The sequence below is a fragment of the Chionomys nivalis genome, chromosome 4, assembly GCF_950005125.1.
Source record: "Chionomys nivalis chromosome 4, mChiNiv1.1, whole genome shotgun sequence".
NCBI lineage: Eukaryota > Metazoa > Chordata > Mammalia > Rodentia > Cricetidae > Chionomys > Chionomys nivalis.
Window position 1 is genome coordinate 66297930 of NC_080089.1, and position 71604 is coordinate 66369533.

Genomic DNA, 71604 nt, shown 5'->3' on the forward strand with positions numbered 1-71604 from the left:
TGCGATCTCTGCACTTTCTGCTTGTGTGCAGAGGTGAACTCTCGGCTCCCTGCTCCTGCTGCCCTGCCTGACTGCCAACATGGACTCTTATTCCTCTGGAACCACAAGCCAAATAAGCCCTTTCTTCCAAAAGTTGTTTTTTGGTCATTGTGCTTTAGAACAGCAACAGAAAAGGAAATGATACACTGGGCACACTTCAAAGGTTATAACTTGTCCCCAGCCCTTTCGTACCTCCTTTGCGTCTTGGCTGCTGTGAGGTGAGCAGCTTTCTCTGTCAGACTCTCCCATCATCCTGATGTTCTGTCTCCACATCAACAAAAAGCAATGAGCCAACTGGCCGTGGACCTGTACCTCTGAAATCAGGGGCCAAAATTAATCTTTCTTCCTCCAAAGATGTTTCTCCTGGGTATTTTGCCAGTGGGAAGAATCTGCATTAAAATAGTGGGCATGGTTGCTCCTTCTTAGAGGATGACCTGGAGCTCCTTCGAAACCTCAAGAGGATCTTAATCATTTTTATACAATCTCCAACACTAGTGCTGTACATTCTTCAAAGGACACACACACACACACACACACACACATATATAGATATATATTTAGAGAGAGAGAGAGAGAGGACTTACCCAGAGAAGAAGAGAATGAGAGAAAAGCCCGATGTCAACTAAGAAGCTACATTCTGTTGGAGGATTTAAATATGATAGATATTACATTGGTTGAGATCAAGAGTCTTCAACTTCAGCCAAACTTGGGTCTATTGGCTCTGCAAGTTGCCATTCATGAGACTTTGGAAATGGCATTTAACTACCTTTGTGCCTCAGTTTCCTCAGCATTAAAATGGAAAGAAATGATATTGTCTACAGCTTTGGGTTGTTGTGAAGATTTAATGAGCCCAGTTGGTTGAGTGCCAGTGCCAAATGCATGAAACCCTGGGTTTGATCCTCAGCATTAGATAAATCAGGTGTTGTGGTGTACATCTGTAATCCAAGCACTTGGGAGATGAAGACAGGAGGATCAGGAATTCAAAGTCATCTCAACCATATAGCAAGTTTAAGCTTAGCTTGGGCTGCATAAGACCTCATCTTGAAAGAAAGAAAGAAAGAAAGAAAGAAAGAAAGAAAGAAAGAAAGAAAGAAAGAAAGAAGAAAGAAAGAAAGAAGAAAGAAAGAAGAAAGAAATTATATATTTGTGTATATATAATATATATAATGAGACAGTCCATGTGAAGTACTTAGCATAGTATCTAGGACAAAACAGTTGCAAAGGAAATATCTCTTCCTCCTCTTCTTCTTTACTCCTTCTTCATCATCATTAATTACAGATCGTAGGAAGAGTCAAAGTTTCTCTCAGAGCCTAGAAGCAGACTCAACAACCTGCCCATCCCTTAGTTCCTTTGATGCTATCTTACAAACCTGGAGCAGGAATCCATTTGGATCAGAACCTCTGAGTTTTCTGCTTCTCACGCCTAATTTCAGACTTTATTATTTGGCTCCTCTATGTATGATTAAATCAATTCTCATTTACACATAATAGCCCTGTGTTAAAATGCTCTTTGCAAATGAACTACTTGTGTATCATGTATAGTAATTTTCTTGGTTGTAAGTCATATTGTTGGCCACACATAGATCATGTCAACTGAGTTCTTGCTATATCTGTCATTTAAACAGTTTCTTCCTCTATGTTTGATCTCCAGATTTGATTATTCTACATGAATACATTTTTTGTAGACATTTAACACCAGTTAACTGAGGTTATGGAGGAAATGTTTTCTATAAGAAACTATAACCACTGGCACAGGCAGAGGTAGAAATCTATATGAGATTAGATTATTAGAAATCTATATGAGGTAGAGATCTATATGAGATTGAGGCCAGCCTCGTCTACATAGTGAGTTCTAAACCATCCAGAGCTGCAAAGTGAGACACTATCTCAAAATAAATAAACAAATAAATGCATGAAATAAACTATAGTCAGTTAATGTTATGTGTTTCATGAAGAAGGCAGAGCAGCAAGGAGACAGCCTGAAGAGGACTTGGAGCACCAGCTTCTGTCCCCAGACAATGGCAAGAATGGTTATGAAGGAGTGGTACCTTGTGGGGTTCCATTTGGTCTGTGTCTCCTTTCCCCAACCCCCTCCACCAGGATGGTTGGGGCAGACACTCTAGACCCACACTGAGACAATGTCTGATTCTCTCTCTGGCACATTTGGAATTGGGACAGAGAATTCTGGTCAGTCACAGTTGGCCTCAGAAGTAGGACAGCATATAAAAGGAAGCAGGTGAGGCCTTATTCAGCACGTATACAGGGAAGCAGAGGAAAGTGGACTATGAAGAGAAGAGACCAAAGAAGTATCAGAAAGAAGAGATGAGAAACTAGGTTGCCCTGAGAGGGAAAGAAGGTGGCAAGAGCACAGCGTCTCCATTCCCAGGGGCCCCTTAGGACTTTGTTCCTCCTCCCGTGGGGCTTAGCCCTGGCACATGACCAGTACTCAGTTCTTTCAGCTCAGATCAGTTTGAGAGCTCTCTTTGACTTGAAACTCAACAAGCAGGGGTAAGCCAGTGGGCAGGCAAGGAGAGGGGCCAAGTCAGGGATCTGCTGCTTGATACCTACCCTGGTGTTTTCATCATGCCGGCCTCTTAGTGACAGTCACACAGGTGATTCCTACTGGTAGAATTAGAGGTAACAAATTCACGGTTATCCTGGTTATCTCTCTCCATCTAGCCATCTCCTGGAACATTCTCTTGTGAAGCAGGGAAGTGGGTGGCCTTGCAAAGCTACATCCAGAGTTTCATCTAGTCTGGAATCTTTCTACAGGGTGATTTGACCTCCAGCTGACACTAGTCATATATGTTTCAGAAACAAAAATCAACCAACAGGATAATTCGCATCCTCTTCAGCTTCTCCAAAAATTGATCAGGGCCAAGGAAAGGGAATCTGGTTTGTAGGTATGGCCCTGTCTCAGATTTCAAGGCAAATCCTGTGTCTAGCTAAAGGCTCTGGGGACCCTGTTACAGGAGTTCAGGGGACATGGGCTACCCTGTATATTGTCCTGCTCTAATAAAAAATGTGGGTTTTGACGTCTGGGCTTCTGCTTTCATGATGAGAGTGAGTCTCAGTTCCAATTCCCTGTCATAGAGCCTGTGTCTTTGATGACTAGGCCTTTATTCCCTGCCTGTACAACCCACCCACAGGGTCCTGCACCCTTCAGAATCAGTACTCAGGGCTGGTGGGATACCTTATCGGTTAAGAGCAAGTGCTGCTCTTGCACAGGACCAGAGTTTGGCTTCCCAGCACCCATGTCAGGTGGCTCGCAATCACAGTAATTCCTGTTCCAGGGGATCTGGTGCCCTCTTCTAGACTTCAGTATTTCAATATCAGCAGAGTGGGAATATTTATACAAGAGAAATTAGCAAAACTTTGGATCAGCACACATATACCTTGCATGCCACAAACTTATTTACTAAATGCTATTGCATGAAATCATGCAAAGACAGCGTGGCTTACCTTATTCATAACAACAGGCCTCTACTAGATGTTTGAACCAGATATCTCCATAATTTGACACATTTATGCCCCATGCTTCCCATGCTTCATGGAGAGGCATTTTTGTGTAAGATAAATTTGAAATTTAAGTACTTTTAATTTAGTTAACTAGTTTCAGATGAATGGAATGTTCAGGAGAAAATATTGGGAGCAAATTAGACTCACGGTCAATCTCTTCTATACCATAAAACTTTCTTTAGGAAAACTCTTGGCAGCCATTGGCTGTGTCTTAAGAAAATCATTTACATAGCTATGTGAAGAGCCATTATCACAGACCAGGAAGAATGCCTGAGTCAGAAGAAAAGCTGGGCCAAGAAGGCTCCTGAAAACAAAGATGATGGACCTCCCTTCTGGCCCGCAAATGTAGGACAAGAAGCTCCTGCGCCACCTACTGGAATTTAAAAGAACAATCTCTTTTCTTTTGATTAAAGGTTCTGGATTTCTGTGTGTTCTCTGTACAGATGGAAAATATTTATGACACTCCTTAAGGTCGAGCTAAAGAAAAGAAGTTGTACTTTTCATCCTTATGAGGTAGCTCATCAACAGTATAAGGATGAGGAGACTTAGATCGTTTCTTCTTTTTTTTTTGGTATTGGCATTGAACTTCTTGCACACTAAAGAAGGACTATGTCACAAAGTATATACTTAGTCCTGGAAAAGAAAAAAATTGTTATACAATAGGATCTTTGGTCATTCAGGCTGGCCTTGAATTCACCCTGTAGCCAAGTTAGGCCTTAGTCTTCCAAATAGCTTAGAATATATACTAAGAGCCTATATCACTGGGAGGTCCAGTTCAAACTTATTTTTAAACTTATTCTTATTTATTATTAGTAATATTAATGTGCACACTCATGCACACACGCACACACACATACACGCAAACATATACACGCATATACCATGGCACGTAGGTGGAGATCAGAGGACAACTGTGTGGAGTTTTTCTCTCCTTCTACCTTTATATACATTCCAGACATTAAACTCAGCTTGTTAAGTTTTTTTTTGTCACAAGTACTATCACCTGCTGAGCTATTTTACCAGTTTTCCAAATGATTTCTTAAAAATTGTCAACAAGCATGCTGGGCAGTGGTGGCCCACGCCTTTCATCCCAGCACTCAGGAGGCATAGACAATCTGATCTCTGTGAATAAGAAGTCAGCTTATTCTACATAGTGAGTTCTAGGATGGCCAGGGCTATGCAGAGAGATCCTGTCTTCCCCCCAAATGCTAACAAGCACAGTAGATTGTAGTGGGCATTTATTCAGTGTCTTAGTTAGGGTTCCTATTGCTGTGAAGAGACGCCATAACCACGGCACCTCTTATAAAGGAAAACATTTGACTGAGGTGGCAACTTACGGTTTCAGAAGTTCAGACCATTATCATCATGGCAGGGAGCATGGCAGAATGCAGGCAGACACGGTGCTGGAGGAGTAGCTGAGAGTCCTACATCTTGCAGGCAATGGGAAGTTGACTGAGACACTGGGTGGTACCCTAAGCATAGAAAACCTCAAAGCCCACCCCCACAGTGATCCGTTTCATCCAGCAAGGCCACACCCACTCCAACAAACTCATACTTCCTAATAGTGTTACTCCTTTTGAGATTATGGAGGCCAGTTACATTCAAACTACCACACTGAGTACTTGGACTATGCACTGTTCCATTTTATGAAACACTTTATGAAATTATTTTCATCTTAGAGGACTGAAATGATAGCGGGTAAAGTTCTTGTCGCTTAAGCACAAGGACCTGTATTTGTGTAGGGCCATATTATACAGGCCCATAGGCAATCCTCCTCTCCTTTAAATAGGAGACTATAGTCTTTGGGAGCATAATTATTCATAAAACATTATAATTTCTCCTGACAAAAAAGTATGACTCCAAGACACAAAGCACAAAGGTATCTCTCTCTCTTAACCTCTTTTCTTCACAAAGGTCAACAGTCAATGATGGGTTTAAAGCATCTCCTCTCCAGGTGCCTAAGACATGAGCTTGCATAAAAGATGCCTGTGATTACAAAGACGAGTAAATTTGGTAAAGGAAAAAGTCTTTGCCTAAGACAGACGTAATCATCTGTTCTGCTACAAAAGCACAAGTTTTATTAAAACTAACAAGAGAGAGTGAATTGTAGGGCCATATTATACAGATCCATATTTCTACTTTGTATGGCAGCGGAATTTCAGGCCAATTTTCACCTGCCACACAGGAGGTGGTCGCCTAGCCTTTTGAGACAAACAGACACCATCTTAAACAAAGGGTCAGGGTATGTTCTGCTCCTTCTTTGTAATTCTGGGAGATTACCTGAAAAGAGATGTTAATTCAGTCTATGTGACAGCGCAGGCATGGACAGGAAGACAAAATGGGCATGGAAAGGTGTGGATGTGACCAAAGTCATTCGCCTGGCTACCTAGGAAATAAAATGCTAATGAATTTCCCCCTCAGTTTATGTTTTGGCATAAAAACTGTTTGGAGAATAAACGCGGGTAAATTTTCAGGATGTAAACTCAGGATTTCATGAGGGATCACTAAAAAGGAAATAAAAAGGACTACTTGCTGTTTGGCAAGTCCAACATCAAAGTACTAATCTCCCATGAGGGCCTGCTTGCTGTGTTATTGTCGTGCTCCTCCCCCCCCCACTGCCTAGTGTATGCGTGTGTGTGTGTGTGTGTGTGTGTGTGTGTGCGCGTGCGTGTGTGTGCGTGTGTGTATGCATGCTCGCGTGCACAATGGTAGACTGTAGTTCTTTCTGGACTTTGCTTTATGGAAGTCCTCAGATGGGTGTTTAAAAGCAGTCACGTGGGTCGTCCCCAGAGCCCTCTAAACTAATTGGCCCATGACACTGCTTTGATGTTTCTAATGTTCAGTTGATGAGTATCCCATGGTAAAGGAGGGCATGACTCACTGGCATGAGAAACAGATGCCCCTTGCACAGGAAGATGGATGATGTCTTGCTTCAATCAGGAGAAATGTTCTTTTTTTTTTTAATATTTATTTATTTATTATGTATACAATATTCTGTCTGTGTGTATGCCTGAAGGCCAGAAGAGGGCACCAGACCTCATTACAGATGGCTGTGAGCCATCATGTGGTTGCTGGGAATTGAACTCAAGACCTTTGGCAGAGCAGGCAATGCTCTTAACCGCTGAGCCATCTCTCCAGCCCCAGGAGAAATGTTCTTGACCCTGGAGTAACAAGAATCAGACATTCTCACTAGAGAAGTACAAAGACTCCAGAAAGTGTCAGTGTGGGGCTGGCCGTGTAACTCATAGAGCATGTACTTAGCATGTTTAGGGTCCGAGTTACACCCTGGCACCACACACAGAGCAAAGAATGCAGCAAGTCTAGGTCAGTGCTTCTTAGAAGGAGGTGTTTACACACCTCACTGGAAAATGATAAAATTCAGATTCTGATGCTGAAGATCTCAGAGACTGCCATAGACTATTCCCAAAAGCTTACTAAGTGTTGGGATGCTGCCGGTCTACAGAGTGCGAAGGCCTACATGGCTAAGATGTAACACCGTGTTCACATCCTCGTCTACATCTCAAGAATGGAATAAGAGCAGCCTCAAGCCTGTCAAACCCTGGGGTTCCAGGGACAGGGATGATATTGTTAGTGGACTAGATTAAGGCTGGGCAAGGGCTGAGGAAATGTAGCTTTCTGTCTGTGGGGGCATTTCCACAGAGGACTGCCATGTGGGAGACTGACTGGGTGTGGGGTGTGGGTTCTGCCCTTAATGGTACCTTCCAACAAGGCCCAGCTTGTATAAAATAGAGAAGCCAGATGAAGACTGTGGCTATAAGCCACTTTCCTTCTGAGTAGCACGTCCATGCTGCCGTCATCATCTGACAGACTCGAAATTCTTCAGCCTTTAAAGTTAGACTTAATATCTGGTACTCTCCAGGGAACTTCCAGACTTTCGGTTTCCAGATTGGGGATGCTGAGGCATTCAGCTTCCTGAACTGGGAAGCCACTGGGTTCTCTGCTTCTCTAGTGTGCAGTTGGTCATTGCTGAACTGCACCAACTTCATCATCTCCCTCCCCTCTCTCCTCCTGTCCCTTCCCTTTCCTTCCCTTTTCCTCTTTTCTTCTCCTCCTCCTTCCCATACCTCTCTCTCTCAGCTCTATCCTCTTAGATAACCCTTATTATTTTTGGGGGGTCAAAACAGGGTTTCTCTGTGTAGCCCTGCTGTCCTGGAACTCTCCCTGTAGACCAGGTTGGTCTTGAACTTAAAAATACCCTTGTCTCTACCTCCTGACTGCTAGAATTAAAGGTGTGTGCCACCACTTCCTGGCAGAGAACTCAAATTCTTTTTCTCACCTCATAATCTGAAATCAAAAACACGTTTTTACTTTAATTATTTATCATGTGTACCAACACTGCTTGCACATTCGTTGAGGTCAGAGGACAACTTGTGGGAGGCAGGTCTCTCAATCCACTGAACGAGTTTCCTAGATCAAACGCAGCTTGGTGACAAGCACCTGTACCCACTAAGCCATCCAGAGGTCGATGGTTTAAATCCTGATATAACCAAAACTTTTGTAGACAGTTTTTTTCTTCCTACCCACCAGTTTCCAAATAACCAACACAGAGACTTAATATGAATTACAAATGCTTGACCAATACCTCAGGCTTGTTACTATCTAACTCTTAATATTTAAATTAACATATATTTCTTATCTACCCTCTGGCTTGTTACCTCATTTTCTACATGCCTAGCTTCTTCTGTGTCTGCTAGCATCTCCTCTGACTCTACCCTTCTTCATCCCAGCATCCTAGTTTGGTTGTCCTGCTTATACTTCCTGCCTGGCTACCAACCTGTAAGCTTTTTATTAAACCAATTTGAGTGACAAATCTTTACAGTGTACAAAATGATTATTCCACAGCAAACTTTATTTATTAGAATATTCTCTGTAAAATTGTGAAAATTAGGGGTGGGGAAAGTCAAGATTGGTTCCCAGGTCTTCATTGCTATATTATTTCTGTAAGATATCACCATAAATACAGTGGTTTAAAATAATATGAATGTATGAGCATAAAATTCTGTATTTTAAAAGTTTAACTCAGATCACACCAGGCTAAAACTGAGAAGTTGGGAAAGCTGTTTTGCTTCCTTGGTTTGTTGTATGGGAAGGCCTCCTGTAAGTGGACTTTTCTTTCCCACCCACCAAATAGCCAACATAGACACTTAATATTAATTATAAATGCTTGGCCAGTAGCTCAGGCTTATTACTAACTAGCTCTTACAACTCAAATTAATCCATTTCTGTTGATCTATGTATTGCCAGGGGGCTTTACCTGTCCTCCAGCATGTCTTGCTCCTTCTGCATCTCCTGGCAACTCTTCTAACTCTGCCCTTCTTCTTCCCAGCATTCTCCTAGTTTGGCTCCCCTGCCCAGCTATAGGCCAGTCAGCTCTTTACTAACCAATGAGAGTAATACATACTTACAGTAAAGAGTGTTCCACTACCGCCACAAATTCATTGTATTAATTACTCTTCTATTGTTGTAATAAAACATCATGACCAAGGCAACTTAGAAGTGTGTCAGTTTGAATGTAACTGGCCCCCATAAGCTCATAAGGAGTGGCTCTATTTGGAAGTGTGGCTTTGTTGGAGTAGGTGTGGCCTTGTTGGAGGAAGTGTGTCACTGTGGGGGTGGGCTTTGAGGTCTCATATATGCTCAACCACACCCAGTGTTTCAGACCACTTCCTGTTGCCTCCTTGTCTCAGCTCCTTCACTAGTACCATGTCTGCCTGAACACCACCATGTCACAACATGATGATAATGGACTAAACCTACTGAAAATGTAAAGCACCCCAGTTAAATGTTTTTCCTTTATAAGAGTTGCTGTGGTCATGGTGACTCTTCACAGCAATAGCAATCCTAACTAAGACAAGAAGGAAAAGTTTATTTGGGTATGGTTCCAGAACAATTAGAGACCATCACCATCATGGTATTGATGTGTGGCACCAGGCAGGCAAGCAACTGGAGCAGGAAACTAAGAGTCACATCTTTAAGAGTAAGCAGGAGACAGAGAGCAAACTAGGAATGGTGCAAATCTTTTAACACCTCAAAACTGGTTTTCAGTGGCATACTTTCTGCAGTGAGGTCACACCTCCTAACCTACTCAAATAATACCACCAACTGGGGATCAAGTGCTCAAATGCCAGACACTATGAAGGACATCTCATTTAAACCACAGCCACCGACCTTAACTACACTTGTCTGGCAATTACAGGTCATGGGAATTATGACACTGAAACTTTTAGGGCCATTATTTTTCCTGTACACCTATAATAATGTACATATTATCTGTATGACAATATTTAATATTGATTTGTATTTTATTTGCCATTATTATTTTTGGTGTTCTAGAGAGGGCCTCATGTAGCTGAGGATGATAAACTTCTGATCCTCACTAAATGCTAGATTATAAGCATGCCCCATCACTCCTAGTTTTTTCCAGTGTTGGAAATCAAACCCAGGGATTCTTATAGACTAGGCAAGCACTCTCCTAAGGTAGCCCCTCATGAGGTTATTCTAATTTTCTTCTGTTTTATGCAAATTGAGTTTTATATGTGTATCTTCTTTTTCAAAGAATATAAAAGGTGATAAGAGATATCGGTAGGGCAGTCTTAGGATGAAGCTTATATTCAGTATGTGTATGTGTGTGTGTGTGTAAGCCAGATATCAACTTCAAGTTTCGTTCTCAGGTGCCATCCATTGTGTTTTGTGGAGACAAGGCCTCTTAGTGGGTTGGAACTCCTAAGGCTAGACTGACTGGTCATTGAGCCCCATGGACCCGCCACCTCTGTGCCGGGATCCAGGCTCTCTTCTTATGAGGCAAGCCCTTGACAGACGGTCATCTCCTCCGCTCTCTGGAGGGTTTCTTTGTTTTGAATCACACAGGTTCACGATACCAAATTTGTCTTCCTCACCATTGTTATGATTTATGACGTTGCGACCCTGGCTGGTTCCCCTGCTAATGTGTGGGACACAGCAGGTGGGAGACAGACAGATACATCATGCAGAGAGAGTTTGGGTATAGTTTATTTAGTGGGTATTGGGAAGGGTCGTGGAGGGAAGAAAGAAAGAGAAAGCGAGATAAAGGGACAGAGAAAGAGAGGAAAGAAGAAGGAGGAAAGAGAGAAGAGGCTGCCTCTTCAGAAGAAAGATGGAAAGAGAAAGAGAAGGAGAAGAGGCACGAGATCAGCTTGCTTAGTTGGAAAGGAGGAGATTGGGAGTGGACGGGCTTGTTTCTTAAAGGGGCAGCTACCCAGATGACAGCCCAGGTCAGGAGAATTATAACAACCATGGACCCTAGGAAATAAGCATAATCTCCAGAGGGCACAGTCTCTTGGTGTACCAAACACAGCAGCAAATGGGTTTCCTTTAAAAACTATTTCAGAGCAGAGCAAAGCTGAGATCAAGCCTACCCTGTGCAGAACTTCAAGGTTCACTCCTTAGAAGGAGCATGCACAAGGCTATGAGCCTGTTGTGTAATCTGTCAGTGGGATCTTAACAGTTAATAATAATTTATCTGTTTCGTGGTGTAGGTGCTCATGCATGCAAGACATGACTCTATTAACTGAGCTACATCCCCAACCTCAGTATATTTTTAAATTTAATTTTGTGTGACTCTGTGTTTGTATGTGCGTGCACACACGCGCACACACACATATATGCATGCACTGCCATCAGAGACCAGAAAAGAACTGCGTATTCCCCTGGAACTGTAATTTGAGGCAGTTGTGAGTCGAATCAAAAACAAACAAACAAACAAAATCCAAAAAACAAAAAAACCCTAGAGAATATTGTTGTTCCCTGTGCCCAACCCCATGCACAACCCCTGCCCAGCATAATGAACAGAGGGAGGCCAGGCTGGGAGCCGCCTCAGGTCTGACTTCCCTCTAATGACTAACGTCCACGACCCAATAGCCTTGTGGCCTCGTGGCCTCTCCAGCCTGGCCCGCGTCCAGGGCGGTGCTTAACGCAGGAGCTCTTTAGACCCCTCAGTAGACCTGGACCCCCATTCGAGGCCGGAGCCGCACCACCGAGACCGGAGCCTAGAGAGGCCGCCCCACCCGCATTCCCCTCCACTCCGCCCCGCCGCCTCTATCCCCGGAAGTTGTAGCTGAGCACTCGCCAGCAAGCACCTTACCTCGGAGGTCTGGAGCGTCGGTGCTGGCCGAGCCGTCACCATGCCTGTAAGTGTTTGACTTTGGGTTCGGGGTTACTTTCTTTCCGGCTTTCTCTCCATCCGGCGCCTCGGCAGGCGGCTCAGCCCGCGGCGTCTCCTGGCCATCCACGCGGCTGGCGGTGCGGGCTGGGGCGCGGCGGGCTTGTCCCGACTTGCCCGGGCGGCGTGGCTGGCCCTGTTTAGCCGGAGCGCGAGCGAGCGGGCCGCGGATGGGGAGTCGCTTCCAGCCGAAGGCGGGCGGGGGCATCTCTTCTGCTCGCTAACGGCCCTCGAAGCTGCTGACAACGGTCGTTCCACCCCGGGCGGCCACGAGGCAGCCCGGTGCTGGCGATCGGGAGTGGAGCCCCTGGGCTGAGGTCATCCCGGCCTTGCTCTGATCGGCTGCGCTGCTTCCTCTCTAGGGCCTGAGCCAGAGTCTTGTTCTTACTTAGCTTTGCTGGCTTTCCAACCGAACGAAGAAGGGGTTCTCTATCATAAGTGCCTCGACCGCCGTAAAGTCCTAAGACAAGGACTCGGCGAACGCAAAGTATGGGTGGAAGTGGTCCCTCTGCGGAGTGTGCCTGTTGCTCTTGCTCTGCGTTCGTCCTGTGGTTAAATCCGCCCCCAGTGTGCTTTGACTCCAGCAGTAACAATATGCTTCTTTACTCAGCTGGCTAGAGACCTTTTACACCCTTCCTTGGAAGACGAAAAGAAAAAACATAAGAAGAAACGGCTGGTTCAGAGCCCAAATTCTTATTTCATGGATGTGAAATGTCCAGGTAAATTTTCAAGTTTTCTTGTCCTAAAGGAAGCTTCTGAAGATCTACAGTTGAATAGAATTGAGATCACGGAATTGTTGCAGGGACATTTTAAATGAACATACTCAAGGTTTGGTAGGAACATATGGGAGCCAGGTGAAGCCAGGTTAGACTCAAGTCTTCCAGCTGTTCGTTGAGGTGATGGATTTTCTTCTTTCACTGTACAGTGAAAGTATGTTGATTCTCCAGTCTCGAATTGTGCTGTCTGAGGTTTCCATCATCCATCCATATGTGGCTGTTTAGTACTTAAAACGTGACTGTGAAACTGGAGACAGTCTCAATGTGTAAAACACCAAACTCCGAAGACAACCTGAAAAAGATGACGTGTCTGTTGCATTCTGAAATGTTAATGTTTCAGAAACACTAAGTTTAATAAAAGTTCACCTTAAAAAAAAACTTAAGTGGCTTCAAAAATACTTTGTTCCGTGTGTGACCTGCTGTCATAGAAGGGACCAAGGTTTACAGGAAATGTGTAAAAGCATCGCTCATTGTATAAGCAGCATGTATTTACATGATGAGACAAAACTTTTCATCTGCTTTGCAAACTTTTAATGTATTGTTCCCTTTTGTTTTGTTTTTAGGCTGCTACAAGATTACTACAGTTTTCAGCCATGCTCAGACAGTGGTTCTTTGTGTAGGTTGTTCAACAGTGCTGTGCCAGCCCACAGGAGGAAAAGCCAGGCTCACAGAAGGTATAGCCTTTGGCATTTTTTAACCCGGTAATAAGATTTAGAATGTTTATTGTGGGCTCTTTAAAGAGTCCTCTGTTCAGATAGGTAAGCTGCTTATGCCTTTGATACTACAGTTGGTTTTCTAACTTTAGAATATCTAGTCTTACATTCTTATTCTCCTTGTGTAATTAACTTGGAATAAATTAAAAAATAAATAAATAAGTCAGAATGAGATTTTAAAACATTTTATTTCTCATACAGTTGGTGCATAAAAGAGGTTTTTTTGTTTTGTTTTTGTCATTGCCAAGTAAGGAACAGATATCTCAGATGTATCAATTAAAATGCCCCCCCTTTTATTTTTATGGACATCTATTTAATACTAAATTTAAAAATCTAATTTATTTTCTAACTTCACTTTAATACAATAAATAAAAATAATTGTGTATATATTTTTTCATAATAATATATTCACGTTTATAATTCCATAATACTTGAAATTTGCTTGTGATATTTTGGGGAACTGTGAATTCCATATTTTCACTGGAAGAGTTACAAATGCACTAGCAGTAAATCCAAGATCTGTTTGGTGTGACCGGGTGAGATCAGAGTCCAAAGTCAACGGAAGGTGTGTAAGAATGGGAGAGGTGGCGCACGCCTTTAATCCTAGCAATTAGGAGGCAGAGGCAGGTGGCCTTCATGAGTTCAGCCTGATCCACGTAGTGAGTTCCAGGGCAACCGGGGCTAAGTAGAGATAATCCTGCCTCAAAAAATCAAAACAAACAAACAGATTGCCTGCTGTTATTAATAAGCACTTTCAGGTTGCTGAAACTTATTTCATGCCATGATCATGGGAGTTTGTATGCATATGCTAACAGATGAAGTCAAAGGTGCATCTGGCAGATTTGTAACCTGTGAGAAGAACTCTAACCAGAGCTAACTTTGTGGGAGACTGAGTAGAGGAAAGGGACTGAGGAGAAAGACAAGAGATCTTCAAAACAGTGCGAACTGTTGGGGTGGGGTTTATGGTCTCAGAGCCTACGACATAATTTGAATAACTCGTACAACATTTATTGTAGCAAAATTATATATTCATTTATATTAATAATAGAAACTACAGTTTTCTGCCTAAAATCTAATGTTCCTTTGTTTAATCTGATTCCTAAAGCTTTTTTTTTTAACTTAAAAAGCACTTTTTACTACTAAAATCACACCAAAGATAGAGTAAGATGTTTAATACACTCTCTTGATTCCTTTGCAGGCTGTTCATTTAGAAGAAAGCAACACTAAACATCTGTACAAGTTCCTGAGTTTGCGTTTTTCACAGAAAGCCTTATCAAGTTTAGTGACTCTACCAAGACAATGTAACTGTGTTTGATTTTATAAAGTATACAACAGTGATCTCCTATTTTGGTGTCAGTTTTTCAATAAAGTTTTAATTATAGACAAGTTCACCCCCCTGCTTTTTTCTTTTATTGTACATGCGAGTATGCTATACATTTAAGTTGTACTGTGTATGTTGATCTTGGTTTAAATATTTTAAACTAGTATTTTGACTAGTTTGTGTCCCATTTTGAGTGTACACACCCTAAATATTTGACTTTCAGACCACTCTAAATTGCATTGAGTGCTATTAAATGTATCTTTTTAGGATATTATAGCTCCATTTTCACACGTGTAGGCAAAGTGTTCTGTCAAGCCATGGTGTTGCTGTTATTCCATGCTTAAATGTTCTTTGACATTTATTTCAAAGGTATTGTCAGAATAGGAAATTTTCTCAATTTATTTCTTTTCCATCTGGCTCATTTACTGCCACACCACCACATTCTGTTTTCTTGTGTACCAAAACCTCACCTTAGAAAGCAAAGAGTTCGGGCTGGGGCTGTAGCTCAGTGGTAGAGCACTTGCGTAGGATACATGAGGCCCTCGTTGAATCCCTAGTACTTCTAGAAAGGGGAAAAATAGCCCTGTAGATTTAGTTTAGAAACCTACCTTTTAAATATTTCCTTAGGAATGTAGTTCTTGTGTGCTGATTGGTCTGTAGCAACAGAACTTGGAGCTGCCACTGCTGCCCAGACCCAGGCTCAGAAGACCCTCAGCCCTGTCCGTGTTCTGTTCTCATGGCTCTCCCCTCATGCTGTGTGCTTCGACAGTCAGTGTGTGGGGGTGCCTTTAGTTTTTGTTCTTTCGAGACAGGGTTTCTCTGTAGTTTTGGATCCTGTCCTGGAACTAGCTCTTGTAGACCAGGCTGGCCTCGAACTCAGAGATCCGCCTGCCTCTGCCTCCCGAGTGTTAGGATTAAGGCGTGCGCCACCACCGACAGGCATGGAGGGTGGTTTTATAGTGCCATCTTTGTTTTTCATTTTGTATTTTGAGCAATACGTTGTTCTTGGTTTGCAGTCAAATTTTCTAGTGAAAATCTAATTATTTTGTAGCTGTATTATTTCAGGCCCTTGCACATTAAGTTAGGCATGTTACGTCTATCACTGGGCTGTATTTCCAGGCCCAATTTATATTTTGATGTGACTTGGTTTACTAAACTGTTGAAGTTGTATCCCACAAAATGTGATTTTGGAGGACTGGCCAGTTTTTAGAATATTTTTTTTAGCATGAGTATTATAAAGTACTTTCCTCCAAATGTCCCCATTTCTTGGCAAATAAAAGCACGGTTGTGTTGACTACTTGCTGTAAAACAAGCCACCCCCAAGTTTAATGGCTTAAGTGATGATCTGTTTTTCTCATGGTTATGTAAGTTGGCTGCTTCCTCTGCTGGTCTCATCTAGTTTCACTTACACAGCTTTAACTGGAAGTGAAGCTGAGTTGGGTCCAGCATAAGTCATGCCTCTCAACTAGTGCTATCTTGTGTCTAGGACTTTGTGGTTCTTCAGTAAGCCAGCAGTGGTCTCAGGCAGTGAAGGCAAGCTGGACGGTCCCTTCTACCACATTTGACAGGTCAGGAGCAGGAAAGTCAGCCTAGCTTAAAGGGTAGAGGAGTGACTCGGCCTGTGAGGGAAAGAGTCACAAAATCACACAGGTTACGGCCCAACAGAACGGTAGGAAACTGGCTAGTAAACAGTTTGCTATGGTGTGTGTCCTCTCATTTCCTTGACACTTTACGTATGTAGTACATAATTTCCTTATGTGATACATACTATTGCTTTCTATTGCATTATACAAATATACTACATGTTTTCTACCTTCCTCAAAACTCAGGACTGTTACTGTAATCTGGTCAAGTTTATAAAATCCAGTTTGTTGTAACTGCTGTGAACTACCAAATTGTGATGTTATATTGCACTATAGCCACCGTTTCTCTTTTCATATGAAAAGGTGGGCTTCTAACTAGCTTTGCCAATTAGAATTTTAGACTCCATTACCTACTTAACTCCCTATCCGGTGAGCATATTCATAATTTTTTTGTTGTTGTGACAGAGTTTCTCTATGTAGTCCTGACTGTCTTGGAACTCACTAAGTAGACCAGGCAGGCCTCAAATTAAAAAAGATTTGCAGTCTCTACCTACCTGAGTGCTAGGATTAAAGGTATGTAATTTCATACCTGGTCAGTTCTTAAATACTTTAATTTTTCCTGGTCTGAGTAAGTAGACTGTGAAAAATTTGGAGAAATTTCAAAAGATCAAAGGGCATGTGAAAATAATGTCTTAACTTCTTAAGTTTTAGGTAAAAGCAAAAACAATTGTGCCATCAGATGTTAAAAAAATTAAGTTGCCATATAAACAAGGTTTATGTAAAACTATATTCAATGGTTTCTCTTTTGATAATGTCATATGGTTCAACCCACAATGTGCTCGTAGAAAAGCATCTATCAAGAAATTGAGTAGGAGCGGTGGTGGCGCACGCCTTTAATCCCAGCACTTGGGAGGCAGAGGCAGGCGGATCTCTGTGAGTTCAAGGCCAGTCTGATCTACAGAGCAAGTCCCAGAAACTGTCTAGAAAAAAAGGTGGCTAGTGCAGTATAACTTCACAATTGGATAGTTCACAGCACTTACAACAAACTGGATTTTATAATAAACTTGACCAGATTACAGTAACAGTCCTGAGTTTTGAGGAAGGTAGAAAAACATGTAGTATATTTGTATAATGCAATAGAAAACATTAGTATGTATCACATAAGGAAATTATTATGTACTACATATGTAAAGTGTCAAACAAGGAAATGAGAGGAAATGAACCAATCCTGATGGTTCCCTGCTAGTCTAAAGGAGTGGGACTTTGGGTGTTAGTTTTTCTCCTGTATGATTTGGTTTTGGTTTAGATTTTTTTTGTTTTTTGAGACAGGGTTTTTCTGTGGCTTTGGAGCCTGTCCTGGAACTAGCTCTTGTAGACCAGGCTGGCCTTGAAATCATAGAGATCGGCCTGCCTTGGCCTCTGGCATGCTTGGGATCAAAGGCGTGCACCACCACCTCCTGGCTCTCCTGTATGATTTTAAGTGAAGAAAATTTGACATGTTCATACTTTAAATTTTGGGAATTGGAAATATGCATATTTGTATAAATCTTTTGTGCCTTTTTTTTTTACTTTCACAAAATTTCAATTTAATACAAGACCAATAAATCATTTGTAGTCAATGATCTCCCTTGACAAGTTTCAGTATAAAGAACAAAAACAAGACAGGATTGTGTTTTTTTTTTTTTTTTTTTTTTTTTTTCTGAATAAGGATCAGTCTCTGGAGACAGAACCCTGTAAGGTATAAAGATTTATCAATACTGTTTCTGACTGCATTGGGTAAGAAAAGTGAGTGTGCTTGTGGAGGCCGGAAGTCAGTCCAATGTCCTTCCTCTATGTTCATTCTCCACCTCTGAGACAAGATCTCCTACTGAGCACAGTGCTTACACGATGCACCCATGAGCTTAGCAGGCCAGCAGTCTTCGGGGACCCTCAGCACAGGGTTCCACCTTTTACATGTCCGGAAGAAGTGGACATGTGTGAAAGAACTGCTGCCTACAATTCACACAACCCAGATACTGATTTACTGTTAGAAAAAAGTGAAGACATAGGCATAGGACTGAGAAACAGAAAAGTTCTCTCATAAAGTACATAAAAGCTAACTTCTTTCTTGTGTCTTCCTGTGTGCACTGGCACACAGGTAATCTTCAGCATGTTCCATCTGGGACTATTCCAACAAGATATCCCAAAGTCAACACTGTGGTAAGCTATCTGCGGAGCCTAACTTCAAAATGGCTCCTAATGATTCTCAGTATTCATCCCTGTGTTCGGTCCACTGTGGAGACCCAAAAATGTGAGCCTATTCCACCGTGTCTGGGAGTTTGAGCTTATTTTTGCTTGCTCAGGTGTGGTTACAAATGAGAGATTCTGGCCTAGGGCGTGGTTAAGTAGTATTCTGAGTGTTGAAGTAGATCTGCTCCACCTGGGCCAAAGGTCGGAGAACTCAGGTCTATTCCTCGTGTCGTGCTGACCAAGTCTGTTGTCCCCCTCCCCTTTTGGAGTGAAGTATATAATGATGAACAAGGTGAATTTAGTATTCACTGAATGTCCCTCCCAATGCTGCTCTGTGTTTCTGTCTCTTCTTTCTTTCACATCTCTATTCCTTTTGCCTAATAATTCTAATCCTCACGCCCCTACCCTGGAGCCTAGGAGTTTTGTCAAAGCTGGCTCCTACGACAGATGGGCGTCGACCTGTGATTCCTAGACCAACAGAGTTTGTCCCATGTGATGGTACAGGACTGTCTCTGCTGTACTGCCTGTTCCATGCCTTCCTTGCCATGATGGATGGCAACTCTGGAAATGAAAACCTTCATTTTCCGCTGTTGTTCTTGACAGGTGATTGGTCACAGCAGTGTAAGCTCACGGGTATGGTGGATTCTGGCTGGTTTGTAACGAACAACTGTTGTTGCTATGCTGTATTCCCCACTCACTCTCTCGCCCCTCTTCCTCTCTCCTTAACTTGCTCTTAAGCCCAACCGTGATATAAGTATCCAAGCAGCCCTATTGGGAGGCCCATGTGTGACAAACTGAGGCTTTTTGCCAAATCAGCCACAGGACTTACTGCAGGCCATCCTGGCAACTTTCCTCCAGTCCCATAGACACTTGGGACAACTACCATACCTTATCGGAAACCTCTTTTCAGGCTGCCCAGACCCACCCAACTGCATTACTTTTCAATTCCAGGGCCTTAGGAAGGGTGGGAGGACAAATGTTTCTTTTAACCTGCTATGCATATATTCATGAATATGTGTGTGTGTGTGTGTGTGTATATAATACATATGTATTTCTCATGAATGTGTTTTCACTGTTACATTAAAAGGTCTTCTGTTACATGAGACCTCTATTACACATTCAAACAGTATATACTTCAGCTAAGTGTAGTGGCTCATGCCTATAAGCCAGGGACTTGGGAGGTAAAGCAGAAAGATTCAAGTTCAAAACCAGTCAATACTACACGTCAAGACTTAAAGAAAGTAAAAATAAAAAACCTAAAAACTAAAAAGTACTGTCTTTTATCAGAATATTTTATTTCAAGATTTAACACCTTTTCTTCAAAAAGTAGAAACAACTGTTATTTCCCTGAGTGTAAAGAACTAGTTGTACAAGAAAAAGACAGTTACAAAATTAAGCAATTAGAGGAACATAATTCTCCACATTTAACTGTTCTCTATTACAAATGTATTCTTAAATTTTTGCGTATTTTGGAACATCAACATTTCAAAGAATGAAAGGCTCACTGTGGACCCCTGCCATTTAGGACTAGTCGGCTCTGTCTTTATCAAATTCCAAGGCAATCTTCAGAGCAGTGCTATTGAGGCCAACGGATTGCATGTTACATATGATAGAGACGATTATTCCTCGTGGGGGCACCTTGTTATTTAAGGCCTCTGGGTCCAGTTCTTCAGGAAGGACCAACAGGACACTACTGGCCCCCACTGCACCTCCAGTATGTGAGGCGTAGTGCCTCTGCTTCCGGCAGGAACCATACGTTTGCTTCTTTTCTACAACACCCCACGCCATTGCATATTTGCCCTCTTTATCCCAGGACATCTCTGTGTTAGGGACTGGGGTCCACATCATCACCATTGTTTCTGGCTTGAGATATCCAGGTAAGAGATTTTCATTTGAATTCTTAAACAGCCCGACTTGGTAACCATACAGCATTGCATTCCCAAACTTCAGAAGGTCACCCACTGTAGACAGAAATCCGCCACCAGCCCATTTATAGGAGTTATCCACGTAAGGTGTGTTGACAAGACGTTTCTTTTTATTGTAAACATAAAATCTAAGATAAAATAAGAATGGTCATTAAAATTTTAGTAGTCTATTATTATTGACTTTACGTAATAAATAGGAATATGTGCAAATGAGGCAGTTTGTACTTCAATATAGCAATTATACATACAACTAGAAACTAACCATACATTTTCAGTATGATTCAAATGACAATGATAACTGAGTAGTTCATGACTAAAGCATAGAAAAAAAATCTTCCTATTGTATGGTTTTCCCATACTGAGCATATCTAACTTTTAGTACTTACAATGTGCGCTGATTAATACCATGCATTACGTAATATTTATATTGGGTAGATACTCCTAGTCCTTGGGCTTAGTGTCGAATCATATGCCACAAATGAATTTTGTAACAAGAAGTATGTACATTAGGATGTTTAGAAATAAGGCTGATGTGCAAAAAGACTAGATTTCTAGGACAAAAATAGCATACCAATGCCATGTGTGATGATGTAACATGGTAATTCCTAGGGATTGTGGGAGAGGCTAGGTTCAGCAAAGTTCGGTTTGAATCCCAATTCTCACCTTTACTGCTATAATCACTTTAATTAATCAAATACTTATATAGTTATTACTATATGTCTGGTCATTTTCATAAGCATTAAGATAAAAAGTTATTTGTCCTAACAGACTCTTCAGAGGTGTTATTATAAATGCGTGCTTGGTTTGGGATTGACAGAGCTGGATTTAAAGCCAGGCATTCTGCCATGCTACACTGTCTCTCCACTCTAGAATCTTACTTTGCGATCTGGGGGTTACTACTCCTTCCATGCAGAGTCCAGATCATGTGTATGGAGTACATTGCATATTTCTCATGGGTGCTAAGGAATAAATGCTAGCTGTAGTTTACTTATGTATTTAACAACATTGAGGGAGCTCTTACAGCCAGGTATGTTCTGAGGCTGGGAAAGTGTTAAGGAAGACAAAGCGGATCTACTCTCTATGAGGAGACTCCAGAGGTCAAGGCAATGAAACCACAAGTAAAGAAAAGATGAAACTTCCCTCATGGAGAGCTTTTCATGATCCCTATGGTGCTGCTCTCAGGCTGAGTCTGCTAACCGCCTCCCTCCAGTGATCTGCTGGAAGGGCATCGCAGCTCCACTGGTCATAAGCAGTCATCAGCCTGAATCCTAGCATCAGAAACTCGAAAACGTCTTCCAGGCACCACCACTAGCTCCCTAACTCTTCAACATGGAACATCTCTGCCCTTCTTCTGTCCATCACTGCATCGCTGGCCCCCTCCTGTGCTCTCGGTCCTTGAATTCTTCCTGATTTCACCTGCTTTTTCTGCTCTAACTATGACATTGATTATTTCATCCACCCTGGCGATGGGCTCACCAGAACACTGTCTCAGTCATTATAACCACATCAAATACACTCATCTTGACAACCCTACTTTCCTTTCTCTACTGACCAAGTAAAGCAGAAATCCATAGAGCAAAGCTGAGTGCACCACTGTATACTCTGGCTACAGGACAATTCTCCTGCCATTGCCTCCTGAGTACTGGGGTCATAGGCATGCATGATCATGCCTAGCAACAGAAGATGTTACTATGTGGTTGTTGGGAGAGGTTGCTCACTCATTCCCAGCTGCCAGAAATAATCACATAGAACCTATATTATTTAAAACACTGATTGTCAATCACTTAAGTGTATTGCTAGCTAGCGCTTACATCTAGAATTAACCCATTTCCATTATTTTATATTTTACCATGAGGCTCGTGGCCTACCAGCAAGGTTCCAGCTGGCAGCTCGCATCTTTCCCCTCTGGTGGCTACATGGCGTCTCGTGACTCTGCCTTCTTTCTCCCAGCATTCAGTTTAGTTTTCCCTGCCCAGCTCTACTCTGCCCTATCACAGGCCAAGGCAGTTTCTTTATTCATTAACCAATAAAAACAACACATACACAGAAGGACTTCCCACACCATAAGGTCTTCCTGTGTCTAACACTAACTTCAGGAACCTTACTTGGCCAGTTTCTGCTGTGTCTTAGCCTTCTTTCCTCCCACTCCTATGTCAGCTTCTTCCTCAAAACCAATCATTCTCATGGTGCCAGCTCAGCAACTAAAATTAATCAATGCATCTAAAGGGAGTCACATAATTGGAAACCATTAAAAGGAAGTGTGTTTTCTCATTAAGGTATTTATCTCCTAAGAGAAAACTCTGAGCTTCTAAACCTGAATCACTAATATCCCATGCTAACAATTAGTTCTGTGTAACTTCCTTTTCACAGCAAAGCATTTGAAAACAGTTATGAAGGTTGGACATTAGGGACCCCCATCTGTGCTTCCTTCAAGTGCAAATTTCAGAGAGTTACAGTCTTTAATTTAGAAATCTAAACTTCATATAGGCAGATTCTAGACTTGAATCTCTCAATTCCTTTGGACAGAAAACAAATTAGCTTTTTGTGAGAATAATTTGGTTCAGTAGAATGGTAAATGGAACTATTTTAAATTCTTAGGGACTTTCTTCTTTTAAAATGGAACACACAGATTCTCAAAAGTTACTGGTAGTTGTAACTGAGTAATTGGAGTGAAGCCAGATGACAAACAGCCTCCACTTACTTGGAATTCTCCACATTTTGCAAAAGAGAAGCGTTATATAACTGCAAACTTAGAAATTCAAAATATTTTCATTTTTTAAACACTTCTGAATGTTTTCAAGGCACTTATGTATTACTTCTTTTTTTACTGGTATGAGAGGCTTAGAAACCAGCTAAATTTAAAAATGCGTATTATAAGCATCTGGGGGTGTAGCTCTGTGACAAAGCTCTTGCCTAGCATGGGCGAGGCCCTGGGTTCCATCCCCAGCACAGCAAAACACAGCATTGTGCAGCACGGAATGCAGCTCCAAACAGCAGCCTCACTTAACTCTTGGCCTTCACATTTCAAGTGATGCATCCTGCCTGGCACGGCCATCTTTGCTACGGTTGCACTGAGCTCTCACGGGGCGGCTTCAGCAGTCAGCAGCATGACTGAGGACAGAAAACTGAGATCAAGACCTACAAGACTTGCCAGACAATGGTGGCACATGCCTTTGATCCTAGCACTTGGGAAACAGAAGCAGGTGATCTCTGAGTTTGAGGCTAGCCTGGTCTATCAAGTGAGTTCTAGGACAAAAAAAGAAGAGGAGGAGGAGGAGGAAGAATTATAAGACTGCCCCTCTTGACAGCCCCTTCCCAAGCCAGAACCAGACAAGGAACCTCTGGCAGAACTGCTGGGGCATCCCCTGCTGTTAAGAAAGCCACAAAAGGGGTGATGTTAGCTCTGCACAAGGGGAGCAGCATGTGTACATGCCACATCCTGGGTCTCAGCCTGGGAAGATCTGACCTGGCTCTACCTTGCCTCTCTTCTGTCCCCTATCACTATATTTGAGTAATGAGGCGTCCTGAATCATGGTGAGACTACTAATAAAAACTCACGGAAAAATTGAAAAACAAGAGTAAACTCAAATCCTACACTGAAACCCAGCCTGCTAGTCTGTCAGCTAAAGGCATGAAGGAGCTTCAAACAAGAACAATGCTTAGTTCTAAAATACACCAGGAAACAAACAGAAGGTGAAGCCATACCTAGAATATCAAATATAACAGTCCCGAGGACTCCGTTGTTTGAGTCCATCAACTTAGGACACCAGAGGGTTCCCCTTTGTTTCATACGGTCTGCACACTACCGCCGAGCCTACCCACCCCCAAAACTAAAGATTTTTATTGAAAGTACTGCGCCAACAGAAAATACTAATGAGACCCAATAAAGCAGGAGATTGACTAAGGATTTCCACACCAAGAAACCAAGTTCCTTTTTTTTTCTTTTTTTGGACAGGGTTTTTCTGTAGCTTTGGCGCTTATCCTGGAAATAGCTCTTGTAGACAAGGCTGGCCTCGGACTCACGGGGATCTGCCTGCCTCTCCTTTCTGAGTGCTGGGATTAAAGACATGTGCCACCACCGCCTGGCTGTTCCTATTCTTTTTTAAAAAGAATATAGTTATTATGTAAACAGTGTTCTGCCTGCATGTCTGCCTGTGTGCCAGAAGAGGGCATTTTTTGCAAGTTACAAAAACAGCAAATAATAGCTGATGTCCACTCTGTACAATTACAAAGTCTCAGTTTCCAGATTAGAAACAGGCTTGGGCTAGGGAGGTGGCTCAGTAGGTAAGAGTGCATGATGTACAAGCGTAAGAACCTGAGTTAGAATCCACCCACACATGCCTGGAATTCCAGAGCTGGGGCCTGAGGCAGGTGGACAGGTCTAGACAAGGATCAGTAGGAGAACCTACCTCACGGGAGAGAGAGAGAGAGAGAGAGAGAGAGAGAGAGAGAGAGAGAGGATAGCTGACTCCCTGGCTTCTAAATACACATTCATGGGCTTACATACACAGACACGGGGGCCTGGGGAGTTAATTTTAAAAGCAAAGCTCAATTAGTGCACACAATGTCCTTCTCCCCCTCACATACAGACTTAGATACTTTTTCAAATATTAGATCACATTCACAATAAGCTCATATAAGTATGCTCTTGGTATCAGAGAGTCTTTCTTTAGCTTCCACCGACTTTTTTGGTTGCAGTAGAGTATGATGCTAGGACCTGCAGATAACACTCGGGCAATGTGATCCCAAACACGGACAGTCTCAAGCGCGCAAGAGCCACAGGGCTTTTTAAAAAAATTAAAATTCATTGCTTGCTGCTAACCTAATTTCTTCTGTGTCTTTTAGGCCACAAACTGATTTGCAATGCATATTTAATCCTTTAAGATAAGGTAGCAACTTAAAATGAAAACTGAGCCAAAACAATGTAAGATTAAATAAAACTAATGAGGAAATAGAAAAATAAAGTTTGAAAACTCCCAAAGTACCACCATTTTCTCTGTTTCTTTTGAAAGTGCCAATAAGGTCCTTTGAAGCATATTATTCAAAATATGCAAGGAAAGATTCACAGTTGAATTGTTCAGTGCACTACCCTTCTCTTACACCAAATAGTAATAAAATAGAAACCACAATTGGAAAACCCTTATTAGTTGCTGGCCTCAAAATTCTCTGCCAAAACCCCCTTTCCAAGTTTCTAGGGGAAAAAAAAATGGTTTTTGTTTTTTCAAGACAGGGTTTCTCTGTGCAATAACCTGGCTGTCCTGGAACTCCCTCTGTAGACCAGGCTGGCCTCAAACTCACAGAGATCTGCCTGCATCTGCTTCCCAAGTGCTGGGATTAAAGGCGTGCACCACTACCGCCCAGCTAGTTTCTAGCAAAAATTATGATTAAAAATTGTAGTTGGTTATACTTCACTAAATATCTTTCAATCTTTAAAAACTGAACCCATAGTAAGGAGAGCTTTTTTCATTCTAACCCAATTAACACACAAACATGAACATCTTAATGTTCACTATTAGCATACAGAATATCAACTATAAAACCCTGATTAAAAATATGCATTGGGCACACAGTATTACATGCTTCTGATCCCAGCTCTCAGAAGTTTGAAGTAGGGGGATTTTGAGTTTATGGCCAGTTTGGGCTAAATAAAGCTCTCTCAAATTTCCAAAAATAAAAAATATACACATATAGGAGACCAAAGAGAAGGTTCAGCAGTTAAAAGCACTGCACTTATTGCACTTGCAGAAGACATGTGATCAGGTACCAGCACCCAAACTAGGAGGCTCACAATTGCTTGAAACTCTAGCTTCATGGGATCTGATGGCCTCTTCTAGCCTCTATGAACACCTGCACACACATTTCACATAAATTCATGCAATCACACACACATACACATAACTAATAATCATATACATATACATACATATAAACACATATATGTACATACACACACATATGTATGCTGGGAGGTGGTGAACGCCTTTAATCCTAGCACTTGGGAGGCAGAGGAAGTTGGGTCTCTATGAGTTTAAGAGCAAGTTCCAAGACAGCCAAGGCTACACAGAGAAAATGTCTTGAAAAACAAACAAAAAATATATACAACATAATAACCATTTACCCATATAATGGCAATGACAGATTATGACTCATTGATCAAAGTTACCTACAAATGTATAGTAATATGAAAAAAACATAGCTAATAAGGGAGGAAAGTAGTTTTCTACTAATAGAATTCCAACAAACAAATACAGAAAGCAGAGAAGGGCTGGAGAGATGGCTCAGTGTTTAAGAGCACTGGCTGCTCTTCCAGAGGACCTGGGTTTAGTTCCCAGCACCCATTTGCATCTCACAACCCTAATTCCAGGGATTCAACGATGCCCTTTTCTGGAATCTTAGGTCAACTTCACACTCATACACATACACACACACACAATAAAATAAAATAAAATAAAATAAATGAATCTTTACAAAATAGAAGAGAAGCCTGGGCGGTGGTGGTGCACGCCTTTAATCCCAGCACTCGGGAGGCAGAGGTAGCAGATCTCTGTGAGTTTGAGGCCAGCCTGGTTTACAAGAGCCAGTTCCAGGACATCTAGGACTGTTACACAGAGAAACACTGTCTCGAGAAAAAAAGAAGGAGAAGGAAAAGAAGAAGAAGAAGGAGGAGGAGGAAGAGGAGGAGGAGGAGGAGGAGGAGGAGGAGGAGGAGGAGGAGGAGGAGGAGGAGGAAAAAAACCTGGTAACACTTTACTAAAGTCACTAAAACCCCATTACCAACAATGGGACAAGTTTACAGCATGCAACTGCAGAGACACAGGACAAGAAGAGAAATGTGGGATGCTGGATCAGTCCTTGGACCAGACACTATGTGCATATGTGAGCGCATGTCACAAAGGACTTTACTGGAACAATGGACAAAACTGTAATAAAGTCTGAAAATTTGGTTAAACCACTGCACAAATGTTGTCATTTTTAGAAGATGCACATTTAAGCATTTGTGAATAATGAATGCCATGTCTGCAGTTTGTTTCCAAATGGCCCAGGAAACACCAACATGCAATCAGATAATATAAATATGGCATAACTACAACATTTGGGGAATCTGGGTGATGGGTTTATGTGAATTTCTTATTCTATTGTTAACTTTTTCTAAGGATGAATTAGTTAAAATATATTTTAAGTAATGAAAAATCAGAGGTAAATTTAAAAATAAGAAAAGATGTTTAAAGACCAAATTGTTTTGGTACATGATAGGTAGAATTTTGACCCAATTACTCAGGTGCTTAGATCATGATTGTTTCTTTATTGTTTCGGTGCCCTCCTTCCTTTTGTGATAGTCTCGTTCTAGCTTGGCACTCACTCTGCAGCCTAGGTTGGTCTTGAACTCACAGCAATCCCTGTGCCTCATCCTCCTGGTGCTGGCATGCGACATCATGCTTAACTTACTAAGCATCTTGAGGTATCGCAAACATACTTATTTCCCTCATTTTACTCATAAAAAGCAGGCACGGAGAAAAGCTCCAAGCATGTGGCAAGCCGACGTTGGAATGGAAACAAGGACGATCAGGGTCTTAAATCGACAGCAGTGTGAAGATGCGACACAGCTGGACACGGCAGGTGGCAGTTTACCTCGCTCTGTTGTAAATCACCGGCTCGTTCTCTTCCTGTACAGTTGTCAACATGTCCAAGTCATGGAAAATTTTCTGCATGTAGTCCAAATATTTATATCCCGAAGCTCTTTCTACGATGGCTGCCAGCAGGGTATAGCCAAATGTTGAATACAAAAACTGACTACCTTGAGACATCATTGCATGGGGAGAAGGGAAGAAAAGGCTTGATTATTATTTAAACACATGTGAAATATGTTCCCACTGAAAACAGTCAGACTCATAAAGTTGTAATATTTTACATCAACATCTAAAGCTAGGTTGGGAATGATGTGCCAACACTGAGTTAACTTTGCAATGCCCATGCCTCATCAGGCCTGTTCCAGGACACAACAGCATAATGTTCAACGCAGGGGCTGGAAGGTGTATGAATCTGCTCTTTTATCTGAAAATCAATACACAATATCTATACACAAATATATCCCACCTAAAAAACAAAACAAAATCCTTCAAACTGGCAATCAAACAGAAAGGTGGAAGAAAAGCAAATTTGATTTTTCCATTAATTGTCTTTTTGGGGATGAATGGAAAGTGCTAGGATTGAACCCCATATACACGGCCAGCACAGTAAAAGCTAAAACCTGGCGTTCCTGGAGAGAAGAGCAATGACATGCACAGAGAGACCCATACACTCTCGGGCTTTCTTTTTACAGATAAAAGGCAGAAGAACTTTATTTCACGGTTTGGTATATTTAAAGGGCAGAGTGGAGTTGCGGGATCTCTGGGGGTGTCAGTCCTTAACTAGCGCTTTAGAGGTTATTAGGGCTTGGAGCTACTTCTCCAAAAAGTGTACCTAAAGGCGTCTTCCTTCTGGCTATCAGATTGCCCTGAAGTTTTGAATGCCAAGGGAAGGATAAACTGAGTCAGAGGTTGCCCTTGAATTTAGGTTTGTCCTTGCAAAAGCTTTGCAGGCCCTCTGCATAGCAACACAAACATCACTGTGCATGGTAGGCTGATGCTCAGGCACTGACTCTCCCTGCTAGCTTGTCCATGAGCAAATAAATGTTGTGTTCTCCTCAATACATCCCGCTGTTTAAAGTATAACTAGGCACATGTGTTAATTTGTGTGTTTGTTTGTTTAGATTGCCTGCCTCTGCCTCTTTAGTACTGGGATTAAGTGTGTGCACCATCATTGCCCAGCTATGAGTTAGTTTAATAAAATGTATGTAAACATAAAAACTTTGGGGCTGGAGAGATGGCTCAGAGGTTAAGAGCACTGAATGCTCTTCCTGAGGTCCTGAGTTCAATTCCCAGCAACCACATGGTGGTTCACAACCATCTGTAATGAGATCTAGTGCCCCCTTCTGGCAAGCAGGCATATATGCAGACAGAACACTATATACATAATAAAAATTAAAAATGTTTAAAAAAAACATAAAAACTTTGTTTTAAATATAGACTTAAATATATACCTATGGTTCATTTTTGGTTTGAATTTCTCAAGATTTTATGATCCATACTAAAAATAGGTAGAAACTTTATTTTTAAATACAAAATTCATAATTATATTTTCACTGGCTTTCTTAGTTATATAAAAATATTGATTCATAGTAAAATCTTTTATTTATATATTTTTAAAAATTATGTGCATGGGGGAATTGAGTGCCTATTGAGGGTAGCTGACCTCAGGCCTAAGGGGGCATGAGAGTCCCAGGACGGAGCTGGAGTTATGGGTGGCTCTGTGGGTGCTGGGAACTGAGCTCAGGTTCTCTGTGAGAGCAGTACAAGCTTGCTCTTGACCACTGAGCCATCTCTCCAGCCCATAAAATTACTTTCCAAATGAAAATAGCACATCAACTGATGGTAAATTTAAGAAAAAAAAGATGAAAAAGGTAAAATCAAGTATGGTACTACACACCTGTAATCTCAGCACCTGGGAGACTGAGGCAGGAGAACCACATTTGAGACCATGCTGAGCTACACAGTGAGTCACTGTCTCAAAGAAAAAGTTATTTTTATAGTTTAGCTTTTAGGGTAAATAAAGGTGAGTTGATGAACCCTAACTTCTTAAGGAACAAAAGTATAAAACAGGCTGCTGAACCCTTTACTTGCTAGCCATGTACAGGGGCAGCAGCAGCACCTTTGCCTCTCCACCCGCAGCCAGGTTTTGTTTGGTGAACTATCCTTCCAACCCTCACCACAGTTTCCATGACTATCTTGGTACTGGGCATCTTCTATGACTGGGCAGCCTTCCAATGACACTAAAGATAAACAGCAACCTTCCCGACTGTTAGGGAAGATGGCTCAGTTGGGGAAGAGCTTGTAAGACAAGCAGGAAAACCTCAGTTCAATCCCCAGAACCCACAGAAAAAAGTCATGATGCACTTGCAATTCTAGCTCTAGGGAGGCAGAGACAGGCTGGGGGTCTACCAGGCAGCCAAGACTGATTGGCGTGCTCCAGCCAATGAGACTCTGTCTCAAAAATAAGGTGGGGCTGGTAAGATGGCTGGACAGGTAAAGGGATCTGCTGCCAAGACTGATGCCCTGAGTTAATCCCTGGGACCCAGGTGGTTGAAGGAGAACGGATTACTGGCAGTTGTCCTCCAACCTCCACACAAGTCACAACAAACAAGCAAATAGTAAAAACAAAGCTGAAGGTGAACTCTTCCCCAGGAATGACATCCAAAGTTGTTCCCTGGCCTTTATAGGTGCATGCACCACACACACACACACACGCACGCATGCATGCACACACACACACGCGCGCGCACACACACACACACGCACGCGCGCGCACACACACAAACACACACACACACGCACGCACGCACACACACCCCTTACTGACAGTAGTCAGGATGGTGCCCTCTTGGGTTTTCTGAAGAAAGAACACTTCAACAACTCTGCTAGGAGAGGGAGTTAGCACTCACCAGGTTTAAAAAACAGAGGATCGTTTTTAAATAATCTTAGGGATTCAATTGAATTTTCAAATTTTTCTTTCAAATATAATTCGCCTTGTTCAAAATCATTCTTTTTCTTGCCGTGCTTTGAGTGCCGGCATCTGGCTTCGTTCTCCTGCTCGCCCTTTGCTTTAGGGGAATCGTTGTTCTCGTGATTTTTGCCTCCCTTTTCCTTTGGTTCTTTCTCTTGGTCAGATGGCATTAAGCCTTTTGTCATTTTCAAGGCTTTGTAAGCTTTCTCTTCTTTCACTTTTTTCATGTCCTTTTCATAATGACGAATTCCACTTAAATGGGAAATCAACAATCTTGTTGTGACAGAAACCTAAAAAAAAAATCATAAAAATTCAATTACAGTTGGGCACGGTGGTGCACACCTTTAATTCCAGCACTCGGGAGGCAGACGCTGGTGCATCTCTGTGAGTTCGAGGCCAGCCTGGTCTACAGAGTACATTCCAGGATAGCCATGGCTGTTACACAGAGAAATCCTGTCTTGTAAAATAAAAATTAAAAAATTCAATTATAGTGTTGACCTGCAAATCACAAGCCAGCAACTTAGGAATGGAAGACTAACAGTCTCCACTCAGAACTGCGGCTTAGACAATGCCATGTACAGACCTTTGCTCTAAATTACAGAAATGTAGTCAACAGATTATCATCTAGATTGAAAATGAAAGTCTATGAAACAAAAACAGAAACTAAAAATCTATTAGCTATTTAAACTATAATTCCAGTGTAAACCATGTGACATACCAGTGGGAGAAGGTACTGGGGGTGTCACTACCTTTTCACCCTCGTATTCTTTTTCTGGGAACTCAGGAACATAGTGTTGCACCGGGAGGTCCAGGTCCAGTTTTCCATCTTCCCAGAGTTTAGCCAGAGCCACCATGGTAAGGCTTTTGCTGATACTTGCGATTCTCATGACTGTTTCTGGTTTGCAGGGTACCCTGTTCTCCACATCTGCATAACCTAAACCTTTAAGGGAAATAAAGCGAAAAGTCTGACACTGAAATCATATCAATTAAAACACACTGTGTCTAGCTTTTCATGAGATATTTAAACTGTCGGACTCAGAGGAATGAGAGTCTTGCCAGTACTGACAATTGGAAGCCTAATGATTTAAGTTTAAAGCTGAACTGGAATTTTACCTGGCACCCAACAATTTCCCATTTGATATTTTCAGATATTATTAATTTTTCTTACCTTAACATTATGATGATTACACTTCTTTTCGTGTTTTTCAGACAGGGTCTTGTTACATAGCTCAGGTTAGCCTTGAACTCAAGATTCTCCTATCTCTATCTGGGATTACAGGTATTGTGATGGCTATTCTTGGTTGTCAACTAACTATATCTGGAATTAACTAAAATCCCCCAAATAGAGGGCACACTTGTTAAAGGTTTCTGCTTAATTTGAAATGGAAAGATCTACTTTCTAATTCAGAGCTTTGGGGCAGGAAGACACACCTTTAATCTGGATCTGATCTGAGCCAAGCCTTCTGTGGGAAGCCTGTATAAGGACATGGAAGAAGGAAGCTTTCTCCCTCTGCCTGCTAGCCTTCACTTTGCTAGCAAGTCCATTCCTTCACTGGCATTAGAGCCTACTTCTTTGGGATTCCAGCATATACTGAAGTCCAGCTGAGACATCCAGCCTCATGGACTGAACAACTGCTGGATTCTTGGGCTTTCCATTCATACCCAGTCATTGTTGGAGTAGATGAACCATAATCTGTAAGTCATTCTAATAAATACCATATATATATATATATATATATATATATATATATATATATACAGATATATATATATATATACACACATACATCCCTTTCTCTCTCCCCCCCCATATATATATTATCTAGATGAAAAAAATCTATGAAACAAAAGCAGAAACCAAAGAACTCTATTAAATATTTAAAGTATAATTCCAGTATAAACTGTGTAACATACCAGTGGGAAAACTATATATAATTTATGCCAGAGGACAACTTGTAAGTATTGGTTCTCTCCTTCTACCATATGGGCCCCTGAGATTGAACTCAGAGTGTCAAGTTTAGACTCTTTGGGTACCAAGCATGTACAAGATGCACAGATATACATGCAGGCAAAACACTCATACATATGAGATGTGTGCACACAGAGGAACTGGAGTTACAGACAGTTAAGTGCCCCATGTGGGAACCTAATCTGGATGCTCTGCAAGAACACTAAGTGTCTTTAACCACTGAGTTCTCTCTCTAGCCCTGCCCCTGTTACATTTTTTGAGTTAAGATCTTGCTGTATATACCCCAGGCTGGCCTCAAACTCAAGGTGATCTTCCTGCCTCAGCTCTTCATTGCTAGGATTATAGGCATGTGTTATCATACCTGTTTATTAACATTTTTTAAGCACAAGATAGTTTCACCAGTTGGTTATATTGATTAGAATACACATATACTCAGGGAAGCAGACTTTTTCAAAACCCCACTGCTGCCAGCAATGTCTTCTAAAACTACTGCTTTCCTTAAACGATGCCTGAAATACCATTCACTATAAACCAAGGTGATGAATTGGTGCAATTTGTCTGCAGCACTGAAGTTATATCATGAAACAGTGCTTTGATAAACATATCATAAAATGGATAGAAATGCCCCTCTCAAAGCTTCTAACTTTGGTGGGGGAGGAGTGAGGACCAGGATCTCCCTTGACTCAGGCTGGCCTGGAGCACACTATTGGACTGTGAACTTCTCCAGTTTCCTCCACCTGAGCAATGGGATCACAGGTCCGTATCACTTTATGTATGTGGTACAGGGGGTCATAATGAGAGCCTGCGCCCAATAGCAAGCACTCTACCAACTGAGCTACATCCCAAACCATGCCAAGGTTTTTTATTGGTAAAAAAAAAATCTAAACAAAATAGTTAACACTTCTGCCTAATAAAAATAATAATAGATTGTAACTCATTAAGGACAAGGGATATTGTGTGTCCCTAGTATTTAGTATAGTGCCTTTTAAAGAAACGAGGAATAAAAAAATTACCGAATTAAAGAATAAAATTATACGGAAGTTGACATTTTATTGACTCATTAGGACTATCTACAAGGGCTGTGTGTGATAGTGGATATTTAATGGATTGCTCTACATTACATTTTCAGATCAATAAATCCACTCTTAAGAGTAAACTGGGAGAAGAAACAAGTCGTTTTGAATACTTCCGTTTACTTGAGTCATATTTTAATTATTTACTTACTTTTGGATTTGAAGCCAGGCACATTAAGGTTACGCAAGCGATTTCCACTGAGCTACAAGCCTAGCCCAGTTAGTTACATTTCAAACTTTGCAGAGATGGATAAACGGCCTGGTTATTCTACTGATACATTGTCTCTACAATATGTGCCACTTTTTGCAGCTCCAACCAGTAAGATATCAGTATTTTATTTCACCAAGTGACAAAATGAGCCACTAAGTAATACTTGCTCACCTTCTGACCAGACTTCTTTTCCATCTACAGAAACTCCAACAACTATGCCGGGTGCGCCAACCTCATCCTAAGATAAAAGAAGAAAGATCTAGGTGGTTCAAAAGTATAAACTCTGTACACAGGGAGGCGCTCTCAGTCTGGGCCTCCTGACCCCGCCCACCAGACCCCGCCCACTCCTCGGCCCCGCCCACCGGAGGTAAAGATTCTGCTCAGTTTGCCGTGGCCCGCGATGGGTACTCAGGGCATTCTCTCCAAAGGGGAAGGGGCGGTCCCCTCCGCGGCCGGTGACCTCAGATGCGACTTGAGCAACCCCGAGAGCGTCAACCCGCGGCCCGGCGGTCGGGAAACGAGAAGTCTTTCTCGGAAGCCGCAGCCCTGGCGTCCGCTGGGCCCGCACCTTGATCCTATGCAGCAGATCGCGGCTGCTCTCGATGGCTCTGGAGAAGCCCTTGGCTGCGGGCGACGCAGGCGTGTGCGGGCTCCCGGGGCTCAGGGCCTGCTCGTGCGGCAGCTCGGTGCCCGCAGCCTCGGGGTCCGCGGGGGACTGAGTGGGACCGGCGCTCCGCAACCCCACCGCCAGCTTCGCCCCGAGCGCCAGCCCTAGCCCGAGCCCCAGACCCCCGGCCCAGCCAAGGCCCAGCACGGGCAGGCCGGGTCTCCCGTGCGCCCCGCGCCGTCCTCCGCTCCAGGCCGGGCCCGTGGCGGCCGCAGCCCGAGCTGTCACACTTGACAGGAGCCGGTACATGTCTCCTCTGTTGAGCCTCTGTTGAGCCAGCTGCTTCCCTGCTCGCACAGGCCCGGCCCGCGGCGGGCGGGACGAGGGGCGGGGCCTTACAGTCCCGCCCAGTTGAGTCCCTGAGTGTGAGCGAGCGACGAGCGCATCGAGCGTCTGATCCTGGCCTCCTTTCTGCCTTCTGGCTGCTTATCTTCACTGGTTCCTCCTCTCTCTCCTCCTCTCCCTTCTCCCGTCTCTTTCTTCTCCCGTCGTCTTTTCTTTCACGTCTTTGTTCCTTCTTTTCTCTCGTTCCTCCCTATTTCTTTCCTTCCCTTATTTCTTCCCTCCCCCTCTTCTTTTTTCTTGTCGTCTTTCGCTCTTGCTTCCTTCATTCCTCCCTATACCCTTTCTTTTCTTTATCGCCTCCACTTTAATTCTGTTTCTTTCCCTCTCTTCTTTCTTCCCACTTTAGTTTTCTCTCTCTGCCTCTAAGCTCTGTTTCTTTTTCCTTCTTTTCTCCTCCTCCCACTTTCTTCTTTCCTTGCTTCTTCTCTCCTCAAACATGTGACATCCTTAGCAAGTTTCCCGTCCAGTGTCCCCAGCAACACCCTCTTGCCGCCGCCTTATGCACACCTTAATAATACTAACTCCTGGGCATCACCGAGATGCCCAGTGGTTAAAACACTTGACACACAAACTTGAGAACTGGAATTCAAATCCCCAGAATCCAGGTAAAAATACCCAGTGGGCATGATGCCTACCTGGAATTGGCAAGGTCTAAGTTTAAGAAACCCAGCCTAAACCAATAAGTTAGATGAGCAATTAAAGATAATTCCCATCATAATCTGGGACTTTGACATGCTCCCACACAGTAATGCAAATTTGCATACACATGCATATACCACATGAAAATGGAAAAAAGTGTAATGGGTTTTCATCACTTTCTAAAGATATATTTACTTATTATGTATACAGTGTTCTGCCTGCATATATGCCTGCAGGCCAGAAGAGAATGCCAGATCTCTTTATAAATGGTTTGAGCCATCATGTGGCTGCTGGGAATTGAACTCAGGTCCTCTGGAAGAGCAGCCAGCACTCTTATCCTCTGAGCCATCTTTTCAGCCCTGTGTCTCTTCTAGGAGAATTTTGTGTCTTGACTTAACATCCTGCTCGGTGACAATCATGCTAGCAACCACACAGTGCTCATTCTGTACCACACACAACTTTGAGCACATGACCCGTCACCCCGTTATGCAGCATCACCACTCTGGAGGTTGGTTGTCTTGTCATTGCCATCAGACGCATGAGAACACCGGAGTAAAAGGAGATTTAAGGGATTTGCCCAAATCTACAGAGTGGGTAGGTGGTGGCCCAGAAATTTACATCCTCAGCCTTCTTCTTTTGTCAGAAAGTTTGAAATAGGCTTTTCTTAGCAGAAGCGTGGGCTTTGGGAAGCTGGGGGTGTATTGCTAAGACCCATGACTTCCCAGCGGTGCCAGTGGAGGCAGACGCAGCGAGTATAACATGGCCTGGGCCCACGGGGATGGAATGGCTGTCCTTCTATGCCCAGGCCTGTTCCCTGCAGTGTTTGCCAGCCTCTGGGGGTGCCTAAAGAGTAAAAGTCCTAATGCATGTCTCCATTGCATCTATGTAGCTAAAAACACTCCCCTTTCCCTCTCATGTGGGGTATAATTAAACAGTTCCACTCGTTATGTGCTAATAATTTGTCTTCTATTGCAAAACTGTATTTGAATTTGCAGCTAAGGATGTGCCTGGTGTGAAGGGTTCAGGCCCCTTCCTTCCCACCGTGCGCCTCCCACCTCTTGTCTGCAATTTTACCGCAGTTCTCTGAAAATAGAAGACAATGCCTGCAATCCTGAGCACAGCGTTGTCCTTCTTCCTGGAATGTTCATTTCCCCCCTCAATGTTGCTTTCTTCCAGATATCACACTGTATTGCAGCCCTCAGACCTGGGTTACAGTTTCTCTTAACTTTTTGGCTTTGACTTTGAGATCTATCTGCCAATGATTTGTGAGTTCCTTCCCAGCTGAGGCTTAGTTTCAGTGACTGGCACATGGTAAACTTCAACAATATTATGGAAAAGTCTGTGTGGGGGTTTTGGGGAATGACTTGGTACAGCTCGAAGACCTAAGTTTAATTCCTACCCCTCACCTTGGCTAGATAGCATGTGCTCCTGTGAGAAATGAGTTTTTGATTTGTTTGTCGAATGTAATCAGTCAAACAAGGACTCATTTCCTGAACCCTCCCTTCCGGCTTTGTATGGATTAGATGCAGTCCACACCTACACCAGGGATAAAAGACAGGAGCCATGTTGGCCTTGGTACGTGTGACTAGCCAGTTTGGGTTCAGGCATACACTTTTTACAAAGTGAATTGCCTAGCCGAGCTACTCTTTGCTTTGTTCATGTGTCTTTCTGTGACACTGAGATTATTAATTTTTAAAGATTTACTTATTGCGTGGATGAGTGGTTTCCCTGCATGTATTTCTCTTTGTCACCTGTGTGCAGTGCCTTCAAAGGCCAGACAAGGGTATCCCCTGGAACTAGAGCTGCAGACAATTGTGAGCCATCATGTGGGTAGTAGGACTTGAACCCTGGTACTATGGAGGAATAACTAGTGATCTTAGCTGCTGACTTATCTCTCTAGCCTCAACACCGGTGTTATATGCTCTGTTTCTCACAATTCTATTCCAGTGCTAGAAAGGTAAAGACAAGAGGATCCCTGGGACTCATTGGACCATCTGTTTTGGGTGAGCTGCTCTTGGCCAATGAGAGATGCTGTCTCAAAGGAGGTGGATGGTGTTCCTGAGGATGCTACGAGAGGTTGTCCTCCAGCCTCCCCATGTACATATGCATGCAAGCATGCATGTACACACACACACATTTATACACATGGATAAAGAAAACTATATGAATGAGTTCTAGAATGCACTTTTAAGGCCTGGGGTGTAGCTCAGATGGTAGTCTGCTGGCCTAGCATTTGTGAAGACACAGCTTGCTACCCAGCACCACAGAAACTGGTTGCTACCCAGCACCACAGAAACTGGGTGTGGTGGCACAAGTCTGCAGTGCTAGCACTTGGGAAGCGGAGGTGGCTAGATCAGAGAGGCTATTCAAGGCTATTCTTAGATATGTAGCGAATCTAAGGCTAGCCTGGAATACATGCGACCCTGTCCAAAAAAAAAATGTACTTTTTATAGAATTGCTGCTGAAGTTTAATTCTCCGAAGATTTTCATTTTCAGATCTTGACTTTTAACTTGAAAGAATCTTTTTATGGGTCTGGATAATGGAATTCAAGCCAGGAGAGGACTAGACCATTCTTACCTTTGGTGAGAAGACCTCGCTGTAAATAGAGTGCTACCATGCACTGGGTGACTTCTACTCATTACTGATTTAACAGCAGGCATCATCTCCTCTGTAAGTCAGAAAACCAAAGCCAGACATCAAATCGAAGAATCAGGATCCAGCCAGTCTGTTATGGTTTAAGTAAAATGCTGCAGGTTCCCCCGAGGGGTGCAATGGCAGAAACACTGCATGTCCCTGAGTGGCAGCAATGGGCAGCGGGCCAACGAGACCACAGCAGGCCATGCTGCAGGTCCCAAGTGGTGGCAGTGGGCAGCAGGTCCCAAGACCAGGCTGCAGGTCTCCGAAGTGGCAGCAGGCAGCGGGTCCCAAGAGCAGCCAATCCCAGGCAGGGACTGCGCAGTTCCTTGGAGTGGCTTCAGCGGGCCACAGAGTCCCAGGCAAGGAGCTGCGTGGTGGGTGAGAGACCTCCATGGGGCAGCCAGTCCCACAAGGAGAGAGAGAGAGAGAGAGAGAGAGAGAGAGACAGACAGACAGACAGACAGACAGACAGACAGATGGATGGGCACACCATGAGACCACACCATAGTTCTCCAAAGGCAGCTGGTTCTGAACAGGAAGTCACAGGATGGGTGAGAGACAGACTGACAAGCACACCATGCAGAGTGAGGTTGGATATTTATTTAGTGAGTTATGGGCAGGAAAGGGGAAACGGGGAGAAGAGGTGGACAGAGGAGGGAGTGGGCCTGGCTTGTCTCTTAAAGGGACAGAGCAGACCATTACACAGTGTCCTTGTCCAGCTCCTCTGAGAACCTGCCAAATTATGAAGCAAATGAGCCTATGTTGTGTGCTAAGATTTATGTTGGAGGGAGGGTGAAATGACACAGAGGATGGAGATCCTTGCACCCAAGCCTAAAAAATCTTGCAACCACAACCTGGACCTGTTGACATGGTCAAAGGAGAGAACTTACTCCTACAAATTGTCCTTTGACCTCTTCCTGCTTCAAGAACAGTTCTGAAAGTCATACAATCTGTGGGTTACTTGTGCACAAAGGTTCACTCGTTGACCAAACTCTAGGCAGGCTCCTCTCAGACTTCTGCTTTCCTGGGCCTCAGCCTTTGCCCTCAGACACTTGAACAAACACACATTTTCTCACAGTTCAAGGTTTAATTGCTGGAATGACCCTATTTTTCTTCAAAATACCTGGCTGAGAAAACTCAGTTTCCAAAAAGGGTCACTGTTTGTTCCAGCTACCACCCGAAGATAGAGTCCCTGTCCCCTGTTACCCAGTCTTGGTGGGGCGGGGGTAAGGAGAGAGTAGGAGTCTCACTTGATAAGGCATAAGTGCCAGTTAGCAAACTGGATGGAATTCATGTGGAGCAAAGACCTTTTGCTTCTAATGATTTTCCATGCTCCTGACTCAGCCCTCCCACTCTCTCTTCTCCCACCCCATCACCTTTGCCCACATCCTACGGAACTCAGCTCTTTCTCTGCCCTTGGCAGCCATAGAATACAGTCTCTCCTGGTGCCTTAACTGGTGTCCAGCTGTGTCTGCCTTTGTCACACACGTCAATCAAGTCAATCCGGTGGCCCTTGAGTTCCTTGTTTTCAAAGCAAAGGCTTCTTGTTTGCATTCATGTTGCAGTTCACAGAGCTGTACATTTAAGGTTTGCACAATTTTCCTGTCTGCATTTTCATCTTTAATGTAAAAGCTGATACCAGAAAATCCTGATGGAGGATAATTTCAAAGTTGAAAGCAGAAAAGGCTGAATACCCTGATGTGCAGTGGCAAACACAGAAACACACATAAGACTGGAAGCACAAAGGAATAGAAATTTGGTGCAATCAGAGGTGCTAATATTCCAGACTTTTCTTTTAAAAAGACTCTGTCCGTGGGCTGGGGAGATCAGTTGGTAGAGTTCTTGCCTAGTGTTCAGGGTTCCAGTCCAAGCCCTGTATAAACCAGGTGTGGTAGCACATGCCTCGAATTCCAGCACTTGGGAGGTGGAGGCTGGAGAAGCAGAAGGTCGCATTTTCTAGGCTTTCCACCTATGAAGTCATGGATCATATCCTTTTAAAGCGCCCTTTCTTTCATCCAGTGTAAGTATTCTGGAGTCAGTGCAGGCAGCACACGGGCTGCAGCTTACTCTTCCTTATCTTTATGTATTTCTGTTCATATACAAAAAGATAAAACTTGAAATTGTTCTAGATATTTTTTCCTATTCTGTTTTGGGGGTGTGACTGCTCCTTCACACAGGGGCCAAAGCTACATTCACATCAGTTCGTTTGAGGACCCAGTGCAGAATTCAAGCAAAGCCCCAACTTAGCATAGCCATTTCCAAACTTGAGGGAAAAGGAACAAAGATCCGCTGCAAATGAATGAGCTACGACACAATCAATGCTCTTTCCTAAATGTTTGCATTCTGCAACTGTAGTTACATTTACATGAATGTCCACTTTAGGACATTTTAGGTGTCTCTGTGTGTATGTTAAATATATCAGCACAATTGAAAAAATGGACTACTTCACAGATTCGAGTGTCACCCTTGCACAGGAGCCAAGCTAACCCTCTTTGCATTGTTCCAGTCTTAGTGTGCTGCCAAAGCGAGCACAGCTTGCTGCTTTTCAACAGGCAGTCGTACTGCAGGTACAGCTGTAACACAGTTCACGTATGCACTTACCAGCGGACTGGATTCTTCTGGTTTCAACCACTGCACACGAAACTGCTACATTTCTTGTCTAAATGTCTATAATTTCTCTTATAGCTGGAAGTGGAATTGCAGAGTTATTTCCTTGTATCTAGTTGTGCTCCAAAGGGCAGCATTTCTCCTGCCCACCAGCACTGTGTAACAGTTTCAATTCCTCCGTGTAGCTGCGGTCATTGGCCTTCTCTTGACAGCCACCCCAGGAGGTAGGAACTGGATTTCACTGAGGTTCTGCTTTGCACTTCCTCTGGGATCTGATGCTGTTATGCTATTTCTACATCTTTTCCTTAACTATGAGTGCTCTTTTTTTTTAAAAAAAAAATGAAGCCATACTTTATGTATAGCAATACAGTTTACACATTAAATAAAACTATATAGTAAAACAAAGGTTACTTTTTCTAAGTGGGTCAATGCAAAAATATATTCAGTGGTTACTCATATCTAATTCTTATTGTACTGATGGGCAATAGAATTATAAAAGAATGCATGGCGGTGGTGTATGCCTTTAATCCCAGCACATGGGAGGCAGAGGCAGGTGGAACTCTGAGTTCAAGACTAGCCTGGTCTACAGAGCATGTTTCAGGACAGTCAGGGTACACAGAGAAACACCCTGTCTCAAAAAAAAAGAAAGAAAAAAAGAAAGAAAGAAAGAAAGAAAAGAGAGAAGAGAAGAGAAGAGAAGAGAAGAGAAGAGAAGAGAAGAGAAGAGAAAAGAAAAGAAAAGAAAAGAAAAGAAAAGAAGAACCAGTGCTGGGCGGTGGTGGCACACGCCTTTAATCCCAGCACTTGGGAGGCAGAGGCAGGCGGATCTCTGTGAGTTCGAGGCCAGCCTGGTCTACAAGAGCTAGTTCCAGGACAGGCTCCAAAACCACAGAGAAACCCTGTCTCGAAAAACCAAAAAGAAGAAAAAAAAAAAAAAAAAAAAAAAGAAAAGAAGAACCATTATGGATTCAACTTTCTGGATATTGAAGTAGCACATACATCTTTTTTTGGAGTAATATCCACTAAAATCTTCTCTTATTTTGTTAAAAACTATTTTATCTTATGTGCATGTCTGTACCTAAGTGTATATAGGTGTATTCATGCAGTGCCATGGAAACCAGAAGGGGGCCTCAAATTCCCTAAAACTGGAATTACAGGTAATTGTGCTCTTCTTGATGTGGGAATGAAACTTGGATCCTTTGAAAAGAACAGCAAGTATTTTTTGTCACTGAGTCATCTCTCCAGCCCCCTTGGCTTTGTTTTGTTTTGTTTGTTTGTAGCTTTATTTGTTTGTCTGTTTGTTTATTGAGATAGGGTTATGTTATACAGCTCAGGCTGGCCTGGAATTTGCTAAGTACCCTGGTTTGTCCTCAAACTCCTGATCCTCTTGCCTTGGCATCACAAGTGCTGAGACTACAGGTGTGCACCATCACAGCTGGGTCCTCTGCCTATTTCTTTTATATTTTAAATATTTTTTTCTTTATTGAGACAGGGTTTCTATGTAGCTTTGGAGTCTGTCCTGGAACTCACTCTGTAGATCAGGTTGGCCTTAAACTCGCAGAGATCTGCCTGCCTCTGCCTCCCAAGTGCTGGGATTAAGGTGTGAGCTACCACTGACCACTTCTTTTATACTTTAAATATTAATTTTATTTTACCTCATATGTATGAGTACTTTATCTGTATGTATTTATGTGTATCATGTGTGTGCCTAATTAGAAGAAAGGGGGCCAGATTCTCTGGAACTAATTTTGGGATCTGATATCATTCTATTTACAGTTGAAGTCAATCTTTGTAAAAAAAACAAAACAAAACAAAAAAAAAAAAACAAAAAAAAAACAGTGAAGACTTCTTTTGAGCCTTGTATAATTTTATTAATGATTTAGTCCTCCTTCCTGGTTTTTCAACCCTGTCCCAAGCATTCAAAGCTGTTATACAGCATAGGGACAAGGTGTGACCATCAAATCTAAGCTGGCTTTGTAAGTCAGTATACTGACCTTCACCAAGAAGCTAGTTCTGGGAAATTTACATACCTCTATGCCCACCTCATTGTTCTATGACCTTACCTTCCTCCCTCTACCATGTTTTCCATTGTAACTGAGGACCAGCTTCTAATATTGCTATAACTAAATCTTTCCAGTCTTGTGGAATAAAGCTGTTCTGAATTGCCCATGAATTTAACATCTGCTTCACAAAAGGTGAATGCATGTCATATGAACCACTGCTTTCTCAAATTTCTTCAAGTCTAACATTTCTACAGGGTCCCAGTAAACTCCTGTATAACCTTGGGGGTGTATATCATCTAGTGGTCATTGTTGAATGGTAACTGAATAAATTAAGGTTGGGCCACTCCTCTTCAGCTTCATAATGCAATAGTAAGGTAGGTTCTGCTCTAAACTCCTCTGTCTCTGTGTAGTTTTCTTAGTTTCATTATTAGGTATTTCTAAGGCTTATATCTTCTCAGTCAATTTTTTATATTTGGCACAGATGTCAAACCACTTTTAAAGGATAACACATGAATTACCAAACCAATAGTGATTATAATGGACATTATGTCAATCCCAGCTAAGTCTATTATCCCTTCATTTAATTTTTCCATCATCAAGCCATCCATTGTGGAACCATACAGAGACCTAACTCCCTGCATCCTAATATTGTTCCTCGTTTTTAACATGGGTAAAAACTCTTTTTAAAAAACCAATTCTCCTTTTAAGAATTCCCAGTCATCTCACCAGCTCTGCTGATGATAACAGTGAAGTGTGAGACTGGATGTAACTGTGCTGCATGGCTGGACAGAGACTATGGGCAGTGCACGGCCTGGCGGGGAGTAGCTGCCACAGCTCACATGTGGCTGGGATCTGAGAGTGTGTGGCAGAGGCGGCAGCAGCGGAAGCAGTGTTGAGGCAGCCAACCTGGCATGGCAATGGCCTGCGGAAGGGGTCTAGGGGAAGCCTGCAACCTATGGGGAGAGGGAGCAAGCAGTCTGCAACTTAGACACATGGGGACATGCAGAAGAAGCCCATGTGGCAGGAAGCAAGGGCACAGAGCTGCCTGAAGGACAGAGCCAGCTGGGGTAGGTGGCTAATTCTGGCAGCATTTGGGGCCCAGCCACCTGTGGCACTTGGAACTGTGGATAAGCAGGAGTTGAAGGCTACGACTGAGAGACTGCAATGAGAAAATCCCAGACTCTCACAGAGGACCTGGGGGAAGGGAGGGAAAGCCAGCCATGGTAGTGACTCCAACAGCTGCAAAGCCAGAGATGAACAGCTGCCTCATGATCCCTTGCCCCACATTGGGCACCAGGTGAAGCATTTGTATAATTATTATTTATCAATAAAAACTCAGGAGTCAGATATGGGGTAAGAACCTGATTGATCAGAGAAACAGTGGAGAAGCGACCAGTGACCTTCTTGCTCTCCCCTTCCTCGACCCGAAAGGGCTAAGAATCTTTCTAGATTCCTTCCTATTACTTCCTGTGTCTTTCTATATTTCCTTGATCTTCCAAAACCTCTCTGGCTAATTTTGGTCAGCTAATAGCTAGCTCCACTCTTTGATTTACAGTAAACTTTACAGTCAGTCTTGGGAGTGTCAGAGTGTGACCAAAATATCCTACAACAGAAGGGTGCAAAGTATAGTTTAAAAGATTGATCTGAGTTATTCTGGTGGTGATAGGCCTGTTCAGCTTGGCTATGGAGTAGGTACATGCTTTTTATGTCATTAATTTTCATGGAAACACACATACACAAAGAATAGGAAAAAAACCAAGGCAACCTGAATTACATTGATAGGTTTTTTTTTTTTTTTTTTTTTTTTGTTTTGTTTTTTGAGACAAGGTTTCTCTGTAGCTTTGGTGCCTGTCCCGGAACTTTGATAGGTTATTTTTATGTTACTATCTTAACCATGGTATTTTACTGTAGTTTTATAAAATGTTTTAAAAAATGCATGAATTTGTTCTTTATAAAAGTTATAAGTAATAAGTTATATTAATTACCAGGGCATGTGGAAATACAATTATTTGTAAATAAAGTTTTAAAAATGCAATTACAAAGACAAACCCTTATCAGCCTCATCGTGTGTATCTTCACATATTTTAAGACTATTACACAAGTTTTAGCTCAGGTCCCATCTCCTCCCATAGACGGCCCTGTTGGTATCAGCCCCACTGTTTGATCTTATGTGTCTTTGTTTGTGCTGGCTGTTCTGATTCAGATGTCAATCCACTGAAGGCACAGCCTTGCCTCCACACCTCTCCCATATAAAGCACAGGACTGCTTTGTTTGGACGGTCTGAATCTCGATGATAAGTGCTTGTTCCTCACTTTGTTCATTTGTAACTTAATTATAACTACATTACAGAGTTTCTATGAAGGTTAAATGTGCTTCAACAGGAAAACAAAAACAAAAATGAAACTAGTGACTAGACTAAGCAGTATAATGATCAGAACTGTTAATTTCCCTCTAATATTTTTCTTTTTATTTTACTGAAAATAAAAACAATGAACTGAACTGGGCAGTGGTAACTCACACCTTTAATCCCAGCACTTGGGAGGCAGAGGCAGGCAGATCTCTGTGAGTTCGAGGCCAGTCTGGTCTACAAGAGCAAGTTCCAGGACAGGCTCCAAAGCTACAGAGAAACCCTGTCTCGAAAAACCAAAATAAATAAATAAATACAGATTCAACGCATGCCCAGCAAAATCCCAGCAAAATTCTTCAAAGACCTCGAAAGAACAGTACTCAACATCATATGGAAAAGCAAAAAACTCAGGATAGCCAAAACAATTCTGTACAAAAAAAAGAACTTCTGGAGATATCACAATCCCTGACTTCAAACTCTACTGAAAACAGCCTGGTATTGGCATAAGAACAGACAGAAAGACCAATGGAACCAAATAGAAGACCTGGATATCAATCCATACATCTTTGAACACCTGATTTTTAACAAAAAAGCAAAAAACAATATCAAATGGAGAAAAGAAAGCATATTTAACAAGTGGTGCTGGCATAACTGGATATCAACATGTAGAAGAATGAAAATAGACACATATCTATCATCATGCACAAAACTCACGTCCAAATGGATCATAGACCTCAACATAAAGCCAGCCACACTGAACCTTATAGAAAAGAAAGTGGGAAATACACTTGAATGCATTGGCACAGGAGACTACTTCCTAAATACAACCCCAGTAGCACAGACACTGAGAGAAATAATTAATAAGTGGGACCTCCTGAAACTGAAAAGCTTCTGTAAAGCAAAGGACATGGTCAACAAGACAAAACAACAGCCTACAGAATGGGAAAAGATCTTCACTAACTCCACATCAGACAGAAGTCTGATCTCCAAAATATATAAAAAACTCAAGAAATTGGTCACCAAAAGAACACATAATCCAATAAAAAAAAATAGAGTACAGACCTAAACAGAGAACTCTCAACAGAGGAATCTAAAATGGCTGAAGGACACTTAAGGAAATGTTCAACATCCTTAGTCATCAGAGAAATGCAAATCAAAACAACTCTGAGATTCCATCTAACACCTGTAAGAATGACCAAGATCAAAACCACTGATGACAACTTATGCTGGAGAGGTAGGTTGTGGGGAAAAGGGAACACTTCTGCATTGCTGGTGGGAATGCAAGCTGGTACAACCCCTTTGGATGTCAGTATGGTAATTTCTCAGAAAATTAGGAAACAACCTTCCTCAAGACCCAGTAATACCACTTTTGGGTATATATCCAAAGGATGCTCAATCATACCACAAGGACATGTGCTCAACTATGTTCATAGCAGCTTTGTTTGTCATAGCCAGAACCTGGAAACAACCTAAATGTCCCTCAACCGAAGAATGGATAAGGAAAATGTGGTGCATTTACACAGTGGAGGACTACACAGCAGAAAAACATAACGACAGCTTGAATTTTGCAGGAAAATGGATGAATCTAGAAAACATTATTTTGAGTGAGGTAACCCAGACCCAGAAAGACAATTATCATAGGTACTCACTCATAGGTGGTTTTAAAACATAAAGCAAAGAAAACCAGTCTACAAACCACAATCCCAGAGAACTTAGACAACAATGAGGACATTAAGAGAGACAGGCAAAGATCTAATCTACATGGGAAGTAGAAAAAGACAAAATCTCCTGAGTAAATTGGGAGCATGGGGACCTTGGGGGAGGGTTGAAGGGAGAGGGGAGAGGCAGGGAGGGGAGCAGAGAAAAATGTAAAGCTCAATCAAAATCAAAATAAATAAATAAATAAAAACCAATGAGTTGAAGAAATGGATCAGCAATTACGACTGTATAATTGTGTGGGGCAGTAGTGGTGCACATTTTAAAATCCAGCACTCAGGAGATAGAGGTAAGTGAATCTCTGTAAATTTGAGGCAAGCCTGGTCTACAGAACTAGTTCCAGGACAGCTAAGGCTACACAAAGAAATCCTGCATCTAAAAAAAAGAAAGAAAGTAAGAAAGAAAAAGAAAGACAAAGAAAGAAAGACAGAAAAAAAATCAGTGTATTTCCCCTTTTTGTCTAAAATAAAAAAAGGAAAGGCTATAACTAGTATAAGAAGAACATATACAGTAGGCATAATTGGCTATATTCAATATATACAGGCAATAAATACTTCAATAATGTCTAGATCATTTGCACTTGATAAATTTAGAAAAAATACTCCATATCTATCCTATCTTGGTGAGTCCAAAGTCTTGTACCTAATGTATTTGCTTTCTATCATAATTTGCTTTTTGTGTCTGGTAAACTATAACTATAGTTATCTCATCTTCAACTGCTTCAGAAACCCAAGAAGGAAATATTAACTGAGTAAGCAGGAAGTGCAAGCAAGCAACTTACAAAAAATGTGAATAATGACAGAAACAGCTGGCCTCCTGGACAGTCACCCAAAGTTCCTCTGCAATGTTGGGGCATCCATCTTCAGTCTACAGGTGCAGCATATCCAACAGATCTTTCTGTGAAGCAGGATATTCTGAAGGGCTGTTCCTCCCTGTCTTGGCAATGTTTGTTAGTTACTTTCTTTTGTGTCCTGCTTGTCCAATTAGGACAGCATACTGCCAGTAGTCAAGGAAAGGGCATTTTCTAGCTCAGCAGCTTACTTTTGCCACACAAAAAATTCCATGCAGAGTTTCTTCAATACCAATCATCTTCTATAAAATAGATTGGTGCTGCCAGACATGTCTCATTGTCATAAAAATGAGCCTATGTTGTTAAAATGTGTTAATATAAATGTATAATATATATTATATACCATAGATCTCTGAAGTGTTTGAAGATGACCTGTCTATCTAAAATATATCTTTGTTTCACCTTGAAAACATACCTAATGTGACTACAAGTTCCATTATAATAGATGACTAATTACTAACCTGCATTTCCTTATTATCCTAAACAGTTGGTAATAATAACTTTCAAAGACTAGAAATTTGTATTATATTGTTAAATGAGTTATATAGGTACAATACCTTGAACAAGAGTAGAAATATATGTACAGTATGTTCTAACAAAATTAATCTCAAAGTTGTATCATTATTCAAAATTTGAATACAATATACAAAAGACCAATCCAGTATAAAACATTTAAAACTAGTAGTTGATTTTTAATAGTAGATCCAATAACCTACCTTTTTTATCTTATCATATCTATATCCTCCCTTTATTGTTTTCAAAACAAGATTATATCTATATTCTCCCTTTTTTCTTTTCAGAGTTGATTCAATAATCAACCTTTTTATTCTATATATCTATATCCCCTTTTTTTCTTTTCAAAACAAGAACATTGAGTCTAATTTCCTTTGCTTAACTTTTTTCTGACCATTATCCATAACAATTTGTTTTTTAAAAACTTTTAAAAATATTTATTTATTTTTCTGTATACAATATTCTGTCTACATGTATGCCTGCAGGCCATAGAGGGCACTAGATCTCATTACAGATGGTTGTGAGCCACCATGTGGTTGCTGGAAATTGAACTCAGGACCTTTGGAAAAACAGGCAATGTTCTTAACAACTGAGTCATCTCTCCAGCCCTATCCATAACAACTTGTAACCAACACACTAAACAAAGACAGATATCCATAATCCATTTTTTGGGAATGTGGTTATAATTTTCTAGTTATTTCCTACTGATTGGGGATGCTGATAATCTTATGGGGACCCAAAGAAAATTTAGGATTATGGTCAAGTCCTGATTGGAGTATTCTGTGTGACTGGATTATCTCAGTCAGCAGTCTTGAATCTGTTCTGGATGTAGAACTCAGGGGAAACTGCAACAGAGGTGCTCTAAAAATATTGAATCATCTGGGCCATCCATTCATATTGGAGATTTTTCAGGGAATCTTCCTTAATCAAATCTTACTTTTCTTAACCCAGAATGAATTCACAGCCTCTCACATCCTATAGAAACAAAAACAAAACTTCTTCTCCAAGGTTACATATCTTTTGACTTAAATTTTGAAGTCAAGGCATTTTCAAAATATACAGGTTGGATTAATCCAGCATTTATTTATTTATTTATTTATTTATATTTATAATTTATTTTATTTAACAATCTAGGAAGTTCACAGCCATGAGCAGTTCCATTGCTATTTCGGGTGCAATTGGGAATTCAGGAATCTCGGTGGAGCTGTTAGTGTAGCGAACCTTGTAGGCAAAGTACATGCACACTTTTGAGAGCACGTGAGAAGGGATCTCTCTAAAATTGACCTCATTGGTTTCATTTTTGGCAAATTGACCTGGTCCAGTCAACATGTCCTTTATTGTTCCTGATGTTAATGCATGTTCTCTTTTTACAATAAATTCATGGCCATCAGAAGATATTAATTTGACGTACATGGCATCAGGGCCTTCACAGCCACCATAGGTTTTCTCTTCTCCATCCATTATGTTCTTATAAAATTCTACTTGATCCCACAGGAACTTCAGCAGTTTCCTGGCGAGGTGGAGACACGGTCGGCTCACAGCTTGATCTGGAGCTCCAGCAGCATTTATACTCAAATGACTTTTAGCAGCTGTTGCTCATTCTTCAACAGTCAAACAATTCAAAGAAAACACAATTACATACAGCATCTAGATTCTCTGTGTATTTTCCATCTTTACATGGAAGTTAAGCTGGGATGGATGGGAGCTGCGAGTGCTAGTTTTTCTCCTGAACCCAGTGACTAGGTTAGAGTCCAGCTCTGGCCTATGCTGGTAACTAAAAAGCTCAGGTAAATGGCTCTTTTTTGTGTGAATTTGTGCCCCAGGTTGAGTGCTGTTTGTAGATGGAAGTATCTGTCTCACCTTGTCCCACAGCCATTCATTCCCAAAGAAACATACAGAGGCTTATATAAATTATAAACTGTTTGGCCTATTAGCTCAGGATTATTGTTAACTAGCTCTTACAACTTAAATTAACCCATAATCCTTATCTATGCTTAGTCACATGGCTTGGTACTTTTATCAAAAAGGCATTCTCATCTTGTTTCTTTTGCACATCTGGCTGGTGACTCCATCTCAGTCCTTCCTCTTCCCAGGATTCTCTTAGGCTTATAGCCCTACCTATATTTCCTGCCTGGCTATTGGCCAATCAGCGTTTTATTGAATCAATATGAGTGATAAATCTTTACAGTGTACAAGAGCATTCTCCCACAACACTGTATAACTGCTCTCAAAGTGACTCCAAGTTCAGCTCCCAGTACCCATACCAGACATCGGACAACCTCCTGTAACTCCACTTCTAGGGATCTGGCACTCCTTCTGGTCTCCATGGAAATTACACTTACATGCATAAACCCACAATCAGCACACATGTATAAACAGTAAAAAAAATAAATAAATAAAAGATTTAAATAAACAACAGCAACAACGAGATGCTAAGTGGCATATTGTATAATCCTAGCATTTGGGAGGCTAAGGCAGGAATATTCCAAATTCAAGGCCAGGCTGGGTTACTGTCCTAGTTTCTGTTGCTGTATGATAAAAACATTGGCTGATAGCAACTTGGGGAGGGAAGGGTTTATTTGGGTTACAGGTCAAAGTCCATCATTGAGGGAAGGCAAGGCAGGAACTCAAGGCAGGGACCTGGAGGCAGGAACTAAAGTACAGACCATAGAGAAATACGAAAAATAGGCTTTTTCCCTATGACTTGCTTTTTTGTACCATCCAGGACTAGCTGCCCAGGGGTGGCACCATCAACAGTGGGCTGAGTCCTCCCACATAAACCATCAATCAAGAAAATGCCTCCCACAGACTTGGAGATAATCCTTCAACTGAAGTTCCCTCTTCCCACATGTCCAGGCTTGTGCTAGTAGGGAAAAAAGGTACCAGCACAGCTACATAGCAAGATTCTGTCTCAAGACAAAACAAAATAAAAAGCAAGACAAAAGAAAAGAAAAAAGTTTGCCAAGCACTGACATTCTTTGGTTCCTTTGCTGCCACACAGGAACCAGTCCTCCAGTTAAACAAGCTCAAACAGGTTGTTTTCCTCCGCAAATTTCTCTCTGTCAACCTCTCCGTTAATTGTTTCGTCACTGTGTAGCTGACTAAGAATTCAGCACCGTCACCTGAGGAGCCAGCCTATTCTGCTCTTGGGTGGAAACAGGCAGAAAGTTAGTACATAGTCTCTTCTTGAGGTGTCATAATGACCTTTCAAAAGAATTCAATCAAGTACCGTGAATGCAGCCCCTCTGCCACCATGGGAGCCTTGAAACTCTTTAAACTGAGCTGACCTCTTGAAGCTCTAGGTCCTCTCCCTGTAGAACAAGAGATTCTGCAATATCTCTGCAGCTGCTGTGTCTCTGCTGAGGCCTGAAGGATGTCGTGATTTCGCTGATGCGTGAGCATGGTAATGGATGGTCTTTCAGTGAGGCCATTTCTCTTATAGGCACAGATATATTTACTTCCTGCAAGAATGGAAATGAGTTCTGTTTGGGGTCAAAAACAAAGAGTGGAGCTGGGGCTATGGCTCAGTCCACAAAGTGTTTGCCAGACAAGCTTGAGGACCTGAGTTCAGATCCCCATCACTCACATAAAAAGCTGGGCATGGCAGGATGCACCTGCAGCTCCAGTGCTGGGGAGGTGAAAACAGATGCATCTGGGGAGTTCAATGGTCAGCTTAGCCCAAACTGTGAGCTCCAGGTTCAGTAGAGATCCTGTCTCAAAGCGGAAGAGCCAGGTATGGTATGGTATGGTGGCACATACATACCTCTCTCTCTCTCTCTCTCTCTCTCTCTCTCTCTCTCTCTCTCTCTCTCTCTCACACACACACACACACACACACACACGCACACACCAAAGTATGAAGTAGCCCATATTTATTTAATCCATTACGATTGTAAATTTCAACGTGTAGATACTGAAAAGCTAAAGTCCACGGAGAGTGAATAAACCTTCATGTTGTCTCTACTGCTCCAAGGACCTTCTTTATAACAGCATTTGATATGCTGCTCCTGGGGGGAGCCACTCTGCCTACCATTCATTCGCAAGGCCAGCAGGCCAGCAGGAGGCTCCTAGTCTGCAGAAGGAGAGGCTCTGAGCATGGCTGAGCAGGCTGTATACCTTGCTTAAGTGGTTGCAATCTTGCTAAGGTTCTATTTGCCAAGCCATGGACTGACTCCAGGGGAAGGAAGGGCACGCTTTTCTAGCATGAACTGAGCAATGTGCACTCCTAGCAGGCCGGGACAAATGTCCAGAGTTAGGACGTCCTTAATATGCTTAGCAGTGTAATGGAGACTATTAGCAATGAGCTGTGCAGAGGAGCTGGCAGGTGAGTCTGTCTGGAGGCAGACTTAAAGAGTGACAGAGAGAAGGGGCATTTCAGAGGGAGCTAGAAGGGTTACAGAAATCCAACAACGAAACCAGTCCAAGAAAGACAAACCAGGTGAGAGCCTGGAGGCCTGAAAGTGCAGAGCATCTGTCATCAAGAGTTTTCTCGGCAGGGAGTGGCCTTGGCTGCTGGCCGTGAGGCAGGAAGCTAGAGGCAGCAGATGTGGGCAGTACCAGGCCGTTGCAGACTCTCTGCTTTAGTAGCTGACTCTCCAACTTTGGTGTGAGCTGAAATACATAGAGGGCTTGTTCTTAATGCAGTTTCCTTAGCTCAAGCCCCAGCGATGGGTTCTGAGTCAGTAGGTCTGGAGACAGACCAGGAATAAGCATTATCAAGGATTTTCCCATAGGGCTTCGATTCAGTGGTCAGTAGAGCATCTGGGGGCTCAGGGAGCAAAGGTCACCAGCTGCAAGGGAGAGGGTGAGAGGCAGCTGGTAGAATTCAATTTACAAGTGACTGGTAAGTAACCTTAGAACTCAGCCCCTAATTAACCCACCTAAGTAAATATTTCTATTAACAGTGTAAAGTGTAAAGAAAGCAGATGGTAGGAGCCAGGGGCAAGGGTTTTAGGCTCAGCTCTCCCACCAAGGTGGGTCACTCCAGGCTAATCATGTCCCTTCTGAATTGTAGACTATGCTTGAAAGCTAGCACACACTCTGAAGCCACTTTCAGTCATATGACACAATATTCTAACTGTCCCAGCAAGGGGCTCAGGGTTCGTTATGAAGATAATACTAAAGTGTAGTGGGAATCTAGTAGAAGCATTGTGTCTAGGATACACAACAGAATGAGTGAGTTGTTTTACACTGTATCTAGAGTAAACATAGAATGCAATAGTTGTTTGCTGGAGGGACTTAGACCTTGAAGAACCCATTGTAGAAAACAGTGATTGTTTTCTCTTCTCTACAGAGCGGGTTTCCTGAAGGAGCAGCACAGCCTAACAGCCCGGGCACACCTGGAATGTCTTGCATTATTGGGTGCTGCAAATAGTGCACAATAAGGACAAAGATTGCAGGGATGTGATGTTTTCCTTCACGAAACAGAGATTTGATCAGGGACTTGGTATGAGGAACTGGTTTTACCCCTAAAGCAACTTTTATGTAACAATCAATAAATGCACCTTTGCAAGCTGCTTGGGGTTCAGTCCGTTTAACTGAGCTGAGCCTCCTTGCTGCCTGCAAGGTCATATTTCATCCTGGAGTGATCCTCTTTCTTTGATTGTCCTGTGTAACTCGGAACACTGACAGAGAATGGTCCCCATCCCCACCCCCTGTCGCCTGCAATAAAACAAATAAACAAAAACACTAATTTTAGAAGTTGGGATAGTTGCCTGATGATGGTGGCATGTGCCTTTAATCCCAGCACTCCAGGAGGCAGAGGCAGGGAGATCTCTGTGAGGTCGAGGCCAGCCTGGTCTACAGAGTGAGTTCCAGGACAGCCAGAGAGGTTACTAAGAGAAACCCTGTCTCGAAAAAAGAAGGAGGAGGAGGAGGGGGGGGGAGGAGGAGGAGGAGGAGGAGGAGGCAGAAGAAGAAGAAGAAGAAGAAGAAGAAGAAGAAGAAGAAGAAGAAGAAGAAGAAGAAGAAGAAGAAGAAGAAGAAGAAGTTGTTGAAGAAGGAAAGTTCTTTCTAGAAGTTTCTCGGGCCTCTCCTGTGCCTCACATCACGCAGCACAGTGCTTCTCACTCAGCAGGCTCTCAACACCTTCCCTTCCCTCTCCTTCCCTTCCCTGCTGTTCCTTTCCTCTCTCTCCCCATCCCTCTTCTTTCTTTTCCTTCCTTTCTTCTTTCCTTTTGATTTTGCTCTGTGGTCTTGTACCTCCCAGCTTGACTGAAACTCAGCACGTAACAGAAAATGACCTTGAACTTCTGGTACTTCTGTCTGTGGCTTCCCAGTGCTAGCACCACCGTGACTGGTGTTGTGTCCTGCCGGGGCTTTGTGCGTGCTAGACAAGCCTGCCACCAGCTGGGGAGTGAGCCGCATCTCCAGAATTCCTTGCTAGGGAACAGCCTCTAAGGGTGTCTGAGTTGGATCTTCGGGACTGGAAACATCTGTCAATCTCCTCTGCTAGTGAGTTACCCAGCCTGTAATCCAGCACTGACTACTGATAGCATCTTGCTTTCTAGACTTTTGTAATTGGCACTCTCAGTGATTTGAGTGTTTTCCAGAATGCTCAGGCAGAATGCCAGCCAGGCCTTAGTGGTGACTATGAGGTGGTCAGCAACATGTGACTAGGGAAAGGATTAGGGATCTTGAAGCTGATAAGTTTTTCTTGATCCAAACAACCTTTGGCATACACAAATATAGCCTTTATTACACTTATTGATTGATTTACTATGAGGGTGTGGGACATGCATGCCTTGGCATCGTGTGGCAGTAAGAATACAACCCAGGAATCAGTTCTCTCCTTCCACCATTTGGGTCCTAGGGCTCAAACTCAGGCTGTCAGGCTGGTGGGCAAACGCCTTTATTGACAGAGTCATCTCCGCAGCCCAAGTTATTGCCTTTAAGACATGTCAAAGGAAGAAGGCACGGTGAGGAATGTAGGGCAGTAGAATAGAAACCACAGGCCAGAGAAGCAGCCTTTGATTGGTTAGGGAAATTGTCTTCTCAAAGTTTGTCTCCTAGGTGATTTTAGACCCTGTCAACAGTGGAAACCACCACAGGAGGCAGGGTGGAGGGCAGCTTCTAGAATCCAGAAATAGCAAGAACACACATTCTCTCCCAGAGTTCTCAGGAGGAATGCAGTCCTGAATTCAGACTGTACATCTTGATCTTGGATCGGAAGGCCTAGTTTCAGACTTCTGACTTCTCAGGCTCTGTGAGAATGAATGCTATTTTTGTAGGTACTAGGTTTATGGTAATCAGTCACAGTGACAATAAGAAACTAATCGATTAATCAACGTGAGTATAGATTAGTGCCAGTCTCTAGAACAGTTGTTCTCAACCTTCCTAATGCTGCAACTCTTTAATACAGTTCCTCATGTCGTGCTGACCCCCAGTCATAAAATTATTTTCGTTGGAACTCCATAACTGTAATTTTGCTACTGTTATGAGTCATAATGTAAACATCTGCTATGTGACCTCAAATGGATCCCACAACCCAGAGGTTGAGAACCACTGCTCTAGAGAGTTTAACGGGTGACATTTAGTGCTCCTGGACCCTCACTACCACAGGGAGTGAGAAATCAAGTTTCCTGGTTTGCTAGAAGGACCAGGCTGGCTGGCCTCTGCTCCCTATTGTCTCCTGGTCTGGGAAGTCTGGCCTGATCTGGTCTTACCAAGCCACACGTCCAGCCACCTTGTGTCTTGGCTGGGGATGGAAGAATTCCAGCAGAGGTTGCGTATCAGGAAGTGGATTTTAGGAAATTCAAGCAGGAATTTAAGATGGGAGGAGGAAGGAGACCCTGAAGAAAGGACTGTGGCCACCCAGGTTTCCACAGGCTGAAGCTTCACTTCCTCAGGGAACTCTGGGTAGCAGGGCTGTCAGCCTAAAGAGCTAGGCTACTGAGATCTCTTACACCTGCCAGATTCTTGAGAAGGAACAATTATTTCTCAGTTTACACCAGTAGGTTTTTTGTTCCTACTGTTGTATTTTTGAAAGAGGGTCTCACTGTGATGCCCAGACTGGTCTCAAATTCCTGAACTAAAGCAATCCTCCTGCCTCAGCATCCTGAGTAGTTGGGGCCAGTCTTTTTTTTTTTTATAATGCTCTCCCTGTGCCTTCTCTTAAGCCCTCCAACCCTCCAACAACAGGCCCATGACCCCAGAGCCTTGTCTGATCATCCTCTTTATTGGTTTCTTTCTATATACAGTCACACTGGGGATTAGGACTCATGGGAATGTAGGGATACTCTGACCCCATAGGGTAGTTCTAGAGAATTCTTTAATCTTTACAGAATCAATGCCCCCCCCCCCACATTGAGTTATCTGAATAATCTAGGATAATCTCTTCAAGATTCTTATCTTGGGGCAGTCTGCAGTCTTGACCCAGCCACAAAAGAAGCAAGATGTGACTGCCTCACCGAATAAGGTACCAAGCCATGTGGCTAACACAGACAAGTATAATTGGCTAATATAAATTGTAGGAGTTACTAAGAAGACTGAGATAATGGGCAAATCATTTTATAATTAACATAGACCTCTGTGTAATTTCTTTGGGACTTAATGACTGCGGGAACCAGGCAGGACAGAAAACTCAGACAACAGAATGGTGCCCAACATCTGGACAATTGCATCCACATAAAGCCTGAGAGAGCTTGGGAAATAATTCTAGACAAAAAAAAAAAAAAAAAAAAAAGATAGCATAAAGCACAGCTTATTGATAGCAGCACTTTCTCGGGTGGATTCTGCTCGCTAGAGGCAAACACTCTCATTTAAGAGAGGCTTTCCGACTCAACATTAGCTGCAAAACCCTGCAGCTTTTTTAAGAGGTCTTGTCACAAAACACTTAAATGGTGTTGATGAGAAGCTGACTGCATGCTTTTTAATGGTGACAGGGACCTTGAAATGCCATAGAATTGTCGCAATAAACATGACCCTGGCCAGTACCTCTGCCATGAGGCTGGAATCTCAGAAAGCTAAGGAATAGGCTGGTTCTAGCCTTCAGAACTGCAGCTTTAATCCTAGCCATATTGCTTAGCAAATTAAAGTCTCATGTGGTCAGAAAAAGAAAGATATACAGTAAAGATAGATTCAGATGAAGAAAACCTCTAAATGGTTTACAGTATGTTTAAAAATATATGTAGGCTTGGGAGAAAAAATAAAAAGGTTAAAGTCCTTAAAAGAAAAAAGAAAAAAGAGAGTAGTTGGGTATGGTGGCACACCTTTAATCCCAACACTTAGGAGTCAGAGGCAGACAGATCTCTGTGAGTTCAAGGTGTGGTGGCACACACCTTTAATCCCAACACTTGGGAGAGAGAGGCAGGCAGATCTCTGTGAATTCAAGGACAGCCTGTTCTACAGAGGGAGTTCCAGGACAGCCAAAGAGAGAGAGAACCTGTCTCAAAAAGCCAAAAATTAAAAGTAAAAATAAAAGAAATAGAGGTTAAAATAAAGTCATGTAAAGATGAAAAATACAGAGAGTCTGGATACTGTATGTTATTATGTTCTCTTTGAATTGTTTGAATGCTGAGGAAGGAGCAACAACTGCTAAAAGATATTTGTTTATAAATGCTGCTGAATTAATCCAAGATAGGTATTTTGAAAATACCTTGACTTCAAAATTGAAGTTCAAAATTGAAGTATGTTACTTTGGAGAGAGGTTTTGTTTTTGTTTCCACAGATAATGAGAGGATGTGGATTCATTCTGAGATAAGAATAATCAGGTTTGATCAAGAAAGATCACCTGAAAAATCGGTAGAAACAGATGGCCCAGATGTCTGAGTTCTACATCCAGAACAGTTCAAAGACTGCTGCCTGAGATGATCAAGCCTCACAGACTCCAGTCAGGACTTGATCATAATTCTAAATTATGGTCTTTAGGTCCCCATAAGATTATCAGTGCCTCCAACCAGCAGGAAGTAGCCTGGAAAACTAGGCCCACATTCCCAAAAAATGGACTATGGATATTTTCCTTTGTTTAGAATGTTGGTTACAAGTTGTTATGAATAATGGTCAGGAGAAAAGCTAAACAAAGGATATTAGATTCAGAGTTATTGACTTTCTTTTTTTTATATATATATATTTATTTATTATGTATACAATATTCTGTCTGTGTGTATGCCTACAGGCCAGAAGAGGGCACCAGATCTCATTACAGATGGTTGTGAGTCACCATGTGGTTGCTGGGAATTGAACTCAGGACCTTTGGAAGAGCAGGCAATGCTCTTAACCGCCGAGCCATCTCTCCAGCCCGAATTTCTTTTTTTTTAAAAAAAAAAAAGAGAGGGGAAGTGCTGTGGGAGAATGGTCTGTACCCTGTCAATTATATTTTAAATAAATGCTGATTGGCTAGTAGCCAGGCAGGAAGTAGAGGTGGGGTAATGAGAATAGGAGAATTCTGGGAAGAGAATGCAGTCTGCAGTCATGACCCAGCCACAGAAGAAGCAAGATGTGACTGCCTTGCTGAATAAGGTATGGAGCCATGTGGCTAACGTAGACAAGTATAATGGGCTAATATAAGCTGTAAGAATTAATAAGAAGTCTGAGCTAATGAACCAATCAGTTTATAATAAAAAAAGATTCTTATTTTGGTCACACATGCAAAATTTATTTTGTCCCCCAAGATAGTAACGTATTCACATGTTCCAGGTGGACTAAGATGAGGACACTTTGAGGTCATTCTTTAACCAGATATGGTAATTCACTCTCTCTCTTTCTCTCTCTCTCTCTCTCTCTCTCTCTCTCTCTCTCTCTCTCTGCATGTATGGCTACAGCTAAGCCCTTATGATTAGAGCTGTCTAGGAAACAGAACCTGGAGCATAGGAGTGTAGATGATCTTTGTGATCATGGTGGACATGGTCATCCACCAGCCATCAGAGAGTAGCTGCTAACCTGCCTCCAAACAATGGGGTCTGGAAACTTCCAGCACTCAGACTTTGTGCTTTTCTTGGGAGGTGCCATACACTTTTGTCTGACAGACTCTGGTCAATCTCCTTACTCCCAGTCTCCCTCCTGAGTCATCTGTTATGACTAATTCACAGAACCAGTACCATCCCAGGTGACTGCTCCATAGAAATGGTGCCACCCTGGGTCCCCTTTAATTATGTGCATTTGCCTCTCTGACAGGCCATACTACAAAGCTGTCCTTGGGGCAGCATGTGGCCCTGGTGTTGCATAGAGCATCACTGCTTGCTGTCCCCCACTTTTAATTCTGTTGATGTGATAAAACATCCTGACAAAAAGCTGGTGAAGGGTTTATGTGACTCGCTGTTCCAGATTATAGCTCGCCATTTGGGGAAAGTTGGGGCAGGAGCTCAAACAGCCGGTTATGCACCATCCACAGCCAAGAGAAGAGAGGACCCAGTGGATCCAAGACAACCCCCACAGACAACCTGCTCTGGGCGATCCCTCAGTTGAGGCTCTCTTCCCAGGTGAGTCTAGGTTGAGGCATGTAGACAGTTCAAATCTAACCTTTCCCCCTTCTATCCCACCTTGCCATCCTTTGGCCACACACTCTAGGTTCCAAACATGCTATCCCTTTCTCTGTGGTGTTGATAATCTGTTAGGACTTCCCCTCTGGATTCTTTCATTTTTCCCTATTACCTGGACTTTTTGGTACACATCATCTCATGTGTTACATGTTAAGATTTTGTTTGTTTGTTTTTGTTTATTTGGCTCTGATTAATTTTGAGACAGGATCTCTCAATGCAGCCCAGGCTAGCCTCAAACTCAAAATCTTTCTGTCTTAAGCTCCTGAGCGCTGGGCTTACATGGTGTGCCACTGTGCCTAGCTATGTGTTGAGGATTTTTATTGTTGTTGTTTGTTTGTTCAAGACAGGATTTTTCTGTAGTTTTGGAGCTGTCCTGGAACTCGCTCTGTAGATCAGGCTGGCCTTGAATTCACAGAGATCCACCTGCCTCTGCCTCCCGAATGCTGTGATTAAAGGCATGTGCCACCTCCACCCAACCTATGTGTTGAGTTTTATGAGTAAATCTGTCATGAATTTTGGGGAACACTGACCTTAGTTTCTCAATTATGTTGACAGTTAAAAAAACAAAAGGTTTGCCAGTTGTGGTGGTGCGTACTGGGAGGATTTGCCAGTTGTGGTGGCACACACCAAGAGGATTTGCTGAAGAAGGCAGAGGCAGGAGGATCACGAGTTCAGGGTCAACCTGGCCTACACATGGATGGGCAGTGGTAGTACACACCTTTAATCCCAGCACTCAGGATGCAGAGGCAGGTGGATCTCTGTGAGTTTGAGGCCAACCTGATCTACAAAGCGAGTTCCAGGCCAGGTTCCAAAGCTACACAGAGAAACCCTGTCTCAAAAAACAAAACCAAACACCAACAAAGCTTGGATTCTCATTCTATGTTTCTCACTTCGTTTATACCTCTCTGAAGGCCATTCAATAAATGCTCAGGCATTTTTTTTCTTTCCTTTTTGAGAGCCAGGCATCTGGTAGACCTGAAGGATTCATCTGTGACACCACTACCCTGCTCTTAGGGAGCCTAGTGACCAGTAAGAAGGGTGGGTACTTATCAGATAATCACACTCGTGCATGTTTAATTACACGTGAAGATAAAGGCGCACTGGAAGGGTGGTGTGGGAGACACCATTAGTGACAGTTTTAAACAAAGAGACTGCCCTAGATTGGGGGTCCCGGTGAGAACCTTCCCCAAGGAAGTGCTCCGTGAACTGTGATCATGAGAAGGAGCAGAAAACAGGTGGGGGAGCTGCGTGTGTGTGAATGTGACAGCCAGAGGGGCAGAGGAGGGGAAGGATCACGGAGAGACTCACTGGGAGGTCAGCTTGGGCTTCAGCCTCAGAGTGGAAAATATTCAGCAAGAACGTGGTGACACACACAGATTTGTGCATTAGACAGTCTTTCTGGTGACCACATGAGGAAGCTATGGGGAGGGCAGTAGGAGGCTCCAGTGCTGTGCTTCTCAGCCTGTGGGTCGTGACCCCTTTGGGGTTGAGTGATTCTTTCACAAGGGGCACATATCAGATACCCTGTATATCAGACATTTACATTACAATTTATACCAGTAGTAAAATTACAGTTATGAAGTAGCAATGGAATAATGCTATGGTTGGGGTCCCCACAACATGAGTAACTGTATTAAAGGGTCACAGCATTAGGAAGGCTGAGAACCCGTGCTCTAGTGGGTACACAGAAAATTCATGAAGGTCACTTGACTGGGGTGATGGCAGTAGAAAAAGGGAGCTGGATTGGGTTTCTTAAAAACCAAAGAGTAGAAAGTTTCAAAGAGGTAACCAAACTTCAAGGCAACTAGGAGTTATTAAGTGAGGTTTATCCCAATGGGAATGATACATTTTTAAAGGGGAAAATGCCAGCTCTTGGGCATTTTCAGGCAGCCCTAAGTGCACAGCTATCTCATGAGTGAGTCGTTCCATCCCATGAACCTCAGATATGGCTGGGGAGGCATCTTGGGGGAAGTTTACATATTCATATCTTGTCTGTGGGTGGCCAACATTGTTGCTACTTCTACCGTCCAAATACCCATAACATTCTTTGGTGTCTCTGTGTGGGGGATACACTGTTTCTAAAACCACACTGGAGAGGGGCTGACCTTGGGGTGAGAGGCTTACAATAAATTGGGAATTCTGGGAATCTTACCCCAGGAATGCTGGCTTCTTTCCACGCTGTGACTGTCTTGTGAACTTTAGGATTTGGCAGTCGGTCAAACCAAATAGCTCCCGGCACAAGAGTCAACAGGGTCCAGAACAATCTGCTTCATGGCCTCGCGCCTCCAAGGGGCATGTCTATTCCTTTCCTCTTTCTGTTAAAGTGGATTCTCTTTCCCAAGAATCTATCTGGACTATTTTTTCCCTTACTTTCCTGTTTGTGTGTGCACGTGCATGTACATGTGATATGTATGCTGGGTGCACATGTGTATTGTGTGGGTGCATGCAGAGACACGTGGGTTCCCTCCTCTATCACTCTTTACCTTATCTTTTGAGGCAGGGTCTCTCACTGAACCTGGAGCTCACTCACTAGACTGGCCAGCTAACAATTCCTAGGAATCCCCCTGTCTCTGCCTCTCTGGTCCTGGTGTCACAGGCACACCACCACACTCAGCTATTTATGTGGGTGCTGGGGATCTGAACTCAGGTCCTTAGGTTTGAAGAGCAAGCAATTTACTTCCTAAGCCCTCTCCAGCGCTTTCAACATACCTTTCCCTAACATGGCACGTAGATGCGGTACTGGGAGAGAATACCCAAGTTTTCAGATTCAAATCTCTGGTCCAAAGCATGCTGATAACAAGCTGGATGACTCAATCAAACTCATTGGTTAAAGTCAGAGGGGCCTGTGAACTATCCAATCAGATTTTGTTGCCCAATGGTCTCTTCCTCAGCTCCCCGCCACATACACACACACTCAACCTCAACAGAGGGCTTATTGGGAAGACAGGTGCGTGCCTTGGGAATGAGAGTGAAGGCTCCCAGATAGAGAGCAGCCAGTACACTGCCCATTATTCTCCTTCAATGACTCAGAATGGAGAGGGGAAAGAGCAAAGAAAGCAAGGTAGTGCTTTGACTGTTGTATCTAACACAGGTCCTAAGGACTTCCCAGAGCGTCATAGCTGAGCTCTGGGTACACCTGAGCCTCACCACTCCCCCCATCTCCTCATTAAAACTCATCTTCTCAGTCATGGCTATGCTTTAATTCACCGAGTAGGTGGAGGTGGCGGCATCTTTACAAGAAACAATGGCACTGAATACCGACGGTAACGACTCCATCCATCGCCATGATGTATGTGATTCACCCCAACTCTCCTCCATTCATATTTCATCTCACGGCCTGAAAAGCAAACTGTGGGTCCCTTTAGTTCCATTCTGTCATCGGTTTTCCTTGCCCAGAACATCCTTTCTTCCTCTTTCCCTACATCACTTTGCGGTGTCACCTGTTTGACAGACGTAGCCTTGGAAACTTGGCCCTTCCTTCCTTCCACCATAGGAAGACCACGCTCAGGAGTTGTGTGCAGATTTTAGATCCTGAGAAACAGGCTGGAAAGTAGGACAATGTACAATCCCTCTTTGATGGGTGGGGATCCAAATGCCTAGAAAGGTTAGGTGGCTCCTATTACCTCGCCCAGTTCTGGAATTCACTGTTCTGTCACTGCAATCCCAAGAATGGTTTGTCTGGACGATCTTTGAAAATAATAAAAGTGATCACCACCTGTTTACTTGACAGTGAAGATTAAGGAGACACAGAGGTGAGATTAGTGAGCTCAGAACAGACTAGTTGGGTCTCTGGAAGCTGTCTAAGTTGTAGGCACTAGATGTGGCCATGCGTGTTTGTATTCATCATCTTGGGCTGCCCTAACAAAGTGCCGCAGACTGAATTGCTTATACATCAATGCCTACTTCCCCACAGCTGCGCAGACTCCAGATTCAAGGTCAGGTGCCAGGCACAGCCGAATTCCAGGGACTAGTAGGGTAGCCACCAACTCACTGTATACTTGCGGGGTGGGAGGCGGGGGCATAGAACAGGACACAATGTGTTTCAACTCTCTGTTTTAAGCAGTCTAACCCTGCCTTACAGGAAAGGGAGGGGGGAGAGGGAAATGAATGGCTTGGGAGCCCATTTAATCTTTATTGTCTTCTTATAGGTTTTATCAAGTGCCTATAACATTTTTAGAAAATTCTAATAATTATAACAATTTCTCTGCTGAGCCTCCCATCCTGAAGAAGGGTGGAGTGGGGTGGATAGTAGGGGCACTCACTCCCTTTTCTATATTTTATGTCCAGTCTTCAGAAAGATCACCCCAAAAGACATCAGTTGTTTCCTTTAAAGGACTTTGAGCTTGTAAGTGGAATCCACAGGGATTCTCAAGGAAAATACCCCTACTGTCTCCCATTCTAAGGGTTTGTGGTCTGTCTCCCATTACACTACAGTGAACACATCCGACCTCATCTAAGGCGTTGACTTCTACTCTGCAGTCTAAACTCTATTCATTTAGCAGATCTTTCCATTATGGAAAGGGAAAGTGCTTATCCCTCGCATCACTTCAGGCTCTTAGGTGAAGAGGATGTTGGGAAATGGTCCCAACTGCAAGCCTACAGAAGTTAGCCTAGTGGTAGCAATACCTTCCAAACATCATCCTCTCCCAGTGGGTGGCCAAAGGTTTAACTCCTCCCACTTCACTTACTAAGTTTTAGAATTCAGATGTCAAGAGGCCCTTATGGCAAGAATTTCAGAAAGCTTAAGACTCAGCTACAGCAATAGACACTCCTGAAAAGGGGAGGGTGCTGGGAGAGACACAGGTTTAATTTTGTATTCTAGGCTTTTTGCTGTCCTCATCCCAGTCCAGCCCTGGATTGATTGGCAGGGATTCCCGGCAGCAGGCAGCAGACATGGAGACCTCACACTTTGAGCCTTCGAGGGACATTGAAGATCTACTCTATAGCAGGAAGCAGAGAGAGCCAACATGAAATGGCAGGAGACTTGACACTCTCAAAGCCCACCTCCAGTGACTACTTCCTCCAACAAGGCCACACCTCCTAAACCTCCCCAAGAGAGTGCCATAACTGAGGACAAAGAATAAATGCCAGACCTATAGGGGATATTCCACCCAAACTGCCATAGGGACCATACCTTCGCCATATGAGCCTTTAAAGGATATTGAAGACGACACTATAGCACTCTCTTTTTGCTTTTTTTTTTTTTTTTGAGACAGGATTTCTCTGTGTAGCCATGACTGTCCTGGAACTCACTCTGTAGACCAGGCTGGCCTCGAACTCAGAGATTAGCCTGCCTCTGCCTCCCAAGTGCTGGGATTAAAGGCATGTGTCACCACCGCCCTGCCTAGCAACCTCTTAAAGTATGATTTGACTTTCTTTCAATTATCACGTACGGTCACAGCAAGGGCTGGGGAGATAGGTTAGGTGATGAGGCACTTGCTATACAAGCATGAAAACCTGGGTGTTAAGTTTGAGCAGTCACATTTAAAAAAGATTTAGAGAGATGGCTCAGCAGTTAAGAGAGTACATTACCCTTCCAGAGGGTCAGAGTTCAATTCCCAGCACCCACATGGTGCAGCTCACAACCATCTTTAACTCCAGCTCCAAACACCCCCTTCTGGACTGTAAGGGCACTGCACACAATTTTGCACCCCCCCCACATAAACGCAAATTTAAAATGAATAAAAATCAATCTATTTTTGTTTTGTTTTTCAAAACAGGGTTTCTCTCTGTAATAGTCCCAGCTGTCCTGGAATTCGCTTTGTAGACCAGGCTGGTCTCGAACTCACAGAACTCCACCTAGCTCTTCCTCTCAAATGCTGAGATCAAAGGCATTCACCACCACCACCCTGCATAAAATCAATCTTTTAAAAAAATAAAATAAAGAGTTCGAGACCAGCCTGGTCTACAGAGCTAGTTCCAGGACAGGCTCCAAAGCCACAGAGAAACCCTGTTTCGAAAAACCAAAATAAATAAATAAATAAATAAATAAATAAATAAATAAATAAAAATAAATAAAATAAAATAAAGACATTTTAAAAGCTGGGTGTAACAACATGCGCCGGTCATCTCAGCACTGGGGAGGTGGAGACAAGAGACTGGGCTCATTGGCAGCCAATCTAGTCTAATCCATGAATTAGAAATCCAGTCAAAGACCTTGCTTCAGTCCCAGGACTCAGGAGGCAGACAGAGTCAGAGGCAGGCAGATCTCTTAGAGTTGCAGGCCAGCCTGGTCTACAGAGTGTGTTTAGAACAGCCAGAGCTGTACAGAGAAACCCTGCCTTGAAAAACAAAAACAAACAAGCAAAAAAAAAAAAAAAAAAAAAAAAGACCTTGCCTCAAAACAGAAGGTGGATGATCAGGGAAGATACCCAGTGTTCAGTGTTGACCTCTGGCCTCCATATGTACACACACACACTTGCACACAAGGACACACACACACTGAAACACTAAGAAAATAAATACATAAATTAGACTAATGTTAACAGGCGTTTATTTAGCACTTAGGTGCTGAGTATTATGTTAATAGCAATGATTTGCTGTGGTCTTCTATTGTCAGGCACTTTGGAGGTGTTGTTAGTAAGGCACTCAACAGCTTTTATGAGGTAGAGATTATCCTTATCTCTATTTAAGGCAACAGATTAAGAGAGTGATTAAATAGTTTGAGATTAATAATTAATTTAAACTAAGGAAAAAGTGTAGGAGTTTGTCTCAGCATCAGCCAAGAGAACATGATTGGAGAGATAAGACAGGTACTGAAAAGGGAAAGAATGGAGGCACGAAATGCTCAAAAGCAGCTGCCCAGTCTTGCCCCATTTTCCAGGAGGGTCCTCCAAGGTAGGCAGATGTACTACTTGTCAAGCGGCTCTGAGAAGCGGGATTTCTGGTCTAGGGACACTAAGGCTTTCTCAACGGGTGTTCATGTACTTCTGCTGAGTTGTCTGCTAACGACAAAGGCATCATGGGAGTCTGTGGCCTCGTGAGTTTGCTCTAGTGCCAGCTATCACTAGAGTGCTCTCATTGTCTTCTTGGATTTGGAAATTCCCACAGTACCAGAGACTCAGGGATGTATTATTTTATTTTTGTGGCTCTCTGTGTGCTACTAAACAGTTTTTAAAACTTTGTAACAGTTTCAAGATGCTATTAATTGTTAATTAGGCAAGGTTCTTTAGAGGAATAGAACCAATAGAATGTGTACACACACACACACACACACACACAGTGGGATATAGAAGGAGATTTATTAGGGTTGACTGACATGCTAGGGTCCAGGTAATGGAACAATGGCCATCTTCATTCTAGAGAAGCAGAGAACCTGATGCCTCAACAGGGCCAGTCCAGCACTGAAGGCCTGGATTCTCCCTGGAGAGTTGCTGGCAGAAGTGCCAGAGGAACTGGAGTCTGGGTCCATGGAGAATGGACGCGGCCGCAGCATGGACTTCCATTCCCAGAAAGTGGTAAGGTGGGCAGGAGGCATGGCTTTCCCCTTGGACACCTTTCCTAAATCTAGGCTGTTGGGAAGGTGTCTCCCAACGCAGAGGTTAGGTCTTCCCTTCAGTTAACCCTCTCTGGAAATACCCTCACAGAACCCAGAGGCGTATCTCCTAGTTTTGTTGAAAGGAGCAGTGGGCTGCGTTCCTACCACCCGGCTCCCAGCCACCTGGCTAGCTTATGCCGTGAAAAAACAACACACAAACTGTATTCTTTTAAACACTGGCTGGCCCAATAGTTCCAGCCTCTTAACGGCGAATTCTCACATCTTGATTAACCCATTTTTAATAATCTGTGTAGCACCACGAAGTGGTGTCTTACAGGGAAAGATTCAGCATGGCTGTCTCAGGTCGGAGAATCATGGTGACTGACCAACTATGCTTTCTTTCTCCCAGCATTCTGTTCTGTTTACTTCGCCTACCTAATTTTCTGTCCTATCAAAGGGCCAAGGCAGTCTCTCTATTAACCAATGAAATCAACACAAAACAGAAGGCTCTCCCACATCATAGTTTGATCCTAAATCTCATCAAGCTGACAATTAAATCCAATCATCATAGGCATTTATATAGAGTTCCATGTTGATGTATACCTAACTGGCATTCAAATAAAATTAATCTAGTAAACCTAGCAGTTCATATGGTATGTTCCTTTAAGCACATGGAGCCACAAATCCAAAACAGTTTAAATTAATGGCATTAGTTTAAAGATGCTTCACTGAAGCTGAGTTGTTGCTAGCCACTTGACTGTGGTAACCATGCTGATGGCAAAACTTCAGGTTGCTAAGGGACAGTTTCAAAATAAGACAAAATCATGACTCACAGTAACAAAAATGAACATGAACCATGATATTATTACATTCATTCATTAATTTGTGTCTAAAACAGGAAACTGTTGAGACTGGTTCAAAGAGTGAGAGGCTAACATTTATAAATAATTTCAAAAAGAAACATTAGGAGGTAGTTTCTAGGTTAAATGTTTATTTTTATTTTATATGTTTATAATATTAGTGCTTTACCTGCATGTATGTCTGTGCATCATGTGTGTTCAGTTGCTAGGTTAGATTTGAAACGTGTTAACCTCCCTTACAGAGCAATAAATTATAACCTTTGGACTCTTCTTTTCTGTTAGGCAAAAGCAAGTTGCACTTTTACTAGACTAAACTCTATAAGATTAAAATGTAACTTTACTAAAGTTGATTTTTTAAAAAGATTCATTCATTGTTATTGTGCATTTGTGTGTGTCTGCCTGTATGCATGTGTACCATGTGTATGCAGTGCCTGCAGAGGCCAGAAGAGGGCATCAGATCCCCTAAAACTGGAGTTACAGGTGTTTGTGAGCCAGCTTGTGGATGTTGGGGACCCAGTCCTCTGCCAGAGCAGCCAGGTGCTCTTAACCACTGGGGTAAATATAATAAACTGTAAGGTCACTTCAGAACACTTAGGACCCAGTGCAATCTTATGGAACCTGATCTAGACCCTCGAGGGTCCCAGAAAACATTCAAGGAATCTCTGTTTTTACAACTATAATCATCATCGTCATCATAATAATAAATCGTTGGCCCTTTCACATGTTAACATTTACCTTGGTGACTCAAAGGAAGTATAAACTGAAATTGATGTCACTTTTCACAAATCAAGACAGCAGTGCCAGCAAATGGAATAAGCAGTAACTGTGTTCTTCATGATGGTACTAGGAGGTGGGGGGTGAGAAGGGACTGCCTCACTTAAGAAAGTTCTTGGTGAACCATTCTTTCCAAATATTCACTTCTATAAAATGAGAAGTACATATTAAACATGTCTACAGCAGACTCAAGTGTGACAGATGTCTTGAAAACAGCAGCTGTGCAGCTGACGTATGAACAGAACTGGACACTTTGGACATATCTTATTTGTTCATTTGTTTGTTTGTTTTGTGAGGGGCAAGGAGAGCCATGCCACAGTGCAGTGTGGAGGTTAGAGGACCACACTCAGGGGTCGTTCTCCCCTTCCACCGTGTGGGTTCAGTAGATCAAAATCGGGTTGTCATCTCCAACAGCAAGCAGCTGTATCCACTGAGCCAGCTGGCAGGCTCTGAGCTGCAAATTGTCTTCTGACTTCTATTCTTGTTCTGTGGTATGCGCACGCACACAAACACACATGCTAATAGATGTAAACATGTACGGTCAAAACAGGAGATGAACTTGTGGGTTTAAGTGTAACTGAACACGAGACATTCAATGGTTGCAGATGTTGCTTGCACTGAAGGAAGTACCATTTGCTGAAGTGTGGTATGACATCAAAGAACAGTCACAATGACCTGAAAAGTCTACTAAACATGCTTCTCTTTTCCAGTTCCATATAAGCGTGAGGTCATATTTTCTTCATATATGTCAACAAAAGTAATATGTAAATATATTCAGATACAAAAACCCAGATACTTTCTGTTCATTTGAATATGAGCTCTGTAAAAAGTATAAAATAATTCTACTCTTCTCACTAGAATTTTCTTTTTGGAAAGAATATTTTCTTCCAAATATCATTTGTGTTAACAATGGCTTATTATTAATATCTGAAAACAAATTAGTTAATACCTTTGCCTCATTTTAAATTCTTTCCCTTCCATTTCTTTACAATTTATTTGCTTTCGTTTTTTTTCACATTTTTTTCCACATTTTTTTTTGGATTTTCGAGACAGGGTTTCTCCGTAGCTTTTTGGTTCCTGTCCTGGAACTACCTCTTGTAGACCAGGCTGGCCTCGAACTCACAGAGATCCGCCTGCCTCTGCCTCCCAAGTGCTGGGATTAAAGGCGTGCGCCACCACCGCCCGGCTTTCACATGTGTTTTTGAGACAGGGTCTCATGTATCCCAGACTGGCCTTAACCTAAAATATAGTCAAGGATGACCTTGTATTCATGACCACCCCCTCCTCCTCCCAAGTGCTGGAACTGCAGAGGTGCTCGACTACACCTGGTTTATTTGGTACAGGAAGAACCCGTGGCATTAGGCATTTCAGGCAAGCATCTATCAGCTCAGCCACATCTCTAGACTCTTAGTTTTAATTTCTAATATGTAAATACTTGAAGCATGATGAATAACATCTCAGAGTCAGAAATTGGGGTTTGACCTGAAGCTCTGAAAAGCAAAACAACTAGCCATTGGCTCTTACCTCCACCTCAGTCTGAAATGGCGATCCTGCCTCCAGGAATCTCAGAATGAGACTGTGTGTTTGAGAGCTGTCTCCTCCCATTTTATAATCCCCTCTAGGGCTGGGATTAAAGGCGTACACCACTGGGATTAAAGGCATGCACCGCCTGATTCCTATGGCAACTAGTGTGGCTACTTTGACTAAGGGTGCATGTCACTGGGATTAAAGGTGTGTGTTACCATAATCTGGCCTGTAAGGCTGAGCAGCGGGACTGTTTCACTCTCAGATCTTCAGGCAGTCTTTATTTATTAAAATACGATTCAATGTCACTACAAATACTGACAGGTGTAAGCCATATATACAAAAGTTCTTTGAAATCCTTAATTATTAAGAGTGTGAGTGACTCCCAAGACTCAAAAAAGTCATTGCTGGCCAGGCTTTCATTTTTGAATGACCGCAAAGGAACAGACTCCTATCTGTTTGCTTTACGTTCTTTTTCTTTCTGACGTATGTACATGTGCAGATGTGAATGTGAGTGTATGTGTGTGTATTAGAGTGTACATAGGTGTGTGGGTACACTGCATATATGCACACGTGTGTGCCTGTATGTGTGGCCAGAGATCAGTCTTAGATACTGTTCCTCGGACACCATCCACCTTGTTTTTGAGACAGGGTCTCTCACTAGGACCTGGTGCTTGCTGGTTAGGCAAGGATGACCGGCCAGCCTGGTTCAGGGATCTGCCTGTCTCTGCTCACCCACAGTGGGATTACAAGTGTGCACCACCATGCCTGGCTTTTACCTGGGTTCTGTGGTTTGAACTCAGGTCCTCATGCTTGCACGCCAAGCACTGCACTGACTGAGTTGTCTCTGAGTCCATGTTTAGATATTTTGTTTTTCTTAAGAGGGCCCATCTGAATTTAGCATACTTACACTCCACAGGCTATGTGATAATTTTTCAGGTCCACGTTTTGGTGTTTGTGGCTAGGGAAGTTTTCTATATACTTGCTTTATT

The 71604-nt window shown here is 42.7% G+C and overlaps 3 protein-coding genes and 1 non-coding gene across 5 annotated transcripts; 1 reads left to right on the forward strand and 3 right to left on the reverse strand.

Moving 5' to 3' along the window:
* The first annotated feature begins 11608 nt into the window (after positions 1 to 11608).
* Positions 11609 to 14650, forward strand: Rps27l (ribosomal protein S27 like). Its single transcript, XM_057767588.1, has 4 exons — positions 11609 to 11744; positions 12387 to 12495; positions 13116 to 13226; positions 14464 to 14650. The coding sequence occupies exons 1-4, from the start codon at positions 11739 to 11741 to the stop codon at positions 14490 to 14492; spliced, it is 255 nt and encodes an 84-aa protein (XP_057623571.1). The 5' UTR covers positions 11609 to 11738; the 3' UTR covers positions 14493 to 14650.
* A 5031-nt stretch (positions 14651 to 19681) lies between these two features.
* On the reverse strand, positions 19682 to 35128 carry Lactb (lactamase beta). Of its 2 annotated transcripts, none has more exons than XM_057768968.1 (6): positions 34744 to 35128; positions 34347 to 34413; positions 31672 to 31862; positions 30861 to 31212; positions 27953 to 28118; positions 19682 to 20451 (listed from the first exon to the last, which is right to left on the reverse strand). In XM_057768968.1, the coding sequence occupies exons 1-6, from the start codon at positions 35089 to 35091 to the stop codon at positions 19926 to 19928; spliced, it is 1650 nt and encodes a 549-aa protein (XP_057624951.1). In that variant the 5' UTR covers positions 35092 to 35128; the 3' UTR covers positions 19682 to 19925. The 2 variants fall into 2 exon arrangements, 1 of the variants encoding a protein (XP_057624951.1); XR_009057041.1 differs by having other exon boundaries at positions 20313 to 20451; positions 27953 to 28114.
* Positions 35129 to 40893: 5765 nt separating this feature from the next.
* On the reverse strand, positions 40894 to 40996 carry LOC130874068 (U6 spliceosomal RNA). Its single transcript, XR_009057107.1, has one exon. It is a non-coding gene; the product is annotated as a U6 spliceosomal RNA (small nuclear RNA).
* An 8626-nt stretch (positions 40997 to 49622) lies between these two features.
* On the reverse strand, positions 49623 to 50004 carry LOC130873753 (elongin-C-like). The gene has a single exon (XM_057768694.1). It carries the CDS (start codon positions 49959 to 49961, stop codon positions 49623 to 49625), a length of 339 nt encoding a protein of 112 aa, XP_057624677.1. The 5' UTR covers positions 49962 to 50004.
* Between the last annotated feature and the right edge of the window lie 21600 nt (positions 50005 to 71604).

Excerpts from the sequence above, each read along its gene's own strand:
- Rps27l (XM_057767588.1), top strand. Across the intron at positions 12,496-13,115 it reads CATGGATGTGAAATGTCCAG|GCTGCTACAAGATTACTACA; the intron begins GTAAATTTTCAA and ends TTTTGTTTTTAG. Across the intron at positions 13,227-14,463 it reads AAAAGCCAGGCTCACAGAAG|GCTGTTCATTTAGAAGAAAG; the intron begins GTATAGCCTTTG and ends ATTCCTTTGCAG.
- Lactb (XM_057768968.1), bottom strand. The coding sequence starts at position 35,091 with ATGTACCGGCTCCTGTCAAGTGTGACAGCTCGGGCTGCGGCCGCCACG. Across the intron at positions 28,119-30,860 it reads TCCTCTGTTTTTTAAACCTG|GTAGTCAGTTTTTGTATTCA; the intron begins GTGAGTGCTAAC and ends TGATGTCTCAAG. Across the intron at positions 20,452-27,952 it reads GTGATTTACAACAGAGCGAG|ATTTTATGTTTACAATAAAA; the intron begins GTAAACTGCCAC and ends ATTTTATCTTAG.
- LOC130873753 (XM_057768694.1), bottom strand. The coding sequence starts at position 49,961 with ATGGATGGAGAAGAGAAAACCTATGGTGGCTGTGAAGGCCCTGATGCC.